This window comes from Emydura macquarii, unplaced genomic scaffold (assembly GCF_026122565.2).
Source record: "Emydura macquarii macquarii isolate MOO-44397 ecotype Brisbane River unplaced genomic scaffold, CSIRO-AGI_Emac_v2 contig_201, whole genome shotgun sequence".
NCBI classification, from domain to species: Eukaryota; Metazoa; Chordata; order Testudines; family Chelidae; genus Emydura; species Emydura macquarii.
The window spans coordinates 418895-486384 of record NW_027130338.1 but is presented as its reverse complement, the minus strand read 5'-3'; the positions used below and the strand labels follow the sequence as shown (position 1 = coordinate 486384).

General features: G+C 50.0%; 1 protein-coding gene across 1 annotated transcript; it reads right to left on the bottom strand.

The window, feature by feature from the left end:
* Positions 1 to 17676: 17676 nt before the first annotated feature.
* On the bottom strand, positions 17677 to 57410 carry TACC1 (transforming acidic coiled-coil containing protein 1). The gene is made up of 14 exons (XM_067545059.1): positions 55889 to 57410; positions 54913 to 55028; positions 42413 to 43547; positions 41087 to 41122; positions 35732 to 35792; positions 34775 to 34982; positions 31300 to 31355; positions 28534 to 28671; positions 27411 to 27487; positions 26729 to 26772; positions 25990 to 26150; positions 24847 to 24953; positions 23787 to 23907; positions 17677 to 22971 (listed from the first exon to the last, which is right to left on the bottom strand). The coding sequence occupies exons 1-14, from the start codon at positions 56047 to 56049 to the stop codon at positions 22903 to 22905; spliced, it is 2490 nt and encodes an 829-aa protein (XP_067401160.1). The 5' UTR covers positions 56050 to 57410; the 3' UTR covers positions 17677 to 22902.
* Positions 57411 to 67490: the final 10080 nt, after the last annotated feature.

The following is a 67490-nucleotide window of genomic DNA, read 5'->3' as shown; positions in this document are numbered from 1 at the left end:
TCTTCATGCACCCAGCAGCAAAGTCAGCAGCAGCTTTATTTACAGTGTGCTCCAAAGTCCTTGGCCCCCTCCCCACATAAGGCTTTTACCTTCTGCCTAGGCACAGGGCAAGAGGAAGGAAAGAACCCCCACTTCTCTTAGGGGCGAGGCTTGCATCTGCTCTCTCTCTTAACTGTTCTCAACTGACCAGCTGAATCACCTTGTTAATTGGTTTATCACCAGGCACTTAACCAATTCTCTGCTCAGTTTGGCCCAGGTAGGGATGCTTGCAGAGTGACAAGTCAGCCTTTTAGGCTGCTCCCCCTCCATCCCCAAGGGTCTGATGGGAACCACTTTGAGGCCTGGCCTATGCACTCAGGTCGACCCGGCTTTGTCAAGCAGGGGTGTGGAAAGTCCAAGGCTGTGAGTGACGTCCTGACAGCGCAAACTCAACTGCAGACCTCGCTGCTGCCTCTCGGGGCGGTAGATCACCTCTGTGGCCAGGAGAACCCTTCCCAGCGGTGCAGGTGGCGTCGACACTGACGCAGCGCAGTGGCAGCGCTGCAGCACCACACCTGTGCCACCGTAGTGTTTCAAGTGTAGACCAGCCCTGTCACTCGCCAAGCTGGCCCAGTCACCTGGTGGACTAAAAGGTCTAGGGCCCACAGCAGTCCCCTGCGTCACAGTGGATAAGGCGAGGGTGAATACTCCCCCCAGATCATAGACCCGGCCCCCCCAGCGCAGAAATTAATGTACCATGGTAAGGGCACAGTGGCAGGGTGATGCTGTTGCTGGTGAGGCTGTATCTAGGCTTTAAATGTCACTCACCAGAGCAGTCCAGACCACACGCCCTGCAACAGGAACGTGACTGTGTTTGGTGCTTTTATCCCCCATTGACAACACAGAGTAAACAACAAGGGCAATAAAGGCGCAAAGAAAAGAGTGACCAGGTAATCAAGAGGCCAGTCTAGCATGGTACCCAGCACCCGTATGTCCAGAGAAGTGTCTGGGCGTTGAGGACTCCCAGCACATCAGGCTATGAATCACCCAAATCAATAGTTCCCCAGAACTGGCATTTCAGGATTTTTCAGTCATTACTGCTGCAGTGAACAGGAAAAGACGGGGCGAGTTGTAAAGCTGCTGTGGGAATCTCAGCTCATGGGCTGCCTGCCTTCTGTGTGAGTCAAACCTCTACCTTCCTGCGGCGGCGACCATCCAGCGCATCAGGCCCAGTCCTGGAAACGCCAGGGCAGATGAGTAGCCCCCTCCGGTGAACCCACCTCAAGTGAAAACCAAACGCTTACATCTCTGCAGGATCAGGCACCCAGGCGGCACCTGAGTGTCCCTAACAAATCCACTGAACTAGATGTTATACAGCAGCCTCAGAACCCAGAGGGTGCATCAGAGGCTGAAAAATAATTCTACCAATGAATCAGTCAGACCAGGGGTTCCTGAATCAAGACCCCCCCCCCAAAATTGTAATACTTTGGTATTGGCTGTCTGCTCGAAAGGCAAAAAAACCCAGTTGTCTAGCGCAGCACACCAGCAAACTGCCTGTGATGTGATGGGAGTATTTCCCTAGTCTGGAGCTGAGCGCAGTACAGTGACAAAATGCAACTAAAAAGCCAAAAAGGACCAGGATTATATACAAGAGTGCTCCACTGATAGTTGTTCATGGAAATGCGGGTAGAAGAGCAGACATATTAATATAACTGGTAGGGTAGCAGTGAAATGCCTCAACAGTGAATCACATGGTATAATGTCATTTTTAATACAACCCTCTACTGTCACTCCTGAGATCTTAATAAAAATGTTGCAGAAATGCAGTTTAGAGTGGAGATACCTGTGAAAGCAGTTTGATTTATTGTTTTCCTTTAGCATGAACGTCATAGGCCCTTCCTATCTTCATGAATCTCAGGGCTTGTCTACACTTACCTCGGAGGTTCGGCGGCAGTCGACCGGAATTACGCAAGCTTCGCAAAAAACTTGCGTAACTCCCGTCGACTTCTCTGCTTCTGTTCTGTGTGCCGTCTTCACTGCACTGCACCAACGGGAACCGCGTTCTCATCGACACAGCGCCACGCCACTTGAGAAGGTGGTCTTAATACGTCGATTTCTGGATCAACTGAGCGGGTCTTCACTGACCGCTCAGTCGATCCAGAAAAGTCGATCTGACGACTTTGCTGCCATCAGTGTAGACATAGCCTCAGTGAACAAATCATTTGCCCCCCAGGAAAGCTTATTGCCTTCTACTTCACAAACAACAGGGAAAATCATTGATTCCAATGCCTAATTTTCCCTAGACAGCACCGCTACAGCAAATAGCTGTTCTTCACACAATTGGATACATCTGTTACTCATGCAGAGGGCTCCTGCCAGAGTGCAGGTACACAGAAACTGTCTGATAAAAGTGTTCTAACGCTCTGGGGAGCAGTTTTGCAGAGACCCAAGTTAGAAATTCTGATTAGTTTCTGGGTATTTTTCCGAGCAATGTAAGTAACACAATTTCTAAATCTTAGATTTTTTTCAGAATGGACCGTAGTTTTGAAAACACTCATGCACTATCTAGAGCACATTAGATGAAATCTTCTTGTTACTTAAAATACTTGCTTCACCCCCGAGCATTTCCTCTGGTCTGGGCCATTTTTAGAACATTTTTTTCCCCCTTTCATGCTAAAGACATCACCCAACTGCTGTTACTGCAACTGTGTGTGTTCATTGTTGTCTGACCATATTCGGGGCCTGCATTTCCTCGGAGCACCAACGAAACCACGTGTGCTTCAGTGCTGGGTAGGCTCTGACCCATTGCAGAATACAGCAGAATGAGGCACAGCACCACGGGCCTTGTTCAACCCACACATGAAATGAGATTACATGCACCATTCAACACCCGCAAGGCTCCCACAGTCCCAGCCATTGATACTGGCTTTCACTATTGACCATGGCAAAGCCGTCATGTAGTGAGTTGCTCTTGATGCCCCTTCCAGGGATGGGAGGTTTTCCCCCCTGTCTTGTTTATCATCTTGACAGCTCCATCCTTTCACAAATACTTTGCCATTGAGCTAGAGCCTGCCGCAGACCCAAACAGCCAATGGCAATTGTAACCCAAAGTGTGTTATTTATTACATCACAAGAGAACTGCTGTGCTTCCTGCCCAACTGGCCCTTTCAACCACCCCAGAGAGCAGCTTGAAGGAACATGGGAGCCCCGATGCCATTTAGATGTACTTCAACATTGTTACACCGCCAGCCATGAGTCTGAGCCGAAGGCACGGTTCTTCTGCATGGCGTTAGAAAGGGGTGGGAATCTACGACCGGGGCAGTGATCAGGAATTAGTCACGCCACAGCAAATCATTCAAAACTGGTGTTTATTTCTGTGCCTTGCATCCCCCTCCTGTAGCTGGCTGAGTCATGCCTGCCTCTGGAAGTTCTCTCTCTGCTGGTAACAGGACGACTGAACCACGCCTCACCTACCTTCTCCCTCAGTAAAACTCAGAAGCATCATTAGGGTTTGTTAGGACAGCAGTGCCCGGCTGACAGCCTCTGCCTCCAAGAAGCAGCAGGCCTAGCAAGCAGTGCGAAGACACAGCAGCTACATAAAGCACATGCACTGACTGGCCGGGAGCTGCTGGGCAGCTTTACTAGCTGGCACGGTCCCAGCGCAGTCAAACACTGCAGTCACGTTCCACAGCCTTTGCCTCGGGGCCAGTTTCCTTAAATAATAGCTGCCACAAAAGTCTCCAGCTAACACAACACCTCTAGCAACAGAGACTTACCCCCTTTCTGCAAGCCAGGGAGGGCCCTTCCCAGCTATTGTGAGACACCCCAGCTCCCATGTCCTAGCTAGGGCAAGATCCCCCACTGTCATGCTAAGCTGCCTCCATTTATAGCAGGCATCAGGGCCAACCTGGAGTCACATGACCCCCCGGTCATGTGTTCCCTGAACTCAACCCCTTCAGTCGCCCACTCCTTGGAGCGGGAAAGCAGTTATGCACTTGGGTCTGGGTCTCCATTGCCATGCAGCTCAGGTGGGCACTTACAGCAGGTGTAACAGTCTGCCAGGGTGAGTGGGCAGCATTTTACACACCCGCTGCACAAGGGCACACGCCTGAACAAGGCAGTGGAGAATCAGCCCCAAGGTTTATAAGGGGAACTACTGCTTCATGGGTTGCGAAAGGGGTTAAATACCCAGAACCACACCGCCTAGTGAAGGCTGCTTATTCAGCCCAAGCCGGTGACAGCTTTAGTTTAGAGGCACTTTATTATACCCTTGAAAATGTCTTTTTAGGTGGTCAAAAAGTGCTGCAGCTTCAGTTATTCTCTGCTTAGGGGGCTCCCTTTTAACTCAGAGGGGCATGTTTCCGAGTCAGCCAATCCCCAATGAGGGCGTGGGTGCAGGCCAGTGAACACAGCTTTTAGCATTTCCGCCTCTTACCTTCACTTTACAATTCCTTTGTATCCAGAACATTTTTGGGCAGCTCCTCATGCCCTAGGAATGGCCAAGCACATACCGATAACTCTGAGTGACACATAAACTACGCAGCTGTTTACATCTGAGCACAGGGCAAACCTCTCGAGCATGCTGGTGTAAACGTATAAGCACATCTGCAATCGTGTGCGTAATGCAGCGGCAGGATGCGAACGCGCTGTGTGGGAAACGAGTTGGGTGAGCTATTAGCAGAAACCAGTGTTTGGTGACTGTAGCCTTTTTGCATTCGGTGAATTATCCGCAGCTGGACTTGCCGTCTTGGCAGCTATTTTTGTCATTTTAAATGATTGAATTGCTAGTTTCTGATGACGTAGTTCAGCCTGGGGGGTGCTTGCAGGCTGTTTGCCACAACGCTCACTTCAAGTATTTACTGTTCCCTCTGTACAGTTTTCACCTAAGTCACATGGGGCCAGATTTTCAAGAGCTCAGCTCCCATTAAGGCACCAAACTAAGTGGCCATCTTTTCAGAAGAGGTCAGCATATTGGGTCCTGAGGCCTTTTAAAAACCTAACTATGGGTGCTAAGCACTTGAAAATCTGTCCCAGGCTGTCATTCCTGCTTCTTACGTGGCTGTCGCCCAAGTTCACATGGAGAGTCCAAGACAGTTGCCTGAATACATCTGCCATGAATATTTGTGCAAAGGCACATTTACACGAGTATTTACAATACCGCCCCTTTCTGAGACGCAACTGGTGCTTGCACAGGTGATAGATGGTAAAAAGTAAATACAAGAAGGTGTGATCACCATCAAAGTGAATTCATGCCGTTTATTCAAATGAGACAAGGAGGTGCTGTGCATGTCCCTGCTAAATACACACACGAACACGTATGGTAGCGTAAGAGGTTAGCACATATTCTAAGTGTGCGTCTACACAGCCAAGAAAAAGCCACAGCCAACTCAGGCTCATGGGGCTTGGGTGAAGGGTCAGCTTCACTTCTGGGTTTGCGCTGGAGCCTTGTAGGGTGGGGAGCCCCAGAGCTCAGGCTACAGCCCACGCCCAGACGGCTCCACACAATGAAACAGCCCCTAGCCCGACCCCTATGAGCCTGAGGCAGCTAGCACGGGCCAGCTGTGGGTGTCTAGCTGCTGTGTAGACTTACCCTAAGACACCCTTCTGCCTTCTTATTCTGAACTAGCCATTTGATCTCAGCCCTCTCAATCTTGTGCTTGTTCATTAGTCTATCCTATGAGCGTGTCTCTTCTATGTACTCTCTGCTTTCCGCTCTTTCGGTGTGCTGGCTTCCCCACTGGAAAGTCCTGGTTGATGTCTGTTAGTATTTCACACGCTGCTGGTTACGCTTTGCGGGAACGTCTTTGAGGGGCAGACACACAGGGCTCTATTCTACCAAGCGAGGCGCTGCTCATCATTCTCCCAGAGGCTGACACTTTCTGGTAGATTTCTCTTTCAATATTGCCACATGCAGGACACAAATGGAGCTCTCTCAGTCCACCCCGCCAACTCTTTTTCCCTTTTTCTTTCTGGCTACTGTGCAGAGATTAAAATGTTCCATGGAGTATTTTTAGATGGAGGCATCTTTTGTGGAGCTTGTGACTGCACTAAGATGGGCTCTGAAGAAGCCCTGTTTTCTACTAGCACAGTCACATGGGAGCTGATCACAGGGGTGCTCTGAATATATTTATAAAATCTGGAGCCTTTTCTCTTTTGTCCTATATTTTATAGATTTTGCTGCCACTGCTGCTTGTACAAACTCCCTTTGGAGAAGGGGTATAGTGTATACACGTAACTGATCGATGACCCTGTAGCTGCACCATGTCTCAGAACCCTCAGCGCCCCCTTCTCCAACCACTGGGGCTGTGGGGGGAGCAGAACAGGAACTCCTGTCCATGGTGAGGGCGTAGCACCAGCCCCCTGCAGCAGCTGGGACTTCCTCAGCAACAGCAAGGATCAGCAGTAGGGCAGGGGGAAGTCCAGCCAGAGTCCCTTGCCTTCTTCAGCGCTCTCAAAATGACCCACCCCACAGGAGACACCATGACCAAATGCCCCTGTCACACTGGCTGGATTGGGAGGGGGAGGAGAGACATTTATATTTTTAACATCAGACTCATAATTCATGGGAGACATGCCGTGCCAGGTACTGTTAGACAGGCTATAATGTGCTAAGTAAGATGATAATGTTCACGTGTTATATGTGTAAGGGAAGTTATGGATAGGTTTGTATCTGTATTTCAACTTGTGCTGTGTTTCTGGGCGACACCCCAGACAGGATGGCTGCAGCACTAGCTGCTTAATGACCCATTAAAGAAACTCACAGGTACAATGGGCCCAGGGGGAGAAGCCAGGGATATACCTGATGAGTCACCAGGACTTACTCATGTGACCCTGGACTCCATCTTATTCCTGTAAATCTCCACAAGCAGCATGGCAAAGGCCAAGGAACATAAAAGGCAGCTGCACCACATCCATTTTGTCTTCAGTCTACCTCTGGATCAACTCATCTACTACTGAACTGAAGCTGTGAAACAAAGGACTGAAACCCATCCAGGTACTGGATGCATACCACAGGGACTATACAAGCCTGCAAACTCCACAGTTCTACTGGAAGCCTGATATACATGGACTTTCCAATCATTTGTATGTATGCGATTGCATTAATCCTTTAACATTTTTCTTATAGTTTGTTTCTTTCCTTTTATAATAAACCTTTAGTTTTAGTTGCTAAAGGATTGGCTGGCAGTGGGGTATTTTGGGTAAGATCCAAACTCATATTGGTCTGGTACTGTGGCTGACCTGTTGGGGTCAAGAGAAACCTTTTTGGTAAAGAGCAGAGAATTTTAAATAACTGGTCTCTTTACTGGACCTAGTGGCTGATTGGGAGTCAGAGACTGAAATGCAGTAAAGGGGGCTGTGTGTATTTTTATTTTAGCTTCTTGATAACCGGTGTGGGGAATCGGCAGCATTGTTTGTGACTGGTTGGGAAGTCTGACTTCAGTGTCACCCACCGGTGCTGGGAGAATCTGCTCTCCTTTTACAGCCTGCCCTGGCCTTGGCATTTTCAGGTAGTTACCCTGGGCACGGACGGGTCACAGCCCCAACAGCCACATGGACTGACAGAAGCAGAACTGGGGGAGAAGGAGCAGCTGGGGCAGCTGATAGGCGTGGTCCCTCTTTCCTTCCTGCCTTTTCTCCTTGCTCCTGCTCCTTCACCCTATCCCACTCCCATTATAAATGAATTAAATACATACAATTAACAGAGAAAAAAGAAATGGAGCTAAGACGACTTATGGCCATTCCATTATTGCCAACTCCCCAATGTTCTACAATCATAAGGTAGCTTTCATTCAAAATCACGAATCAGTGCCCGCCCCCCCAACCATGAGACTGGCTTAACTCATGAGATTTTAAACAATAATTAAAGTGCTGGTTGTTTGCCTGCTGGTGCCTTTAGGGTTCAAGTTGTCAAGCTTTTTTCTACAATCATAATGTGGAGAAATGTCCCCTCTTTCTAAACAGAAGTTGAGATTCTCAGGTAGTGACATGACCCCTGGAGCTGGGGTGTTCATACAACCCCAAAAAATCACGTGTTGACACCCCTGCCATTCTCCTCCCGCTGCTTTGTTTGTACATTGTGCTACTTCTCTCCACCCTGGGTCTGCTGTTTGTCTCTAGACTGTGAGCTTTTCAGGACAAGGCCTGCACCTGCCTGTGTGTTTGTCCAGCACCCAGCACCATGGACCTCCTGACCCCCATGGGGCATTAAGTGCTATCATAGTCTAATGCATAATAATAATAGCTGCATGCAGAATACATCCTTCATTGTGGGTCCAAAAGCGCAGTATGGTGTAGGAAGAGGAAAAGCGAGATCTCTCAGGGCTGATTGTAAGAAGCAGAAGACGAATTAGTCAGCGCCAAAGTTTAATCTCTTTTGTCTCTGTAGACACACAAAGTGCTGCTTGTTCAGGGCTGCGTAACTCACATGACCATGTAACATGCGCTTCGAACTGATGCTTCTAGTTCCTTGAGAAGAACAGCATCGCCTCTGTGGAGCCATCTGGCTCTGGCAGGGTGGGGGATACAGCATGGTCACAGCCTGATGCAGCATACAGGGGTGTGTGTGCCCAGAGCAGACTCAGTGGCCATTATTAGTTAATACCCAGATCTGTGTATATTTATAGTCTAGTCCAGGCCAGGCCCACAGCTATACCGTCATGGAAAGAGAAACCACTTCCCCCAAGACTTGTGTCAGCCTGAAAGCATGGACCTGAAAGAACATCCAGCTGTGCATTGTGCATGGCCAGAGGCACCACCCCAGTGAGACTCACCTCCCAGGCACTGCCCCAGCCCGTTGCTATCCATGTCTGACATTTGTCCTTTTTACAGGAAGGATGTCCAGTGATTAGGACACTAGCCTAGGACTTGGGAGACCTGGTTTCAGTTCTGTGCTCTGCCAGAGACCCCCCGTGTGCCCTTGTGCTGGTATAAACTGGGTCCACCCTGGGAGGGCTTTGCTATTATCTGGTGTAGCTATACCAGCAAAGCACTCCTCGTGCTGCAAAATGAAAAGCTTTATTTGTGAGTGTGCTTCCCAACTGCAAAGTTTATTTGACTTGTGCCTTCTGAGATTTAAGCAGAAAACAATCAGACCCTCTGACTCTAGTGCAAAAAGAAATTAGGGCAAATGTATGAGCTGCTAAATGGTTAGTTTTGACAACATCCAGCATTACAATATTACAGCGCGCAGGTACGCTGGTATAACAGCTACCGGTGTATTTCACATTTCCGTTATTGGTGTAACAGCTGAGCTTGCGTAACGAGAAGCACAACACTGTGGGACCCACATCACAGTGAACTCAACAGCAATTTCCCTACAACAGCCACTGTGATGAAGATGGGAGAGTGAAACTGTGTTGAATCCCCGGTGTTCCTCATCCCAGCGCTGGAGCTTCTCTGGGGCCCATTGCAGTCATCACTGTAGCAGCATTCCAGGGTGGCCCCGCTCGCACTTCTGTACCAAGCCTGGTCGCAGAACGATTTGTAGGAACAAGACTTAATGACACTATCTGAAAAGAAACACACACAGACAGGCTGTTACATTATTGTCACGGCAGCAGGCAACTGAACTGAAAAAAACCCAGACATATATATATGTGTGTGATTGTTTGATAGTATGTCACTGCACTGTCCATGAAAAGGGCTCTCCATATTTAAGTTGTTCCATGAGGGAATGAAGGCAACTATCCAGCAGGAAAATGAATCATTAGCCGAGTGTAGCATTGATACTGGCATGAAGCAAGGCTGCGGCTTAGCACCCAGCGGCTTTGTCATCTTCTTCCCTATTCTTCCTAAGTATGCGTTTGGAAACAATCAATCTGATGAACTAATTTAATCGAGGATGGACGGCAACTTGTTGAACATCAGGTGACTTCAGAGCAAAAGGCATGTCACCCAGCTCACTATTTGGGATCTACTCTTCGCAGATGCTGCTGCATTAGTCTCTAATTCACCTGAATTGCAGATCGTGATGAATAAGTTCTCTGACCTATGTATCAGGTTCGGCATGGTAAGCCATCCTTCCTCTGACTGTTCGGTGAGCAAACAGTGCTGCTTGATGTGAATGGCGGTCCCAGTGGAGTGGAATCATATTGATAAAAGATTCGTGCCCAGTTTTTATGGACAATGCAGTAACGGAAGGTATTTTAAACAGCAAGGCTAATTAGCCACGATTTACCTACGGATGTGGTCTATTTTGTGTCACTTGGGAGTCTTTAAATCAAGAGTGGACATCTCTCGAAAGGAGATGCTCTAGCTCAACCAGAAAGTCTGGGCTGGATGCAGGAAGCAGTGGGTCAAATTCTCTGGCCCATGCTATGCAGGAAGTCGGCCGAGATGATCATACCCGATCCCTTTGGGCATTAGAAATCTATGACTCAATGAGTTCTGGCTCAGAGTAAACGAACCTGCTGATTCAATATAGACCAAACCTCATCCTTGTTAAAACTGAGCTGTGAACTAACCACAACACCCTTTTACTACCTCTAGGGCAGGGTCACCCTTCCCCTTACTTACCCCAGGCAGTGCACCGAGTTTATCAGGGCCCTGCTGATTGCTCTGGTTACTGAGTGTGGAGCCACATTAGTTATTTGGTCATTAACACTTCAGTATATTGCTTCCTAGTGCAAACAACGGCAAGCCAATTCCAGGGCTGTTCCTGGCAAGCCGAAGACTAGCTGTTTGTTTGCTGTAGCATCTGAGCAGATTTCTCCAGCTTGAAGGTTAACAGCCTGCTAGACATTTATTCAGGTGTCTCAGGCAGGATTGATGGACTTGTGGGATGGCCCAGGACTGCTGGTTTCCATTTGGCCTTCGCCGTGACTTTTACTCAAAAGCTTGGAAGCCTTTGCTGAGGCCTTCCTGCATGGCTACTGGGAGCAGGATAAACACACGCAGGCTCTTCCACATCTCAGATCTTTGATCTTGCCAGCTGGGTGAACCCTCCCGCTAAGACTGCCTCTGACAAGCCCTTTCTGCACATGCCCTTCCCCTCAGCGGCAGCCTCTTGCCAGCTGCACACAATCCCCACGGGGCATGTGCTGCTCCTTTTCCTGGAACCAATTGAAACCTAAAATGACATTTTAAAAATAAACTCCTCACGAGGGAAGGCTTCCCCTGTTCCGTTTCTGAGCTCATCCTCCGGGGACTCTCAGCTTCTGCTAATATAGATTATGTACAAGAGTCTAGGGTCTGCTAATTGTGCGAGGACTATTTTCTCTCTGTCCAGATTCATCCCCATTCTCCATCACCTTTGCTGGCCTCTTAACCACAGCTCCCCAATTCTTTCAAAAGTATTTTCAGCTTCCAACTTTGTGGTAGTTGTAGGAATTCCTTAGCTGTTTTTGCTACCAGAATGTTCTGGATTTTTAAAACCTTTTGGACTTGGCTAAAGTGCTTTGTGCTCTCTTAGTGTTTGGTCCATTTGGTGGGTTTTGTTTGGGGTACCAGCAGTGTCGTCAATGGCTACCTGGGGGCTTTCATTCTGACTGTGACGCTGCAGACCTCTGTGGCAGAAAAGCTGATTTCCTTTAGCCACTGACCCCTCGGAAGTGCACACTCCTCTGTAAGAGGCCAATAAAATATTCATCTGCTGCCTCCCTACCCTTCATTCTCAGCACCTTCTGCCCCCCCCCATCTTACTCCAGATCCAGTTCAGAATTGCTCTAATGGCCTTGGAAACACTCCCATAGCAACCAACTTTCCAACTCACTTCGTCCAGCCTGGATCCATCATGCCTCCTTGCAGCTCTGCACAGGTGATGCCTGCACCTTCCGCAGTGCTCCTTCCTGGCTCTAGAACTCTCTCCTCTTCCTCCAAGACGCTGCTGGCCCTTCCCCCCTTTTAGTCTCTGCTCTCTCTAGCTTGCAGCTGACTTTCTTAGAAGTCAGTGGTGATGCTGCTCGTGACGCGCTATGTTCCTGGCGCGCACGCGCGCGCGCGCACACACACACACACACACACACACACACGCAGAAGTGAGATAAAAACATAAATGCTTTTACGTGGAGCTTGCAGTCGAACAGGACTGTGTTTCTTAGAATTCAGAATGATCTCACCCAAGAACCCCACGAGAGAGAGAGAAATCAGGCTGCTCCCTAAAACCGAGAGGCACAACTTCCCCCCTCCCCCGGTCAATTTAAAATGACACCCTACAAGTTTAACAGCGTTTTCGATACCCCACAGGCAGGTCACATTACAGGAAAAGTTTGCAGAGCATTGTGGAGCACGCCTTTTGGGCCTGACGGTGTCGCTTGTTCCCTTAGACATACATTCACTGTTGATTGCTTTGTAACCATCAATAGGGACTTACCTGTTGCAACGATTGTGTAGCAGGCATCTGCATACTGAGGACAGCTGTGAGATCCTTGCTGGTTGCAATCCTCCTCAGTTGATGCAATGCAGCTGTGGCACTTTAGAGCATTTCCTTGGCAAAGAGAACGAGAAAAGAGAGGGAGCGTCACTGTGCTGCAGGTCCCTCGGGCCCAGCCTGTGTTATGCTGCTTTTCTGATCAAACAGCAAAAGCGTTGGTCAACTTGATCATGGCTCCCTCTGCGTGGCCCGTCAGGAACATAGGAATTCCCACACTGGATCAGCAGCCACAGATCCATCCATGACCATGCGGGGGGGCCCTCTCAGCCCTAAATTGCTATAATTCTATGACTCGCTTGGCTCCCACAGCAGTGAACGTAGGTGGTAACTGTGTGGCCGTAGTAAAGACAATTGTGTGTGTGTGAGACTGGCTTGATTCTGCCCATCAGAGATTGAATCCTCTGACAGGTGCTTGAGCCAATTACCTGTAACTTTCCTTTGCAGAGCAGATCAAAGGTGCTACACCCCCCAGGAAACACTGAAGGGGAGAAGTGTGAAGGACCCTTTATAGCACTATTCATGCACAGGCTGGGTAGGCCAGCGGGTCAGGCCCTGGACCGGCAGTCAGGAGATGTGGGTTTTAATCCGGGCTCTGTCAGCGAGTGACTTTGAGCAAGTCACTTCACTTTTCTCTGTGCCTCACTTTTCCTATTTGGGCAGGGGGGTGGGGGGTGCTTTGAGCACTGTGGTGGATTGCTGTATACCAGAGGCAAATCTGTCACACGCATGCAAAATACATTCAAATAATCTTCCAGCAGCGACTCAAACTGATGAGAACAAAGCTAAGTCAGATCCTCCATTCCTTCCCTGTTCTTGTGCTGCAAAAACATCCTGAGATGACTCTGGCCCCCATTCCCTTTAACTTAATAACCAAAGAGAACATTTTAATAAAAAAAAAAACAATTAAAATAAGCATCTGTAACTCTTTGGGCCTTTCCTGCCAAGTTCTCTTCTGATGCAGCTGTTTAGGGTGGAGTTTTCTGATACCGCAGCAACACGCACGGTATGCAGACCGGAACAGACCAGCCCCCCTTGTACCCAGCAGTTTGACAAGGAAAATCATGGCACAAGAATGACTACGACGATGCCTTGGCCTCTGGGGCTCTCATAGTGGGGCCGCTAGCAAGAGAGGAACAGCTGGAGGAAAAGACGTAGCAGGGGGCGCTGCGGCAGTTTTGGTTTCCAACCCGAGTGGCATCTGGAAAGGAGTGGAGCTGTGGGAAAGGCCCATACTCCACACAAACTATGCAGGAGTCTGAAGATGTGGATTAATCCAGCCTGTTAATATGTAAGCATGTCACCTTGGCCTCTGATACTGGGGAGGCTTGTCCATTACTCTAACACAGTTCTCTGAGCTCCTGGGGCAACCCTCCCATCCATCACTATCAGGCTTTTACATGGTGCCTTCCAAAGAGCTGAGAAGAACGCTCTGTGCAAGAGTAGGATGTGCTAGGGGTTGAGGAGCTCTGCTTTGGAGACTAGGAACAAAGCCCCTCCACGCTTCACCCAGCAATTGGTGGTGCTCCGGTTGCAGCTTCTCTGACCTCACTTCCCCCCGGGACTCTGAACTCCACCTCCAGAGCATTCTCAGCGCCTGCCAGCTGTGCACAGAGCTACATGCTTGGAACTTCAATTCATAACCCCAGGGTTAGCCCAATAGCAGACTTGCCTGCATTGTAACATACTGCATGCACATTGGATATTTGGTGCATTTGAATTAATGAAGCTGAGTCTCACATAGCACCTTGCCTAAGCCACCTCCCGGTGTGCGGTACAGAAAGGGATAAACACACACAAAGTAAACGGAGGACGTGACACTCAGGGGCAAGGCAGAACAGTGTCTTTCTATGCAGTTTCACAGATGGCTGGGAGACTTAATGAGATGAGCGCTAAGGAAAATAGCCAGTTATTGCTGGCTTGGGGCTCCATTTATCTGGGCTGATCACGTCCGTAGCTATCTGACCCACTGCTTTCACCAACAGAGAAACTGCATGATTGCGTAGCATCACCCACCCACTTAGAGCTGCTGAGAAGGCGCGAACGTGTGTGTCACCTGGGGAAACAACGGACTTTAAACATCCACGTTGGTTTATAACACCCGCGGACCAAAAACCTCAACAAAAACTGGAGGATCAAGTTGAGTCTAAACCTGGGTAGCTAGGGGGTTTGATATTTCACCACCCCCAGAGTTAGCATTATGGGGTTGGCTTGCCTCTGTCAGTATCCACTTTCTCAGCTGAACAGAGCCCTCTCCTGGTCAGAACGTGAAGTCTGGATACCACTAGGAGGAGGGCTGGGGTTGAACGATCTTGGCTGGATATTTGGTTTTTGCTGATGGTGTGTTAGGCAATTCACCGCCAAGGACCCGTCCCGAGGGAATGAATTTCACAAGGTAAACGGGGAGGTAATAGGGCCCCATTACAGTAAACACTAACCATTCTTTCAAGGACACCGTACATTCAGATTCACAAATCACTTGCTCGTCCTCTGTGGTCCCAGTGCAATGTGGGTGAGTCCTGAAAACCCAACTGTTCCGCAGGAAAACACTGAGGATTCTTATTGCTGCCTCCTGCGAAATGGCCTCATCCCGAACTGCAAGGAAAGGAGCTGGCACGGAGAGAGAGCTCTCACTCGGTGCCTTTCCTGCTGGGAGGAGACAACGTCCTTGGGAAAGGTGCAGAACAGCCTCTAGTGAACGAACAAAAGACACCAGCACCTGTTCTGCTAGGCTCTTCGTGGTTAGTCTCGCCCATCTAGACTCGGTGCCTTTGGTTTTGTCAAGAAGTAAGTGCTAATGCTGCAGTAGACGCTCCACACTGCCGCACACTGCACAGCACGGCCTGGCACCTTCAGCACAAAACAACCTCTCTGCCTTCCTGCTTAAAAGTAGCTTTTCAAAGGAATGATCCTAAAGAGCTAAGATTTAAACTTGAAACCAACATCTCAGCAACGAAAATGTCGCCCTAATCCTGGCACATCCAGTCCCCCGCACCCCAGGAAGCAGCCAGCTCTCTGGAGAGAAGCTAGTTTTGGAGTTTCCATAAAGTCCAACCTGGATTTTACGCCTTCATTTCAAAGGCGCTGCAGAGGAAAGGGTGAAGGGAGGTTATCTCCCTTGGCACCCTCTCTGAAAGAGACGCTGACACGCGCCTCTGAACGAAAGTAAATTCTCTGCTGGGGAAGGAACACACTCTCCAACCGGTGAGGTATTACACTGAACAGAGCTGAAACAACAGGACACAAGACCGTGGACAGACAGACAGACAAGCTGGCAGCTAACGAACTGTGCAGAGTTACACCGAGTGCTCTTGTTGCATCTACCATTGATTTCGACTCCATGGCACTTACTTTCTGCTGCCAGAGACGCGACGATGACCAGGGCCAGGAGGGTCTTCATAGTGGACATTCCCCGGAGTCTCTGGAACATTCAGTAGTCTCTGCTTTGTATTAAGGTCTTCCACGTAATCTACCAGAGTGATTGGATCAGCTGTCCGAGGATAACATACTTAGGGCACAATCTGTGGTAATACCTTCTTAGCCACGTAGGACAGGATGCAAAACCCAAGGACACTGCCAGGCCTGCGCTCAGGCAGGGGTTGGTGGTAGGCTGCACTCTGGGCATCTCAAGGCATAATTTGGTTTTCAAGGATTTTTTTTATGCTATGAAAGAAAGAAAGAATCAGGAACAGTCAGTGACTTTAATACACCACGGCTGGCTCTGGAGAGACCTTGGTTTTAGCAAAGCACCCGACCACAGTATTTCTCTGTCTACGTCGATGTGAGCTCCCGAGGGCAGAAACTTTGTCTTCGTGCCTGTCAGTAGAGTGTCTAGCACAGTTAACACTATACAAAAACGCATGATAATGATATGCCTGGCTTGAATGAGTGTCCTTGTCACTTCTCATTCCCGGAAAGTGCAATTCAGATACCGGAGGGTGCTCTCTCTGGAGTGAGTGAGTAGGGATTGGGTGAAAACAGGCTCATTGAGATAAGGGAGGTCTATTCCAACTCACTTATCACAATGAAAAACAATCCAACAGGCAGGAACAGAAAGCTAGGTTCCCTATTTTCATCTGGATCAAAAGTAGGAATAACCATGCAGCATTGTTCAGTGGTTCATGCTGGCAATTCTGAGACAGGATACAGGATTCTGACCTCTGTGACCTTTGCCAAACTCAAATAATGTCTCCGTCTCAATTGTCCCACCTATTCAAAGGAAAGGGGGACTAGTTCCACTTCCCTAGCCCTGCTACAGCATTCGGAGATCCTTGGACAGCAGGGCAAAGGATCAGTGTTCATTTATTTAAATCCATTTAACATGCACTTCTCCATTGCTCTAGCTGCACATACAAGACTTAATACCCAGTTCCAGCAAACCACGCAGGCTTGTTTCCAGTCTGGGACAGTCTAGTGCAGAGGACCCAGGATTTGTCCAATGGGAGAGGGAAGGGAACACGACTCAGAATGGCAGGGCACTGGGTACAGAGCCGTTCTGCTGCCCTGTGAGAGGAGCTGGTGCAGGCAGGGTCCTGGCAAGAGTAACTGCACTGCTGCAGTCTGCGGGGCACAGTGCACATCTCACTACTTTTTGCTTAGACTTAGAGAACGCTTCTCAGCTTCCCGACTGACCTTGCAGTGGGTTTTTAAAACGCTGATAAAGCTGATCTGCAGTGCTCGAAAAGGAACTCACCTTTTCCGGTTTGTCAGAGCTCAGCCTGGACACCCTTCTCCCATTCCCAAATCCTCCACCCCCATTTCCCTTGAAACTTTTCCAGTGGTTAATATTAATGCTTAGCATTTACATTGTGCGACACTTCCTAGACCTTCACTCCTTCGTCTTCACAACCGCGCCATCAGGCTGGGAAATATCTGCCTTTTCACAGACGGAGACGCAAAAGAGGAGAGGTTAAGTGATTTACCTGAGGCCATCAAGGGATTCAGTGTCAGAGCTGGGATTAGAACTGAATCCTGCCTCCTGATCTATGACCACAACCCTCTATTCACCCTTCTCCAGCCAGCAAGAACACAGTCCATGCCACCATATGCATCCACAAAATAAGATGAATTGTGAACTTCTCAAACTAGTATGAAACTATAAAGTGCATGAGCTGGGGGCACTGAACATGAATTATTTTTTAAAATTAATGTTGGGTGAGATTTAGTATCCATAAAAATCAGTTTCAGGATTTGGTTCTGATCACACCTGCATTGGCGAAAAACAGGAGTAACTGCACTGAAATCAATGGAGTGACACCTAACCTGGTGTAAATGAGATCAGAGCCAGGTCCTCAATATACATGCAATAAAAATGATTTCTAACACAGGAAAAGCATCCAAGACTGGTAAATACAGTTTTTATTCAGGCAATGAAACATGGAAAAAATATATTAGTAATCATTATTATAATCTCATTTGTGTGAGTATAACTCTTACAAATATTTACCTGACATATAAAAGGGAAATTATTATACCTATAAAATGGATGCAGATGGCAGTTACGTAACTGTACAAAGCAATCCTGACAGTAGTCAATGCAAAGAGCTTTTCTTCCTGCCTTCGGGAGGCAAGGGACTGTAGAAGGGATGTCATGGAAGCAGAACTGCAGGCAGGATGGTCACTAATTGGCACTTTACTGCAGACAAGAGATCCATTGGCAAATGCACACTCGCAGACAGCAACATTAACCATTTTACAGGCAGGCATCTTTGACAGTTAAAGGGATGTTGCAATTCTACTGGAAAAAAAGAGAGATCATGCTTTGAACGTGGTGCATGGCCATTTGCAAGTTTCTGGGTGTTTGCACACATCTTGGCTTGTTCATTAGGGAAGGACTTGAATACTTTTGTGTTCACAAGACACTTGTAAAAATTACTCAGCAAAGCTCGAGTATTGCCATTATCTCCCTGCACAGAGAACAGCAGCAACTTTCAAACCTTCCTCCAAGTGCTACTGAACAGCAGATGATGAAGTGGCGTCTTTACAGCCCTGAACAGAAGGGTCTACAGATGATGAGCCAGTCTACACTGAACCCGTGCTCTGGGTCAGTACACAATCAAGCAGCATACAAGATAAAACAGTCTCACTGATTTAAAGTTCCATACATCTGCCATTATATATAACTATAACCATTATATATATTTAACTAGAACCATATTATAGTTAATAAATCATTCCTTAGGAATCTCGTTTGCCCAAATTCTAACTGCATGCTGAGAGGCACAGAAATGAAACAACATTCAGATGACAGCCAGTGAAAGTGCACCGGGGGAACAGATACAAATGGGTAAATGCTCTCAAATCAGATTACTACCAGGAGGAGGAGCTTTCTGCATGTCAGCTCTCTTACCCTTGCAGGAGAGGGAGGTTTGTTAAAGATTTACTTTGTAAATTGCAAGCTACAGTTTTAAATAGATGCTGAGACTCAGGATTTAATTTCCTGTGTTCTCTGGAGTTTATCAAAACCTCTCTGCAAGGATGCATCGTCTCAGAGCAACAGAGCAAAACCCCATGGAGAGACGGGTCCCTCAAAACATGCTAAGATTTCGCTCCCTGAGGAATCAGTTCCCCTGCACCCTAATACTCTGGATCTCCAGACCCTCAGCCCTCAATAAGCAAACCTTTCGTGCTTTTGTTTTAACCCCTTATGGCCAATGAGACAGCCAATGCAACGGTGTTTGTTCAGGAATCTAATTTAACTTCTCTAAACACAGATGGGAGTGAACATGAGTGGCAGAGTATGGGGCAGCATATCTGAGGGTAGAAATCACAGCAGACAACTCTTCATAACAAAGAAAGAGTGGACTTAAAGTACACAATTTAAATTTTTTTTTTTTAAGTGAAGTGCTTGGGATGAGGAGAGCTCGTGCTGTGACTCAAAGATAAAAGGGGTTTTTATTAAACATTCATAAATCTCTTCTCCGTTTTGCAGCAAACTCTTGTCTATTCAGAGGCTTTTCTCATCTGGTGGTAGAATAACGTTTTACAAAGAACTCAGGTTTGGTTTCGGAGCAGCCATGCAGGTTTTCATCGCTATTTTGGTTACTGTCTAAGTTCTGCTGTAACATGGGGACTGTCTGCAGAAAGCAGTTCAGGCTGGGATCCCGGCTACCCTTTCACAACCATGCACATGAACTGCTTGATTTAAAACTCAAAATTTTTGAGCACCTTGGGTGAAATTCACACCTGTGCAGAGGACTAGCCCCAAGACTACGTAACACTCACACTTCACCAAATCTTAATGAGAGGCATAAATGGTCCTGGAATTTTGCCCATTGTTACAAGTGGAGAGTTGAATGGTTCCTGAGAAAATCAGAAACAACCTGAACTGTGCTCCAAATGCAAAACTAACCCCAAACAAAGAATAACTTCTGGGAGCTGAAAAAAACCTGGATTACTCTCCTTCCCCACCAACCTCCCCCCTCTCTGCTTTTCACCCGTCCTGCAGGGGCCGGAAGTAGAGAATGCCCAGCTCCTCACAGAATGGTTGTTCTCAATAAGGTTTCTAGCCCAAATCTGCAGACCCCAGAGGTTCAGAGCTGCATCTTAACGTCTGGCTGCTTGGGAGCTCACCCTGGACTAATCTATTTGCCATTGTCCGCATGCAATAACATCTAGCTAACACCTGCCAAGGAAGATGTGCTTTTATTCAAGAATCACAACACTATTAGGACCTGAGTATGTTCTGGAATGGGGTAACCTGGAAATGAGCGAGCTAAAGAGAACGGTCCTACTTCTGTCCGGCCACACGCAAACGATGGTGTGACCTGATCACGGAGGTTGACAGGAAAAGCAGCCTCATGGCATGCTCTACTTTGCTTGTGGTTGGCTTACTTCCTGCCTGGACAGAGGTGGCCCTTCTCCCTCAGTAGATCATCTGATACAAGCTTTCCCACCAACATGTCTGAGGGCTGTGTGACTACTTCCCACGGGGGGGAACAGTGAAGGAACAGGTGGGCTTCGTTCCCTGCCACCTGCACAGAGAGCTAGAAGAAAGCTGGGAGTCCATATCACATGAAAGGAACCACTCCGGGGCTAATTTCTGATGGCGCTTTTCCCATGCACAGCAGGCCCAGACACTACTTTAAAAAGGGGCATGCTAAACTAGTCCCTTTAGCTATTCATGTGCCAGGAGCAGGTTGTCACAATCTTTGTCTTGTTAAACATATAATAAATTATCTCTGTACATAATACATTTAATAAAATATATTTTAGCTCTATGGCTCCAATGGAAACAGATGTATGCACTGCACACGCCATGTTAGGAGCCAGAAAATAGAAGAGTTTGAGTTTGTTATGAAATGGTAGCAGCCAACAGGTTTGCTAACATTTCACACCTGCCACTAGCTAGGGCTCAAGTTCTGTCAGGGTAGGAAACAGCCAAAACAGCAAATCCTTCCCTGATTTGATACTTCACCATCTACTCAGGACTTCAATATAGGATCCACTGTCGCCACCGCTGTTGCCTAGCACAGCCCGCGTTATGTTCTGGAGTTACATTTCTTTTTCTGAAGGGCAGGGCAGGTTTGCAAAAAACCTCAGAAAAATGGTTCCAGGCACAATTCCCTGGCAATGAAATTAGCATGGACAGAACAGTTTGTGCAGCTGGGGAGCATCACTGCCATCAGGCTAGTGGTGCTGCCCCGCAGTGAACACCATGTGGATGAGACCAGCTGCAATTCCGCAGGGTGGGAAAGGATCACCCAAATGCAAACAGGTAAAACTCACGGCTAACGCTGGATCACGCAACAGCATTCCAAGTACGGGACAAAACCCATCTACAAACATTCAGATATACGTCACCCTGCAGAACTCCTGCTTCTCTACTGCAGCATGAAAGGTGCTTCAGCAATTCGGCATGAGTTTGGCTTGGGCCACATAAAGGGAAAATGCATGCTACAGTTCCATGGACTGTTTTTGCTTGCATAGCTAGAAAGATTCCGTTTCCTGCCCATTTGGATCTGGGAGTTTATTTAACGGCTGTCTGGAGCAGACTTTGCTTGTGCAAGTTTCTGATTCTTTTAGTATCCAAAAAACTGCAAAGGCATTTCTGACAGCAAGACACGGTCCAGAGCATTCCGCATCATTTTAAGTGGCATCCTGTCCTGACTTGGAGAAAAGGATTCTAGGAGATTAGCCATATGTATAAATTAGGACCTGCTCCCTTCCTTCTGCAGTCCCCAACGGGGCAGGGGTCACTCCTCTAATCTCATGGAAGCATTTCGAACCAACAGCAAAGAGCTCTGCTTTGCATATTTTGAATTACTATTATAATACCACTAACAAATACCAGGAAATGATGGTGCTGGAGGGCAGAAGAGGGGAAGTGACACAACCCCAAGAGGAGTTGTACAAAGCATGTCACCAAATAGGCACGCACATCTGCCTTGATGGAAATGGCCAGCTGTACAGCTGTGAGGAAGGACCTGCCAAGGATGGAGAGAGAGAGAACGGAAAGCCCGAATGCAATGGCAGTAAAGTGCACTGACAAAGGACACATCTGCACCGCAATCTGAGGTGTGACTGCTGCTCAGCCTGACACACCAGTGCTAGCACGGCTAAAGACAGCAATGTAGATGCAGCAGTACAGGCTGTGAAACACGCCGGGGACCCTGGGTACCTAGGGGCATTGCTGAAGCTCACACTGCTCCATCGATATGGCTATTCTTACCCATGCTCGCACAGGTCTGTCTGCCTGAGCTGCCGTCACATCTTGGATTGCAGTGGAGTCGCACCCAGAGAGAAACTTGGGCTTCCCTCCCTACCTGTTGGCAGGGCATGGAATCAGGATGTGCGGTGCCATGTTACATGACTCTGTCATACCCTTGGATCAGCAGGTCTGAAATGAATCAATCCACTTCCAGGCAAACCATTTCAGCTGTAGGAGTAACTAGTTAATCAAAACCACATGCTTTGAACACCGGGGTGGGGGTGTGGGGAGGCGGGGGGAGAGGTTGTGTCAAACGTCCCTGATTTTAACATGATCTCCCTGTCCCAGACACTTCTAGTCAGACCCCATAGTGCCTTCCTTTCTCAAGGTACCAGTCAGTTCTCTGAACCCAGGTGTGGGGTTAGCATCCGAGCTGGAATCTCTCCACTGGTTTTAGGTGGAAGATGCCAACTGGCTCGATGCGCGATAGGATCTAACAAATAAAACATCCCAGATCTCACATAGGCACAACACAAAACAGCTCCCTAGCCGCAAAGAAGGGACCCCAGAAAGTGTCCCCAGGCTGATGAGGGTGCTGTCTGCAGGCCTGGGCGCGTGACTGCTGAGGACACCCAAAGAAATGCACCTGTCCTGCACGAATAGGGAGAAACTGAGCTGAGCCCTAAAAACCTCGGGAGCTGTAAAACCTTTGAAACCATCACACCAGAAGTCTTTGGGGCGCCGGCTTTGCATCGGGGGTGACTGGATCTGCAGCCAAGTGGAGCAGCAGCTGTGCACACGTGCTCTTCTCTGGTCAGGGGAGATTATGCCTGGAGAATAAGGCAAGGTGCTTGAAGTTACAAACAAAGCAGCCAAGTGCAGAGTGTTGGACAAAGGGTGGCGAGGCTCAGTCAGTCTTTCCCATCTTTGCAATCAGCTCGTCACAGATCTTGGTCAACTCTTCGATTTCTTGGTTCTGAAAGACAAACGATCACATGGAGATGAAGAGCTGAAGTCCCCCTATGGCTGAGCGGGATTAATTCCAGTGATTAATGCTACAAACAAATCATCGTCGTCATCGTCGAAGGGAAGGCTTGGGGCTCTGCCGCACAGCATGCTGGCGCCCGCGAGATTGCTCAGCAGCTGGCACAGTAGTGCAGGGCATTGACTTCGGCACAATAGGACCGTGGCTTTGTAACTCCAGCTACTGCATTTCTAAAGTGCTATCCTTGGAGCGAATGACAGAGGCGAATGTGGAAGAGGCGGCTCACTGTCTGGGCTGATCCCCAGGTGACCTGCTCCCTAGAATGATGTTGGGGTCTGCATTCTAAGCTAGTCCTGCAGGAGCTGCTGTCTAGGCTAATCACCACGTACAGACCTTCAGCTCCTCAGAACTGCCAAGACGCTCAGGTGACACACATCCAGGGCGCATGGGGGCTTAAGAGATACATGCAGACACCCCGGTATCATTAGTCTTCTGCATTTCATGTCCCCAAGTGGACGATACGGCTGGACATGCAGCTGTTCCCAATACCTACAGCAATATTTCAGTGTGACGGTAAGTGGATAACGGGCAGGGATTTAAAGAACAGAGTTTATATTCCTCCCCTTCTCACTCTGCCTGGCTCCAGGCTAGCTTTTCTGAGACCCTCTCTCTCATGCTGGCTGTGAGCTGAGGAATAAACCCAAGATCAGCAGGAGACACTTTAATGGCAACTGAGTCCATTGAAATCAAGAGCAAAACAGCACAACTTCAGGATCCAGACGGGGCAGCAGCCGATGGGCCTTTACCTTCTGCTGGAGGGCTCTCTCCAGTGACTCCACCTTCATCTGCTCTTTGCGGAGCCCAGCATGCAGAGCTGCACCCTCAGCTTTTGCTTTTGTGCGCACCTGAGCGATTTCTTCATTGGCTCTGTGTTGGGGTTGGGAGAGGAAGAGAGAGCGAGAGAGAACATTGATCCCACCGGCCACAGAGGAACGCTACACAGTGTCACAGCACACAGTTATCTGAACGCCAACGTCGCATAGTCAGCCAACCAGTAACAGCTTCAGCAGCTGGGCTGGCTCCAGTTCTCGTCCATGTTTGCATGGGAAAGTTGCAATAGTTTAGCTTAAATTGGTTTTTAAACTAGTCTAGTTAAGCTGGGGCAGCCCCGTGTGGACGCACTGTCAGTTTCAGAGCAGCTTTTCCTGGTGTAGCGTAAGTCAACGGTAATAGGTTTAAGCTGAACCAAAATAAGCCTCTCAAACCAAAATCAGACTGTCGACACACGGAGTTGACCACATCAGTTGACATTCACACCGTAAGTCAAAGCAGTGCCATCTGTTCACCTAGATGAGGGGGCCTGGGTTCTCTGCCTTCCCACTTTAAGAACAAGAGACCTCTCCTGTCCCCGATATTCTTTGCCTCCTGACTTTGGGAAAACCAGTCAGAGGGTGTTGCCCCTTGATGACACTTTAAGAAGTAATGGTATCTCATCAGTATAACTGCTAACAATGTGAATAACCTGCAGCTCTAGAACCATGCATAACTCATACTCTCAAATACTGTAAGGGTACCTCTACCATCCAGGCCATCTCGCTATCAATGCAAAAAGAAATAGAACAGCAGATTTCATTTTGTAAACTCTGTTATACAGAGTGCTCAAGCCTACAGGAGTTTAAATTCCTCTAACCAATGGGCAGGACCCTTCTCAAGGCTACAGATTCATACCAGAGTCTTTGAAATAATCTAATTTGTTATTTATACTGGTTGAATTGCAAGACTGACATTAAAGCTCATTCTTGTTTCTCCCCAGGGTCTGCCTAGAGCCAGTCTGCATTCTGTGTAGCCCTTATCTGGGACTCTTACTTGTCTAATTTTTCTTCTGCATGGATTTTCAGGGCTTGATACCGCTGCTCTTCCTGTTTGACCCGGGTTAAGTAATCCTGAGCACATTTTTTCAAAGCTTCTTCATTCTGGAAGATAAAAATTGCAAAACAACAGTGACTAATTTTAAATGAAGTGAGCATGTCACCCTGCGCTGATACGAATTACAAAACTGCCACCCAGATGGAAACTGATGTTCACAACTCAAAGTATTTTTTATTCTTCCAACAAATTTCTCATTTATGCCCAGACCCTTTTATACCACTCTGCTAGCGTGAACAGGAATCAGAGCCAGCGTTTTTATTATGCTTTGCCTTTGCTCCACCTCTTAGCCTGGACCCCTCTGCTACTTTTTATGTTTTATTGTTTACAGATTACAGGGAGAATTTGACTGTAAAATCTGTAAAAAGAAACAAGCTCCCTGCTGAGATCAGCTCCAGCAGCTCTTACCACTGACTTCCTGTGACATTTACAGCCCAGACAGGTACCCTTCTTATTTATCACGATGTTGACATATAACAGCGAGCACCACAAACACCGTTCAACTGAGGCCAAGGAGTTGAGTTGGGCAATTTTTTGACTGAAACTTGTTTTTGGTGAAAAATGAAGATTTGGTGACATTAAAACATTTCGCAAATGTCTGTCAATTTTGCCATATTGTTTCAAATTTAAAAAAAAAAATCTGAAAAACCAAAACATTTAAAAAAATAAAACATCTTGATGTTTTTATCTGAATGACTTTTAGTTTTAAAATGTCCCTTAACTTTATTTTAAATTAGAAAACATTAAAAAATGCTCCGTACCAAAACAAAACATTCCATTCAACCTGAAATGGTTGTTTACCTTCCGATGTGCTGAAAATTTCAAAAAATTCCCCTTCCCCCTCCCAATCTTGGAATTGGGAGTGTGTTAAAAACCTATCCTTCGCTCAACTCTGCTGAGGAGCACTGTTTCAAAGTGGTGCTGGGGACATCATCGGACCAGAACAATACTGGACAAGAAACAGTAATATCCTGTCTGCGTCTATGACCCACTAAACAGAAAGCTCAGCGTAGGACGTCACACAGGCAGAACAGGAGGTGCAACAAGGAAGAGGAAAGCAAGTCGCCCAAGAGAGTAAAGGACCTTCTTAAAGCCTTCCAGAACGCCCTTCAGGTTCTCGTATCTCCTGAACAGATCCGACAGGGACCTTTCCACGGAGTTCAGGTCCGCCAGGGCCTGTTCCTTTTCCATCGTGAGCTGCTGGAGACTCTTCTGGGAGGCCATGTTTGTCCTCTGTTCATCCTCTGTGAATCGGAAGTAAATTGTATTTACATCAAAACTTAACTGGGGACTGTGCGGCCATGGGCCTGGGGTTCTGGCCCCGCACTGCCACGTGACAGACCGGGCCTGGATTCGGAGCGGGACGGGCTCTCGTGAGCAAGCAGGGACGAAATCACGGCTGGCGTCACTGTAACCCCGCTGGCCAGTTGAGAAGTGTGGCCGAAGGCTCTTACGGGAGAGCCTCTGTCAGCCCCCCTTGGCTGGATGACATATCGTCATGATGCAAGCTGGGGAGGGGTGGTGTCTAAAGGACAGCAACCCCAGGGCTATGGAAACACCTGAAGCCTCCCCCTAAGGAGACAACCCCCCGCCCCCACCCGTCATCGTCAGGAGAGATGTGGAGTGAAAGTCAGGGATTTTGCTGCCAGCTCCTCCGGCGTCCAGCCATGGCTGTAGCAGCAGATGAGCAGCCAATTAGCAGAAGCTGATTGAACTAAGTTCATTTTTTGCCTCTGTGTTGCTGTGAACAGCCCCCCAAAAGCCATCCCAGAGTCACCAGCTTCCTAATGCTAGTGATGGCGGCTGGCCAGAGAGACCTTACCTATCATCTGGGCAATGGTCTTCTCGTATTCAGCCACAATTTTCCTGGAATGAAAGGGGACAACAGACACTTAGCCACACTCTGGGTTTTGTTTGTACCTGTGTGAAGCTCTGCCGCCGGTGAACTGCAGTGGTAGGTTGTTACCAATCACACTTCTTGCGGATTTATGAAACACAATGACACAAGCCTGTTTGCACAGCCTGCATAGTCACTGAAACACAGCCTCGGTTATAGTTCTGACTCCTCTCTTCTCCAGTAATATCTGCCTTCGGCTTCTATCTAGCTGACCTGGCCTTCCCCTAGGCTCTCAGACATGCACAGTGAACAGGCTTTTTACCCCTGCAGCAAAGAGAACGACAGACTTGTTACAGTCTGAGTATGATGAGCTCACGGTCAGTAACATGTCCCACACGGAGTGTGGCTATCCACAGTATCTCATTACCACCAGGCGAACTAAACCACAAGAGTCACAAAGGAAGAAAAGCATGAGCGACATTTCAGCGCCAAGCAGTTCAGCACTCCAGAATCAACTGCTGTGCTTTAACCTACCCCAGTGGCTGCATGGAAAGTGCTCAGCCCCCAAGACTCAGGCAGGAATTGATCTGTAGCTGTGTGTGGAAATGCTAGAGAACAAGGTGGGAGATGAATTACCTCAGCCCTCAGCCCTGCTGCAGATTTTTACCTCATTTCCAAGACCTCTTGTTGGCTCTCTTCATATTTTTTCTTCCATTCGTTTGCTTCAATCTCCTTGGTGATTATCTAGATCATAATGGAAACAAAATGCAAATTCTAACTCTCCACCTCCGGACATACATGGAGCAGGAGCCCTACGCAGCCAACGCTCAGCTTCTGAACGTGAACTGGAAATGCCAGACATAGCATTAAATCCAAGCACTAGCACTGCAAAATCCTAACACTTTGCCATTAGCTGAAGACAGCGCTTTAGAAGATTACCAGCAGTGTGCAGAGGTTTCATTAGATTCCAGTGCTGGCTCAAAATGGTCGGAGCCTCTAATTGCAAAAGTTTATGAAGCGTTTCCATGGAAAATTACATGCGTATGCCACTTTAAGAATCCATTTTAAGTGGCGCACTTGCGGCATGAGATGATTGCCCCAAAGCCTGTCACTGCACATCAGCACAGGGGCTCAGCTGCAGTTTGACAATAGTGACCTGTGCAGATCTTAGACACGTTCATGGCTATCAGACTTCCCTTTTTGGAGTCTCCCTTTTGCCACAAGACGATGGAAGCGTGAGAGTAGGGGGGGAGGGGGTCTGCGGCTGTCTTCTCTGCAGGCACTTTCCGCACACTCGGAGAATTACTGCGCACATAGTAGGAAGGTACCAAAGAGGAACAGGAAGATTTACAACCACCAAGGGAAGTGGTGGATTCTCCAGTATTTGATGACTTGATGGGCTCAATACAGGGTAATGGGGTGAAATGTAATGCCTTGGGCTATACAGGAAATCAGACTAGATCATTTACTGTTCCCTTCTAGCCATAAACTCCATGAATCTATGACTTACCTATCCCCTGCCCCATCGTGTCCCCCGAGAATGTCACCCCGCAGCATCTCCGCCTCTCTGGGAGGCTAGTTCCCGCACCCTGGATAACCCTGTAATCTGGCACCAGTGGGGCAGCAGGGATTATTGTTAGTATGTGGTAGTCCCTAGAGGCCCTGATGGATATCAGGGCCCTACGGAGCTGGGCCCTTCACACTCATAGACTGAGATGAATTCCTGCTCTGGGGGTACGTTTCGCTGCCCTGAGCCGGCACCAGCCCTGCTGGCGCTGCGTCGCTCTTACCTCTTCTCTGATTAAAGTCAGCACGGCTGTTTTGTCAGATTCACTGAGGCAAATGCTTTCCAGAGGACATTCACTTCCACTCGCTCCGCTCATCATGGCCTCCGGGCCTTGGTCCTTTGAGCACGGCCCGGAACTGCCCTGCAGGGAGAAGAACGGCAGCTCAGTAACACGCTCGTTGCAGCTGTTCTGCCCAACTGCCCTGCCCGGGGGGTTCTCCACATCCGAAAGCCCACAAATCCTGCATCTGCGCACTGAAAATTCAGAGGTCTGTCTCCACTGTGGGAAGGAAACGGGGGAGTGTCCGGTCTGGGTCTCTTCTTCAGTGCTGCCTCCAATCTAGCTTTAAATGTCTCAAGCGATGGGGCTCCCACCCCTTCTCGGGGGAGATTCCTCCACAGCCTGACCGATCTCACTGTTAGAAAAGCTTTCCTAATACCTAGTCTCCTCTAAAAAGTCCTTTTTAAAATTTTTCCCACTAATCCGACCGACACGCCCTTCGCAGGTACCTCCTCGGCAACAGGCCACAATGCCGTGAACAGAGAAGTGTTAGACAGAGGAGCCGGTAGGTGTTGGTGAAAGAGAAACACCCTTTCTCTGAGCATTAAGCTCTTGTGTTATTAAGAGCCCAGCCAGGTGCAGAATCCGGTTTTGTCTGGGAGGGCGAAAGTTCTTCGGAAGCACCGCAAAGGCAGGTGAGTGAAGACAGCGCAGCGTCGCCTGCTCTCCGCACACGTGCTCTTCGATCCAAGCTAGTGCGGTGGGAAAGTCTCTCCTTCCTGCCAACTCTGCCCCCACCCATGCAGTGCAACACCAGAGGAGCTCCCTCCAGGGGAATAATGGCTCTGAGCGCTTGGAGACTGCCCCGATGACACACGCCCCTCAGCCCTGGGGTGCGGGGTAACAATCCCCCATGTGCCCCTCCCTGAAATCAGCTGCTCCCGCTTCCTGCCAAGCTCCCAGTTCCACAGAAGAAACCAGCTGCACTGGACGCTGTGTGATTTTTGTAGGCAAAGATGATTAAAAAAGGTATATAAGCTGGGAGGCATGACTTGTCTGGCTGGGCTGAGGGTGGAATCCTGTCCTCTGCTATCAGGTGGGCCCATGCCAAGCTCCCCCCAGAAGAAACCAGCTGCAGGACGCCCATGACCTGGCTGGGCTGAGGGTTTGCCTAATGAATGCATTGCACTGAACCCCAAGAGCAGCCGCCAGCCGTGCTCTGGTGTGCGGAGCTGGGAATCCCCGCTGAAAGCACGTGCTGCACCTTCCCCTTGCTTTGCTTTACTAATGTCCTTGTCAGGCTTAGGGTAGTTAAATCTGTCCCGGGAAAGCTGATTTTTCTGCTGTGGTTAATCTCATTGTTGTCTGCTGGCCGCTTTCCTCTCTGAGCCGCTCCAGCCACGTGGCCCTGAGCTGGAGAAATGCATCTCCCTGCCCACAGCTCTGCGGCAGCAGCGAAGGGGTTTTATCTACATACCATTCACAGCTGCACTGACACTGCTCCCTGGCCCCCAACCGCGCCCCGAGGCTGGGAGAGCAGGACTGTGGGTGCCAGACACAGAGTGACTCAGGGGAGGACATGGAGTTTCCCTGGAAGCAGCAATGCTCGCTCTGTATTACCAGGGCTGTTTTATTTCCTCCCCAGTGCAGCTACCACCACCTGGCAGTGGGGAGGGAGGGGTCGATCGAGCTGGCTTCCAGAAACGGAGTTTGGGGCCCTTTCCGAAAGGGCGCAAGAGCGGATCTCTGGGGTTGGTTCCCGAGAGACATTAGATTCTTATTCACTCCGTCAGTCTGAGTTTTCGGTCGCTCACTTTTCTGCTCCTCTCCCATCGCCTTCAGTCCCAGTAGCCGACACGGCAGCAGCTCGCCACAGGCCTGTCCCAGGCCAGAGACACTTGGTCTCTGCGCATCACCCAGCAGAGGGAGCCGTGCATGCAGCTCATCACCGCCCTGCATAACGAGCGTGTGGAGCTGTGCGTTGCGGGACAAGTCTGGCAGCTTTCCACCATCTTTTAAAAGAGGCTCTTGCAACGTGAATCTATCTGGGAGGATTACACTGTGTCCGCAGTAGCATTGTACCACATGCCACTCTCCCCAAGCACCTGGCGATCAGAAGGCAGCTGGCAAGGACGCAGAGACGGTCTGCAGGCAAACGCAGCAGCTGCCAGCATCCCGCAGACACCTTCTGTCCTTGGGGCGAGCGAACGTGGCTATTGGGCTGCATTTCCTGCTGCTCACCCGTGGCATCCACACCACGGGAACAAAACCCGCTCTCGGCTCTGTCCCGAGCTCTCCTCTTTCACCGACTTGGGGCTTGAAAGCTGGATTTCTGGGCATTTAAAAAACGCTCCAACAGCACCTGCCTACGTCTCCACTGCCCATCTGATGCTGGGGACCGCAGACGTCCGCCTGTCCACTCACTCCTGCCACGTGTCGCTCAGATATTCCCACCTGCCCTGGCTCTACTTGGGCTTCCTGGGCGGTACGAAGCACTTTCCCGCGCAGTATATTGAGCACAGTCCCCACCTCCCTGTACGAGCACGTGCTGCATCATGCTGGCAGAGCCCAGCTCTTACTCACGAGAAGCAGTTCTGACTCATGCAAACAGTCAGCTCAAGGCAAGGAATGGGAGTAAGGGGCTGAAGAAACGGGCCCACAGCCAATAACTGGCGGGACGGGGGCAGGGGGGGGAGTCACTGGTACAGGAGAAGCAACAGGGGATCAGAGTCGCCCAGAGAATGTGAGTGAAGGTGCAGCTACACTTACCGGGGTGCTGCTGGGCCCGTCCTTCTCCGGCTGTTTGGACGTCTCTTTTTCAAACCCTAAAACACAGGGAACAAGGTGTTACAACTGCCTTGAGAACGCGCCTGTCACCCCAGCACCGAGATCTGCTGCAACAGACGAGTTTAAGGCCATCTCCCCCAGACTCCCTCCCTCAGGAGCCCAGGCTCTGTGGCTCCCTGTCCTTCCAGGGAAGGAGAGTTTTATTTGGGGTCAGTACACGGGCTGCTTTCCTCACGTACCAGGTGAACCCTGCAGAGCAGAGGAGAAGCTACCAGCACCAGCTTCCAAAGGAGCTGGCCAAGTACATGCTCTGTGTAGGTACGGTGCCCGACCAAGCCGCTTCTGCCCCTTTCCTTTCTTCTTACTGAATGGGGCTCCAGCGAGGATCAGCACCCGGAGCGGGAAGGATGGGCTGGGGTGGGGCGAGGCTGCTAGACGGAGACTCAGGGGACCCAAGTTCACTTCCTCCCCATGTGACCTCAGGCAAATCAATCCAGCAATCCTGTGCCTCAGTTGCCCATGAACACAATGGGTCGACACCTCTCTACCTCATTTATACTGGGAGCATACACGCCATCAAGGACCAGGAGGTGCTCGGATACTGTGGTGAGGAGGGCCGTACAACGACCTAAACTCTGCTAGGTGCTGTACAAATACACATGAAGATGAGATGTCCAGCTTTCCCTGCTTTCTAATAGGCTTTTACTCGAGTGTCGACAATCAGTCACGATTGCTGCCCACAGAGCGTGTGAACTTTGGGATGTGCTTGGGAGGTGCCATATAAACGTAATACAGAATCACAGAAATGTAGGGTTGGGAGGGGTCTCGACAGCTCATCTAGTGTGGCAATGCTGGCCGGTGTCCCGGAGCAGGGAGGGAGGTGCCCACCATGCCTCTGCCCCCATATTCTCCTCTGCTGCCGTCCCCGCCACTTGGCGGCATCCCATGACAAGAGGAGGAAGGGCAATTTGAGTCCTCTACGATGCTGCCTCTGAGCAGTTCTGGCCAGAGCCCCATACCTTTCCAGAACCACACTCAGTGGGGTGTGTACACAGGAGCCTCCCCCATCCCTCCCCCACTCTCTGCCTCCACAGTCTGGATTTGCACAACCATCAAAACCACAACAACAAATGTGAGGCTCAAAATCCAGGCGGCTGAATGCTGCTTGAGTGCAAGATCCTTCACTTCTTGTGTGCAGCTAAACAAGTGCCTACATTGTAAGGCCAGAAGAGACCACTGTGACCCTCCAGTCTGAGTTCCTGTATCACACAGGCCACGGGACTGCCCTGAATTAATTCCTGACTAGGTTAGATCTTTTAGAGAAACATCCAATGTAATCGATTTAAACATGCCAGTAATAGAGAATCCACCACAACTTTTGCTAAAATTTTCCATTGGTTAATTACTGGAGCTGTGTTCTGCCTCAGAGGTGTCTGCATTTCAGTGCTGGTTGAAATGAGTCAGACATACATATGCTCCGTAAAGTGGAGGGTGGGATCATTTGGCTGTTGATAATGCAGGTGGTGAAGAGCACCAACTGTTCCCCCCCCCGAATAACACAAATATAATCCTCACACCAACTGGGCCCGATGATCTGTCAACAGAGTGTTTCATGTGTCCCTTTCTATTCTCAACAGCAGCAGAGGAGAGTAGATAACAGCTGTCTTCTCCGGTAATTGATGTCTGTGGACATTCTGCAACCCCACACGACTCCAGTATGTAATTTATGAACCCTATATTCCTAGATTACACTGTGGGGCTCTGTCAATGTGACTGGCTGTTCACATGCTAATATAGCAAAAGCAAATGTATCATCAAAATACAATGACAACAGAAAGAAGGAAGCAAAAGGGTCTGCTCTCCACTGCTGCAGATCCCTGTCCGTTTTCTCACTCGGTCTATTGTTCATTTTGTTTCTCTAGATTTTCAGTAGCCCTCATTCTCCGCTGCCCTGCACTGTGGCTAATCTCTTACCTCAATGGAAAGTGAGTGCAGAATGCGACCCAATCATAATGACGGAAAAGTTATAAGCTCTGCACTGTGGCACAACTTCTCAAAGAACAGGGCACTGGGGAATTAAGCCCTGTGAGTCTACTTGGTGCTACAAGGACAAAAAGTGTGAAATAAAAGCTTGTCTTCTTACCCCATGAAACCTTTACTTCCCTGGCATACTCCACAACTAGTGGCTCAGTTAACTATCAACAGTGATCTCCCTTGTAGAGAGAAGTGAGAGTTCTCTCCTGCAGGAAATAGGCTCACAGAGACTATTACAGCTATTTCTAACATTTCAGGAGACATGATTAATGTGTAAGAAACAAACTGTCCGGCAGATGGCTGCACATTTGCAGGGTTGCAGGGTGGCAGTTTTTGCCGTTTCCACTGTAACTTTGACATTGATTTAACATCGCCATTGCCTGACTTTAATTATTTTGAAATGGATTGGCTGGAGCTGCAAATTAAATAGAAGACAAAATACAGCTACGACTGTTTCTACAGACCTTGCTTAGCAAATCCAAATGTACTTACAGGCATGTATCCAAAACAGTTATCAATTATCATTCACTGGACTCTTTGATATAGAGAGAGAGGTAGTGTGGTCCAGCACACAGGTCCTGGGACTAGAATCTAGGCACATCCAAATTCTAGTCTAACTCGAATTAGTGTGTGACCTTAGGCAAGTTGCTTATCCAGTCTGTCTCAATTTCCTCATCAGTAAAATGAAGAGAATAGGTTGAAGGATTACTTAGCTCACTGGGCGGTGTGCAGACTAGTTAACATTTGAACATGTAAAGTGTTAAGTAAACTGCTCACCCTTCTTCTAATTACGTTACTAAATATCACTCCACATGTTACTAACTCGGTCTCCCCACACACACACTTGGCAGGTATCAACAGAGCACCTTCTAACAAACAGGAGTTGAGTTTCCATTCACATATGATTGCTATGCAAGTCCATTTGCAGCTTGCTAACAGGTTGGCCCCACTTCACCCCATTGGATTTACATGACAAAACAGACTCATGGCTTAGACGGGGAATTTGCAGAAGCAGCAATGCAGCAGGAGAACCAGTGCTGTGGGAGAGGTGACTGTTTGTCAGCCTGGATTTATTCTGTAAATTCAGCGTCTGAGCCAGCTTCAGCCACTGGTGATGGAGATGAATTTTCTAACACAATGCACTCAGCTTCTATACAATACTAAGTCAAAAAGGGCCTATATAAAAACAACTTACAATCACTGACTGGTTTTTCATAATGTAAATAATACAGATGAGCAATTGGAGGGTTTAACTAGAATACACCGTCGCTTCCAGCCCAATTAATGTAAATAAGATGCAGGATGCTGCTGCTACTGCCTCAAATCTGTTTGCTGTTAGAGGTTATTTTAGAGGTCACTTGGATTTCTGAGTGTACATGCTGTATATCTATAGAGAGAGAGAAATAGAGATATGCTTCCGTACCTGCTTCTGAGGATGAAAACGCATGATTTATGGTAGACACGGGAACATTGGAACATTCAAAGTACTCCAGGTCGTCTTCTGGCTCACCTTTCACCTCTGGCCCAGACAGTTTCTGACTGGAGGATGTGGACGCCAGCTTCTCTTCGTCAGTAGCGTGTCCATCACGATTTGCAACATCTGGGATTTTTGAGATCAATGCCGCTTCGTCCTGTGGAATCAAGGCAGGCAATTCAGCAGGTCTAAACTAATCCACAGGAATCAGGCTAATGGGTCATCAGACCAGCCAATGGAAAACACTCGGAAACTCGTCACGTGGGCATCTCAGGAAGGGTTCGGAAGAGAGAAACACGTGGTGGAAAGGAATGAGGTGATTTACTTAATGGACAAAATCCATTAAACTGTACGATCACAAAACTGGGCACCTCACCACTGCTCCAGAAATGGACAAAGGACACTTTCGAGGCATTGCCCCGGCTTTCATGACAATCCCTTCCAAGAACGACAGAGAAAACGTAGAGACCCTGGTTTCCATTTATTGGTGGAAAAGCTTAGCAGGGCAGGGAGGGGGAGGGTTATTTGCGAGTTACACAAAGCCAAAAGCTTTCTCCATGATGGATTCCTTCCAGCTCCTCCTCATCTTGTTTCTCTGGCTCCCAGAAGTCAGCATTGGGTGATGTCATGGGACGTTTTCATTGGAGAAAGGGGATGTAGTGCAAACTAGTATTCTCAAGAAAGTCTGCTGGTTGGTTATGGGTTGTTACAGGTAAATATCAGTTTAAAGCTAAACCCTCCAAGCTCTTCTCATGATTATGTCCCCACTGTATCAGGTCCCTATCAGGAAAGACAGCCTTGAATCAGAATTGCAAATCCTCCTCCTTCTCAACATGCTAACTTCCCACACACAAGCCTCTACTGGTCTCTGAAGATCACAGGAAAGTGCCATTTGCTTACATGTACCTGAGTGCAAGCATCCAGAACCAGGGACTGCATCTCATATTTCTTCACCTTGCAGCCACTCCTGCAAAAAGAAAGACAGATTCAGAACCGGCTTTGCTGTTCTCCCCCCGGAGGAGGACAGACGGAAACAAACATGTGCAGAGACAGGCTGAAGCAAATGAAGGGCAGCCCTAGTGCTGGCATTGCACTCTGCTGATGGGACAGGTCCAGACATTCATTAGGAAAATATTACGGCAAAGCAAGTTCTTAGAACAAAACAAAAAACAGCCCAAACCAACCAACTGCTGTTTTCTTCAGAATATCTCTTCCTCTGCAAAGGGAAAGCCCAGAGGAAGCCTCTCCAGCCAACTCTCGCCTGGATTACAACCAGCAATGAGCCTGAATGGCCAAAGCTTTATCTGGTGATATTATCCAAGGGTTTAACATGCACATTGGCCTTCCGTAAGGATGAAGCCGTTCCAACAAACAGACCCTCCACAAGCACCAGGGCACGTCTCCTGAAGCCGTGTGTTACTCTCTTCTGGCTACCTAGCAGCTCATCTCCACAGTGGCCATGCCTTTCCCAGCTAAGTCCGATCTGCTCAGACTTTATGGATCCTTCTGCTCTTCTCCCTTCCCTGGCTGTAGGAGATTCTGCTTGGTTTGAAAGGCGGAATCATTTCATTCCTTTTTATTCTAATGGTCTCTCCAGTTATGGGGAAAGAGAGGTCTCAAAGAGGAGGGGATGGTGGTGGCAGCATGCCCTGAAGAAAGTTCAGCTCTGGGTTTCTCTGAGCTCTTCTCATGGCTCATTGCATGCCTGGATCCCCGCAACCAAGAGTGCTTCATCTCCAGCTCTGGGGTGTTTTGTCCTGGGTTCCGCAAGCTGCACTGTCCCTGGTAACTCCTGGATGGAGACGTGGTTGTACGCATACCCGGGTCCTGACACAATGGCCATGATCTTGAATTAACTCTGGACACAGACTGGGAGCCCATAGCCCAGCCCATTGAGGAGTTGTGGGTTGCACAATCTACAGTCATATCCAGAGTCAGCGAGTTACAGTCACCCAGGCTGACGAGGTGAATGGATGGATCACTGTAGCCAAATCCTTGCCAGGGAGGAAGGGGCAGAACTTTCCTAGAACTTCCACTTGGAGGAAAAAAGAGGATTTTTGCTACCATCAGCATCAGCTGAGTTGGAGCCAGCTGCTCTTCATCTTGATGCTGAGCCCATCGGCACTGTGTCTTCCTCGCGAGACCACTGGTTGCGTCTGCGGAAAATGGCTAAATCTCCGAGAGTTTCCTTTACATTTGTCCTGTTTCAAAAGTGAATTTCAATGCCTGGGAAGGGAGCAATATCAACAGCCCTGGGCCTGGGGACTCAGAACTTCTCTTCACCCAGAGAACAGGCACAGGCTGGGCAACGGCAGAGCCAGCTTCCTGCTGATGTACCTCGACACACGGATCTTGACGGGAGAAGACGGCAGTTCGTTTCCATGGCACACCGAGTCCTTGGCCGCTCTGCTGGCACTGCCCACAAGGGGCCCCGTTAGCAGCCGTCGAGCTGGTGGGTGTTGAGATGTGGACACCTATTCTCTCGGAACGCAGACGAAACCGTCTGCTCATGTGTCTCAGCTGCAAAGAACCAGCTCTCTTGTGGGGCACGAGTAGCTTCTTTTAGTGGCAGTGTGTCCAGTAATGCTGAGCAACAACTGCATCACAAGTGGGGCGAACGCGGGGTGCAGTGCCCAAGTGGACCCACAGGGGCCTGGCTTCCCTTTCCCGCCCTGTTGCATCCTTGGTGTAGCTCCTGTACCTAGCTTTGCTTGGATTAAGGCCGTGTCTACACTACAAAGATAAGTCAACCTATGCCAGGTCAATTTACGGCCACCACATTAATTACGGCGGTGGCTGATGTCCACACTCCCCTCCACTGACCTACGAGGGGCCCGGTCTGTCAACTCTGCTGGCAGCTCCCTGCCAGGAGCCCAGCTGCCCCCCACTCTCCGTTCCCCACTGGGAGTCAGGGGAAGCTCCACTGCCATCCGGGAGCGGGGGTCCAGCCAACAGCCGACGTAAGGAACCAGTGTCTGCAGCGACACTGCGTCACCCTCACTATGCTGACAAAAGCCCTACACCCCTCGTTGGGGTGGTTCACGATGTCAGCCTACCGGGGGAACTACATCGGCGAGAGGGGCATTTCAGTGTGTAAAACGCCGTAGACCAGCCCCATGAGTCTGCTTTTCCTTGGACTCCGTGGATTCATTTCAACCAATATGTTAAGCAAATCGAGCAGACGGCACAGCGCTCCAAGAGTCTGACCCAGCAGAAAATATCACTGGCTTTCTGACCTGTGCAATCAAGCATGCAGGGTGGCTCATTCTGGCATCTGGCAAAACAGACTAGCCGTGTCCCATGGATCTGGAGCATGCATCAGCACCTGCAGGAAGGGGTGTGGAGGCAGGAGGCTCTGGGGCGTGAGAAGAGGTGGAGGCAGCACCTTCCTTGTAGCAGGATAACATGCACAAGAGCATTGCTCTGCCTCACGCAGCACAGGGAGTCAAGTTTCACCATCCTGGCAGGGAGTCCAGTTTCACCCACCACCTCGGTTCGCAATCTCCTGCTCCAGTTCTTGCTTTTTGGTTCCCCAGAGGACAAATATTTGGTGAGCTTAAGACCGATCCTGTGAGGGTCCATTACAGACATCTATCAGGAGCCTCATTGCCTCTAGCTCTCTCAGTGCTCCTTTCCAGCAATTTTGCAGTGGGGAAGTATGAAAAGATTTGCAGTGAGACCCTAAACCCTTCCCCTCCCAGCTCAAATCATCCTGTTCCGTTTGCTTGCCTCTGCCTATTTTCCATCATGCGTACTCTCCATGCAAGGGTCACTAATGCTCTGAGAGAGCCTACTGAAATCCATTACAGGGTGTGTCTATGAGGGAAACTTATTTGCAAGCTAACATTTACGCCTGTGTCTGCTCAAAACCCCTCTCCATTTTTCTCCGTAAGGTTTTAATGTAAGCAGTTGAATTTCAGGGCCAGCAGGCCTTGGCAGATCACTCTCTCCTTATGTGCGGTCACCATGAGACTTGCTGGGGAGGGGGTTCTCCTACTACTGGTAGCCAGTCTGATCAGAGTACCCGGTCCCCTGGTCGGCCATCTACAAGCGGAGGAGAAGAGCCAGGCTAAGCTGCTCTCAGCTGTAGCTTGCTATTACATACATTCCACCAGCCAGCTGAGTTTTGCTTCTCTCCACTTGGAATATTTGTGCTCTTCTGCTGCTGTTCTAATCCTGGAGTGGGAATACAAAGTGCCCTGCTCCAATAACCTCCATGGCTTTGAATAAACAAACCCTGAGGCTACCAGCGTCCATGGGGATACGGGACTACACAACTAGGAATTGCAGGCCACGAAATGCCCTGTTTCTACAGCATATGGGGCGTCAGTATTTAGGACTCAAAGTAAACCAAGGAAGTTGTATTCAGCTCAGGAAAATGCCTGTTACATGGATTCCTAAATATACGTACAACAGGAAAATCCCCCGGCCTTACGTCCTGATTAAAAAATATCCCCCCAAAACACCACTACAGACAAGCTGGGCAGTTTTCAGTCTGAAGGCAAATGCCAACACCTGAGTTCAGTTTTAGTTTGTTTAATACCGTTCAGGGCAGTACCCGGTGTAACTCTGCCCCTTTGTGTGCTAGTATCCCCAGCTGAGAACTAAGCAGACAATACAGGCATCATTTCAATAAACTAAGTCTGCCCTTCCAGCTGGTTCTGAATTCCCTAAATCTACTCGCATAACCTACAAGATTCTCTGCCGCTCTCCCGAGAGGGCTGTGGGTGACCTTAGACAGACAGTCAAGGGTACGATGGACCTGTTCCAGGAGAATAATGGACCCTAGAAATCTGGTGTCGTGCTATATATGCTGCTCTTCTCCAGACTATGGAAAAGGCTGGGGAATAGAGGTGCAGCTCAGCCAGAGACAACACAAGGGAATACACAGCAATGGGGGAAATACTTTCCTACCAGAACACTCGCTCCTTCCCTGATCACTTATGGCCGGGACACTCATGCAGAGCGGTGCAGCATGCGCTGGTTTGTCACGGCCAGGCTGAGCGCACAGGCCGAGCGGTGCGGCGTGCGCTGGTTTGTCACGGCCAGGCTGAGCGCACATGCAGAGCGGTGCGGCGTGCGCTGGTTTGTCACGGCCAGGCCGAGCGGCCCAGCGTGTCACTGTAGGTTGCAGCTGCATGCTGGGGTGGGCACACGCTGGTTTGCTACTTTAAGGGTTCGTGACAGGTCCGGGGAGGCTTGGCCAGGAGAGTGACAAGGTCCCCCCGGCATGTTTAAGTCAAACTGGCTGCTTAACCAGGTTTTGGAGGCTCTGTTAAATAACGTGACGATCAAACAGGAGTCGCTCAAGGCGAGAGCTATAAACAAAGAATTCAGAAGCTTCCCCTGACCCGTCACTACACAAAATTAACCGGCAGAATGGCTTTTTGTGGCCAGTGTTTGAGTCCCTCTAAGGCAGGATTCTCTCCCCACGCCCAGCAAGCCCCGGCCCAAACGCCAACTAACTAGCTGAGACCCTCAGTGTGCTCAGCTGTGGGGAGGGTGTAATTCATCACGGCTGCCTAATGTTCTAACCTGATCCCCTAAACTAATGAGACAGGCACTGGCCTGGCAGGCAGGAAACCTGGGCCTTATCCCTGACCCTGCCACTGACCTGCTGTAGGACTTCAAGTGTCTGATTTTTTCCTGTTTCTTCTATTGCCCTTTGTCTGTCCTGTCTGTTGAGATGGTAAAATCTCCGAGGCAGGGACTGTCTGTTACAATAGGTCTATGCAGCGCACAGAACAACAGAGCCCTGATCTTGGCTAGGCCCTAGGTGTTACTGCAGTACAAATGATGAACATTACTCTTCCCAGTGCAGAAATAGGCTGTTAACCTTCTCCTTGCCAATCACTGGACAGGGCCAGTATTAATCAGTGATAGTAACAAGAATACATCCCTTGTTGAAGGGGAAAGACTCACCTGCAGGAAAAGAACAACATTTCTCTCTGCAATTTATGGATCGATCCCCCTAACCAACACACTGATTTCACCCACTTATACGTCACCGAAACACATTGGAAGTTGACATGCCGTAGGAGCAAGCCCAGACGCACTACAGTACAACTGCCATCTCCCTTTCTCATGCCTCTGCACACAGTCCATCACATGGCTAAGCTGTCTGATGAAGTAAGGTGGAGAACACGGGTCAGACAACGGAACTGAAAAGGTAGGAAGAAGCCTGCATGCCATGGAGAGAAGTGGGGCCGGAGAATGCTAACAAACACTGGAAACAAATCAAGAAAACAAAAGAGTACTTACAACAGAAAACAGAGAAATTTCACTTGTTCAGTAGTCCTGATGCACCAAATAATAGACAGGAAAGAGAGACAAACAGATGGAGAAAAAAAAGCATGTGAAAAGACCTGGATATTATCTCTCATTTGAATAAATGTAACGAGTTGCACAGTTCTCTTTCTGGGAGGAGAGCATGCAGACAGGAGATGGTCAAATTCAGTGTTTATTTGGTGCAGAAGTGAACATTCAAGCAAAAATTGCAAACCCAAGGGACCCAGGTGCCTGGAACAGCCTACTCTGCTTCTAAAAAAAGAAGAGATGGAAACTGACACTTTAAGTGACATTTCATTGTCTGCTAAGTCTTAACCACTTCAGAATCAAACAGAGGAGCTGTGGGGTTTCATACATCTATTTCGATTCCTTGCAAGGTATTTCTGAAAGATGGCTGAAAGACCAGTACATTCAGGTTTGTCCCAGTCTCTCTCAGTTAAAATCCATTCCTCAGGTTTGCCGCCTCATGAAAATTTCACCTGGACAACCTGTGAGCGGAATGGTAGCTTTTTTTCATTTTAAATTTCAATTCAGGCACAAACTGCGAGCTTCTCAAACTTCCCCATTTAACCTGTTTCTTGTCTGTCTGTTTAACCGTACTTCTCTTCCCTAGTTATGAAAGAGGAAGTTCCAGGACACCTGCAAAATGTTTCAGAAAAACCTGATGAAACAGACATCCATTTGTATTGTCTGGCAGAACCACAGATACCGAGATGGCACAGGCACTTGGAAAGTCCCCTCTTTCCCAACCCGCACAGTCAGGATGTGTTTGGAATAAACCATTTAACAGCAGGGGATTTTAAACTTCATATACTGGAATCTCAACCATGCCAAGATCTCAGGTGATTCTTGTAACCAGGCCCCACTGAGACCAGTTACTTGCTATGCAGCACTGACTGGGATCTGAGACACTAGCCTACTTGGCCCTTACGACTAACATGAACATTGCTGAGTGTATTTGGCTCTCTCAACCCATCAATTCACAAAGAACAGCTGGATGAAAGGGAAAAAAAGATACAGCTTCCACAAGTACAGGGTGCAGCTAAACAGGGCTGGGACAAAACTGAGTGACCCTGCAGAATCTGGCTGCCTGCCATGGCTGTCCATCTTTCAGCTCATTCATCAGCAAAACTTGCTTGGATGAGAACACCGTGGCAGGAAATAGCAGCATCACTGCAATTACTGCCAAAGCATCTGGGAGACAAACAAGCAGGCTGCAATCCCATGAAGCAACCCTCCGGCTGCCTGACCCCTCCGAGAGCACAAAGAGCAGCAAACCCAGCACGCAGCATCACTCACGTTAGCAAGCGTGACTTGGCCTTCTTCGGAGAGGCTTTGCCTATCGTCAGCTCCTCGCCCTGCACTTCCAGGGTCTGAGACTCCAGGATTTCATTGAGATTGTTATCAGCCGTGGGGCAGGAGTCAGCAGCTGTGCTGGCTAAGCTCTTGCTGGGTTTAAAAGGATCCACCGAGTCAAAGTTGTTGGGGTCAAAACAATAGGAACTCTTTGGGAGGGTTGGGGAGTTCTGCAAGTTTGATGTGACGCCCAACGGACTGAAATTAGGATGGTCCCACTGACTGGGATCCACCTGGTACAGGGCTTTGGGGAGAGGCACCTCAGCTGGCGCCTTTTCCATGCCTTCAGCACTCGTAGCTTTGTTAGCAGCTTCTCTTTGTCGTTTCGGCGTCAGTTTGCTGGCAGGTTTCCTGCCGATTTTCTTTGGCAGGCCTTTCTTGACTTCTCCGTTCTCCGCCCCATCTGTAAAATCAAACTCCAGTTTCAGGGCCTGCCCCCGGGACTCCTCAGCCAGCTCCACCCCGGAATCATTCGTGTCGCTCTTGGAAGCCACAAAGGTTTGCTGAGCAGTAGGAGGAGAGTTTTGTATTTTGGGACCTCCCATCACGAAGGGGTTTCTGTTCTCGTCAGACTCATCAGGATCGAACTGGTAAGAGGATTTGGGGACAGGTGCGTCACTTTCCGGGGCCTCGCCTGCTGCTTTCTTCCTAAGGGAAGATGGTTTCACTTTCTTGAGCTTGTTCTTGCTAGGCACCGAGTCCAGAGCAAACGTTTCAGCCTGTGGCACAGCACCAGCCAACCCTTGGAGAGTGACAGCCCTGTCTTCTTCTGACATCACCTGCCCTTGGACAGCCACGGGAACATCGGATGGCAAAGTCTGGTCTGGAGCAGACACTACTGACAATGGGGAATCGGTTTCTTTTGTGAGTGCTGAAGAGATACCCAAAGGCGGCTCAGTGTCGGGTGCAAATTGTGCCACTGATGAATCTTTATCAAGTCTGAGGTCAGTTTCTGCCTTAGAATTCTTGTCGGCTTGCAGAACTACAAGAGGTGATTGCGCCTCATCCTCTGAGTGCTTCTGCTGTACGTATTGCTCAGGAACTTCAGCTATCAGCTGTTCATCATCTTCATGGAATTCTAAAACAGATAAAAGCAGCTATTAAAACCATGCCTGGCTCCATCACCTTCTAGAATATTCTACCCCTAGACATCAGCTGACTGGGCTGCCCTGAGTTTTTCTTCTTCTCAAAGCTGCTCCGGGATTCCTAGAGACCAAGATCCATCTCTTTAGAATTATAGTTTATCCCCAGCTGCAGAAACGCTCTGTGAAATGTAAAGCACACAGTACAGACTCTGAGAAAACGCCCACACAGACCACAGCTACCCACCATACCAGCAAACTATCATCGTCTCGTGACTGCCCTCTCCCTGTGACCCAGTCCTACCCTAATGCCCAAGAAGAAAGATGCGCTTTGCAACTTGATTGGACAGGTAACACAACTGGGTTGCAGAGAACCCAAACCCCTAGCTAGGGCTAACCAACCAGTGCAGACTGTGACTCCCAAGTATGAAATCTACATTGCAAATATGGAATAAAAACAACAAAAAGCATTATTGCCCCCTGAGATGGGACGTAAAAAAGCCTAATCAGTCTAAAGGAGCCACGACTTTTAATATGCACCAGGAAATGTTTCCAAGTCCTGCAGTAAACTACCACCTACTGCCCTGTTCTTCTTCCATGGCCCACGCTTGACACACACAAAGTGGTTTGTTCAAAAGAACACCAGTAGGAGCAGCTACGTAATTTGCCATTTGGACACAGCCGGTTAACTCTGCTACCAGCAGCCACTTCATGAGCCCCATGCCTTTTCCCACTTCTTAACTTCCCATCCCGATGAGGGAAAGCTCCCGTCAGTGGAAGAGGAGTACGGAACGGAACAATGCGGCCCTCAGCCCATGCACCACTTCACCAGAGTCTGTGGGACTCACTTGCATTTACCCCAGGGCCATGTCTACCCGTGCAGCGCTGCAGCTGCACCGATACAGCTGCGCCGCTGCAGCGCCTCTGGTGAAGATGCTCTATGCTGACGGGAGAGAGCTCTCCCGCCGGCATAAAAGAACTATCCCCATGAGCAGCAGAAGCTACGCTGGCGGGAGAAGCTCTCCCACCGACAGCACCATGCTCACAAGCGCCCATGTCCGTGAAACGTACGTCGCTCAGGAGGGCGGAATATTCATACTCCTGAGAGACGTCATTTTGCCGACAGAGGCTGTGGTGTAGAAGGGGCCTAGTGGCTCTCCTCTAAGGCAGACTTTGTTGGGTGAACGCAGATTTCAGGCAAAAAAAATCAGGGGAAAGAGCGCACCCTAAAGCCTGTAACATCAACAAGCTGCTGTGTTTGCAGTGCATGCTTGGCCCACAGGGGCCGCTCCGAAAGCATGGTGTGACTTCCGTGCCGGGTCAGTCCCACGATATTCAGCTGTGAGGCTCTGCGTAAGTTTTCTCCCAGACCTGAGGAAGAGCTCTGTGTGAGCTCAAAAGCTTGTCTCTCCCACCAACAGAGGTTGGTCCAAGAAAAGATATTTTACCTGCCCTGCCTTGCCTCATTTCAGCATTCCTGCAGGTGAAGGCACTGTTCACAGCAGGCAGACTGAACCCTTGAGTTGATGGTCCAAACTTTAACAGCTCCCACGGCTCCCAGTCCTCTCTCAGCTCTAGAGCTGCTGTTCAAAGTATCCTGCGAACTTACAGGGAAGCGCTGAACATGATGCGAACCAAGGAAAATCCCTTCATCTGTAGGTCTCTGATCTCCAGCCATGCAACCATTACACATCCCTTACTGTGCTACGCAACTCCCCTGCCTGAGTTCGCCCCCATCACTCCCAAGGACACCAACAAGAGGGATGCTTGTTCAGGTAAGAGCGCACGTGCACGACTCAGGGTGGCTGGATCAGATGCACAGTAAGTGTCGAAAGGTTTCCTGAGGACTCGTATGCTGAGCCCCGAGGTGCAGGAGCTGGTTTGACCGTGGCTCTGCTTGCTTCTGACATCCCTGCTTTTGCTCTCCAGAAACAGTCTTATTAATCCTGACAAGCACAGCAACCACTTGGGGGCTCATCAGCCACTAAAGAGCACGCCTGTTGCATAACGCTCCCGACATCAGTGTGGTGAGTGCGTCCCCCTTCTGAAGGGCTGATCCAAACAAGGAAGCCAGACAAAGCTGAATTATCTTAACCTTTCACATGCTGCCATTTATTTTATGCTCCCATTTCCCGTCGAAGGATTCTCTATCTTCCCGATCATCACCTTCATGGAAACCGGCTGTGATCTCAGAACACAGGGCAGTATCCTCACAAGTCAGGTACTGGTGAAGGCAATTATCTGAAGACAGTTTTTGCAAAGAATAAAATACAGTGTGTGTCTGAATCAGCAAAGGAGAAACATGACCAGTCAGTAGGTTCTCCTGTTAATATTTTAAACGGCTGCTCTAGTTCTAGAAGCCCCATGAGACCCACTCTCTTTCATTTAAACAAAATGCATGGCTCAGGTCAGCAAGATGTATTAATGCGAGAAGCCACAGTGCAGTGAAAGCAGACGTGTATGAAAAAAAATACAGAAAGCAGGGTCTGTTAAGAAAACAGAGGGTGTGTTCCAAAATAATGTATTTCGCTCACAGACAACCCAGGAATATCTCTGAGATTTTCTCTAAGACGACCCCCCCCCCCCCCCCTTCCCTGGGATGTTGCCTAATCACATTCTCAAGGCAGCTAGACCCCTGTGCAGAAATCCTGTCTATGTGTTCAGATCATGCTCAACGCTATGCTATTCCAGAGCCTTAATCACGGATCCTGACCCACGCGACTTAATCACTGCTTGCCACAACTACTGCACTTCCCTCTGTTCGTCTTCCTAAATCCTTTACTTTTTAAGCTTTTCTTCTCTTTCAGGGGATCCTTATCTGCTGACCCATCTTGAAAACAACAGCCATCAAGCATCTAGATGCAGAAGGAGCTGTACACTCAGCTGTGTGCTGGCTGGCAAGGAGGGAGCAGGGAGGGGAAATGCCTGCAGGAATGAAAGCCCATCCTCAACTCTTCTGAATGCCTCTTGCATTTTGGTAAGGGGCATATTTCCAGATTTTCCACTACTCAGCACCCATAATTGGAGCCACAGTTTTAAGCGCTCAGCTCCCACTGTACTGCCTGTGGTAAATGTCTTGGGTGCCTCTGAAATCTGTCCTTGGCTGTGTGCACCGAGTTTGTTTGAAAATCTGGCCACTCGTTATAGCACAGGAGACTTCAAGATGCAGTGCCAGCCCCATGAAGCCCCTTTTCCACAGCTAGTACACTGGCCTGGGATTCCGTCTCTTACACGCCAGTGCAAGTGGTACAGCGCTGCATTACCTTTGAAATAATGCCAATGTTAACACCCTTTCACAAGGGGGATTTGCATTACAGTAGGTACAACAGCCAGCTGTCATGGCTGAGCCACTCTGGCCTGCTAAACACCAAAGCACTCACCTTGGTAAGGAGACTCTGTCTACCAAAGGGAACTTGTTACTGTTCCATATTTACTGAGTACGCTATGGATCAGCAAAGGAAGGGAAACAGGGAGCAGATAAACATCCACATTCCTGCACTAATCCAGGATGCTGAGCCAAACCTTACTCAGTTGGTGGCTTCTGATTTGCATAATTGATCCTCAATATGCTAAAAGCCATGGAAATGAAGCATGAAGGGCTGTCTGCATCCCCAGGCTGCAGAGGGAATGTCCTCGCTAGAAATTACCTTCCTGCCCTTGTGAAACATATTACCAAACACAACCCCAACAGACGATCTTTCTGCACCCGTGATGGTAGCTCTTCAAGCCAGCACTGCGGAGGGTCTTTCTCCCACTTGTTAACCGGATAACCCTTGTTAACCGAGTTCGCGGTGCTTTCCTGTGCCTGTTGTACGATGCAGCCTTTCAGATTATTGCTGTAATACCTGTTCCTAAGGGAGAATCTGACCCTAAAATTAAAGGGGGGCAGTCACAATTTCCACTCCTGGGCAGTGGATTCTCCTTGTATCCAATGAGCTGACAGGCATAAGCCTACAATCAGTCTAACTCCATCTACCTTGAGTAATTAAAAGAACAAGCTACTCCATCTCAGGGAAGGTCACCACCTCTAAGCTCTGCTGTGACCCACACTCCTGTGTGAGAGCCGCACACGGGTTTGGGAGCTGGGTCCCAATGACACTGTGCTTTCGATCATCTTGAGTTTGGATGCGGAGCCTGACTGGGGCTCCCTCACAATGAACGCTGGGGAACTCCATCTTCGGGGAAGGCACCTCCCTCCTGATGCCAGCCAGACCCCAGACCTGCCGGCTGTGGCAGAGCCCACCTTTCCCCTGAGGATGTGGGTGGGTGCGCGAGCTGGGTTATACTGGAAACAGGGGGACTACCTGAGAGGCTAGTGGTAATACTGATCCCTGGCGAGTACTGGTTTTAACTTGATGGGATGTGCCAGAGGTGAGAGATCCTGGTCACTCAAATCTCAACAACTGCAGAAACAAACAAACAAACAAAGGCAGGGCTGGTGTCAGAGTCCCAGCACCCTCAGGGCAACAGGGAACACAGGGCTGGGGCTGGGGCACTGATCGGAAAGCGTCAGGGTAACATACAAAAGCCAGTGGGGCAACAAAGAGCCTCCTTATCTCTGCAACAGAACATCCCATCTTCACATTCCCAGCACGCGCCTGCAACACCACCTGGGAGATAATCCTGGATTCCGACCCAGCGGTCTGGCTAGGTTATTAATACCCGGCAGGGGACAGTGGGTATTGGCGGGCTCCACACAGTAAACACCCCCTAGCTCCGTGAAACCTGCGAAGGCACAGTCCGGTTCTGGCCCGTCAGAACTTGCCCGCTCTCCCAGCCCCTCGGACTCTCACTCTGCCGCTCCTCTTCAAGCTGTGTCTGAGGCTCTGTGCTGGTTATGTGATAAGACTATCTTACACCCCATTGCTTTTCCCACACAGCCCCCTCCCCTTCAGGGTCCTAGGCCCACCCAAGGCGCCCCAGGGCGTGCTGGCTTCCCCCCGCCCCCGAAGATCTCTGCTGGTCTGGAGGAGGCAGGGATGGGTAACAGCACCGCGCAAGGAAAGGGAGCAGGCAAATGCCCCTTCTCAGGCAGCAACATTATCTCCCGAATGGAATGAAGCGTTTTGCTGACAGGAGCAGCGGAGAGGCCATTCTCCATAGCACGTCCCCTTGTGCAGCTTAGCACTGAGCAGGGTGTTGGCTGCATAGTTCAGATTCCTGGGTAGCCAGTTCCTGGCCACAGCACCCCCTCCGCAGAGACTCAGCCAGGGTTAGTCTAAAGGACCTTGAAATTAGAAGATGTTCCAACAACAAAGCCCAGCAGCAGGCCTCACCCAGGCGCTGCTCAGTGCAAGGCAGCCGGCTGCTACGCTCCCAGCCCCAGCCCGTGTCTCCATTCTGCTTCCACTGACTTCAGCGGGAGGGAGAATAAAAAACCAGTCTCCCGACACTTGGGCCCTGGCTATGCAAACTGGGCCAAGTCAACCCTCGCGCAAACCCCTCAAAGGCAGCGCTTCGGCTTTGCTAGCAAGTGTGTCCCATACAACTTCCCTGCAGCCTGATCCTCCTTCCCTGCGGCCAACCCGCCCACAGGGTCCTCTCACCCAACCTGGCACTGGCTGCTCCTCCCTGCCTTGCCGCGCACTCCAGCGCACTCTCCCGCCAGTGGCACTTCCTCCAGGAACAATTGCACAGGATGCGGAGAACGCGTCTGAAAGCTCCCCCGACTCTCACGCGTGCCTGGCGGAAGAGCCGAAGTGCGGTAGACTCAGCCGATGCTCCTCAGAGCCCGGCCGCTCGGCCAGCCTGCTTGCGTTAACACCGGTCTGCATTTAACTCCACCAAAGGGCGACAGCAGAAGGAAACAATGCTACGGCTCTCGGGCTGCTCCCGACAGGAGCCAGGCAGCAGCGCACGCGGAGCCGCTGAACGCGGCTAGAACACGTCTCCTTTGGGGCAGCTCTTCCTACCGACACCTCGGCTGGCTCCGTTTAACATGAAAATGGCACCCGGCCCTACCTCTTCTGCACAGCACTTCGGAGGCGTGCGCAGGCCCTGCAGGGGGGAACGCTTGGCCCCGGCGTGGAAACGGGCTGTGCAGGCAGGCAGTCATTCTCCGGGGACAGGAATCCATGGCAGGCCCGGTCACTCGCACCGTACAAGGCAAGAGGAATCTTCTTATTCTGCTTTGCACTCCTGATAGCGGGTGGCAGCCAGCCCCACGGCTAGGAGGAAAGGCTGCACTTGGGATTGAGGCACAGAGCTGACATCCAGGAGAGGTGGGGCCAGACCCCCCACTGCCCTGCACCTTGCAAACTGGTTGCAGAATGCCGGAGCTGCACCGGTGTAACTGACTGCACAAGGTGCTTGCCTGGGGAGAACTGGGCTCATCTCCAGCTCTGCCGCTGACTTCCTCCGTGATCTCTGGCAATTCACTTCCACTCTCCGACCCTCAGCCTCACCACCTGCAAAACGGGGCCCCCGATACTCTCCTAGCTCCCGGGGGCACTGAGGCTTAACGCGCTGGAGTTTGGCAAAGCATTCTGAGCCCCTCCGGATGGAAAGTGATAGAAAACTGTCAAGCATTACGTCAAGCAGCTTTTCTCAACTTGTTGGGTAGCAGGGACTGGCTTGCTGCCTTCCTAAACCGTGTCAGAGAGATCTCAAGGACCAGCACCGGTCTGTGGACCGGCCGCTGAGAAACACGGAGGCAAAGGATCAGCTGTGGGGGTGGTGAATGCGGTGCACATGCCTAGGAGGCAACGGTTCTGGTCCTGTCAGGGCAATTGGTTTGTGTGTTGCAGGAGGGAACTGGTGAACACAACGTACGTAGAGCGCTCTGCAGCGATGGACGCCTAGTGCACACGTACACCATCGGTACTCCCTCGTCTAGGAACCACTAACCCGAGCACAGCCCAACCCTCCTCTCCTCGGCCATTTCCAAATGAGTCAATAAAATCTGGCAGCGGCCACTGGCTGCAAAGCCCTTGCTCCCTTTGGATGACACACATTCCAGGCAAACGAACCAGTCATGTTTCCCCACAACCCTGCATGCCAAAGGGCCTAGGAGAACAGCCCCTTTACTATCTATAGCCTTCACATTTGACTCCTTCCTGGTGTTCTCCATATGTCACACATCCCTCTTCTTTGACAGGGCTCAGACGCCGACCACGCCCAGGAGATCTGAACTGCACACTCAGCTCACGCTTTTAAAGACAGACTTTTCTCAGCTGGTTTTTCCACTGTTGTTTAACAGACCCCGGTCTCTTTTAAGTCTATTTTGCTGTTAAGTATTAGGATACTTGTGAACGGCGCTTTACTCACCAACAAGTGGTAATGCTGTTAATACACATAACATGAGCCTGAATCACGGGTGACAGAAGAGAAGGCTGGTGAGAGCTGCTACAACCAAGGACAGATCAGTATTGATTGCTTTTGCTTAATTCCTTGTGAAAAATAACTCCCGCAGGAGAGACGGAGGCGGTGTCTTTCCAGAGAGGAGGGTAGAATTATGGTCTCTGTAGTCTGGGAGGGTAACAGAAAGAGTTAAGAAGATTTTGTTTGGGAAGAGAGAATCAGCGCACTGGCCTTGCCTGACGGATGAATGGGACGTTCTGTATTTCTGCCTTGGACACAGCAGGTGTAATCTATCTATCCCTACTTCGATTGTCTATGTAACAACAGGCCTCCCCCTGTTCAGTGCTTTTGCCCTTCCAGGTTTCATAACCTATTTTTTTCTAAATACTGATCGTATCACAGAAAATGAGCTTCTATTCCCACTGACCCACCGGAGCACTGGGAAAGGTGGTGACACATCTGTGCGTGCAGCTTCTAGCACTGTGCTCGACATGGAGTAACATAGCTATGGGCAGCAGCCACGTCCCAAACACTCTGGGGTGCCCTGATCTCCCTGCCCCGATCCCTGTTATTAAACACTGACAAGCAGTCATTAAACTGGGGTTGACTCCTGATTACTGTATCTATGGCAGCTACCGCAGCTCTTGAACAACAGGCGGCTCACACGCAGACTGTGCTAAGTACGCTGCTCTCCCAGCCTCCCGGGGAACCAAGACGCATTGTTATGAGGTGGGTTTAATGTACGCATTAGCCAAGGTCCAGCAGCCTTACATCCCAGAAAGCCTTCTGAGCACAGTATCCACATCACGAGTGGCCTCACTCCATCATTTCAAAGAGCCCGGGGCATCACAGAAACGTGGCTGGAGGGCAATGGATGGCGCCTCCCAAACACAGGCTGTGTTTCTAAGAGCTTATCCGGAGAGAGGGTGACAGCTGCCACACCACCCCTCACGCCTGTGGGCAGCTCCCCTTCCCGCCTCGCTCCCCAGCCCCAGTCACTCGAAGGGGGATGTGGCTGGAGTTGGGTTTGCGTATCCTAGTAAAGCTTGTGTTTTTTAAATGCAGCAACTTCCCCTAGAGCGCGAGGGAGGCGCAGGGGGCAGCCAACGGGGGTTACATTTGCCCCATATCGGTTCCCCAGCATCCTGCCCTGGCGATGTGTCTGCTAGTGTGAAACTGTCACGGACCAGAAGACACAGACAGGGACGTACACTGGGAGCTGCTCTTCTCAGGTGACCTTCCAACAAGACCTTGGGGCTACGTCCCACCCACAGAATCTGCCACGCAACACCCACGAATCAAGGACGCAGTGGCAAAACTCTTCCTGTTTACCAGCAGCACGGAGATGCAGCTCGCCCCTGCCATTCAGCTGTCGGTGAACTAGAGCATAAATACAGCGCTTCCTAGACAGCGCTACTGGGTCCCCTGCGTTGTCAGCAGCCCCAACCCCATGCACGGCAGTGCAGCCAGGAACACTGCAGCCTTTGTCTGGGAGACCATGAGGAGCCAGTTCATCTGCACGCCCAATTCTGGCCCAGGCAGTGGCTTTCAGGAATAGCGCTTCCCAGGAAAGTCAGCTGCAAAATGCAGTTCTCGGAGACATTTAAAATGTTTAGTCTCTCCCTGGGACCTTGTGCTGCGGGCCGCCTTGAGCAGGAGTCTGAGAGGATCAGAAACCCTGCCAGGAGAATCCCCGAGGAATCCCCCCTCTGCTCCCAGAGCATCACCCTACGAAGTGAGTAACCGCTGGCTTTGCTAAAGAAGGAAGGACTGTGCCGCCAGCCCTTGGCCTCCCCGTGCACACTGTTCCACTGAGCCAAACCAACAGCCCCTGCTGCCAGCCTACTTCAGCCCCCCCGGATTTTGCGCCGTGCGTGGCGCTGGACTAGCATTAGAGTCACAGGAGAGCAGGGTCACTAACGGTGGATGGGCAGACTTTGGAAAAGGCCTGGCAGCAGGATCTCTGGGCTGCTGCATCCGCGTGGGACTGCCAGGTTCTGGGGCCTGATGGTGGGCTGGAGCAGAGGGTTCATCCAACCCTTCAGCTCTGCAGTCAGAGGCTAGAAGGCTTCCAACAGTCACAGCGCTCCACTGGCTGAAAGAGCCGCCTAATGGACCAAGGTCAGCCGCTGCAGCCCGGGGGAGGTAAATGGCAAACCCAGCACAAGCAGACTGAGCATTCAGCAAAAGCCTGTGAGCTAAACGCCAGGGCAATGAGTCCCTGCTGGGCGAGGGAGGGCAGATCTAGACCAGGTCAGCACGTCAGCACTGCGTGCTCATGGAGAGTGAGAATGGCTGGTCCCAGCGCACTCCCTGTCCCCAGCTATCCTCTCCCCCACAGGCACTGCACTGCCCTCCTACACACGGCCTCCATGTGGGGCAGTCTCCCTGACAGCCTTTAACCCTGTTTACAAAGGCACCACATCGCAACAAGCAGCAGAGGTAGACATGAAATGTGACAACTGCACTAAGCCTCCTGGGGGCATTAACCTTGATTTCCACTTAAAAAGGCTGGAAGGGAGTTAGGCACTTGGCAATGGGAAGGGCTAAGAGGTCTGGCTAGAACCAAGCGTGGTGAAGGGAGGCGGTGGGTGGGAGATACAGGGTATAACTAACGGCATCCTGGGGTCCTGGTTGATAGCAGCCCTTGAGACACGAGAACCTTGGCTTCTCCGCGGCTCTCGCTGGCTGTTTCTTTAACCAGGAGGATCAGAGATTTCAAGTTTCAAATTTGAACAGTGACCGTACCGCGAAGAACTGAAACGATTCAAACCAGCGAGCGCACGAGAGAGGTGTGCAGATCGCAACCCCTTTTAGGGCGAGCATTTGAAGAGAGGTAAATTCAGAGAGGATTCCTGGGATTCAGAACTAACGTGGCTGTTACTCTTTACAATCTAGGGTTTCCTGTTAGAGCAGTGGAGTCTGCCATCTATTTCTGCAGAGAGTTTTAGCCGCAATTCCCATCCGCACCGCGGGAGAGTCCTTGGACCGCCCTGCCAATGCCCCTCTATGCTAGCCTCTAGAAGCCCCTTCGGCTTCAGTGCTGCTTGCCCCAGCCCCACCCCAGCTCTGTCCACACACTTCAGACTTCACTGTTATTCTAGACCTGGGCTGAAAATGCATGGGCTATCACGCCAGATTGTCCAGCTGTGGTTCTGTGACCTGGACAAATGGCCAAGGGCAACTAGAGTGAGGCCTCCCAGATCCATTTAACTTGTGACTCCATCAGTCCAAGGGTCCAGAGCTCAATTCCTGTTCATCTCGGCACTGTGCCACCACGACTATAAAAATCCCTTTTACCCACGCAACCGAATCTCAGCTGCAGACGGCAATGAGGAAGGGCTGAGGCCCTAAACATCACATCAGCTGCTGTGAAAGAAGGCAGAGCTGTGCCATCGCAAACAGCAAAGGGCCTGCGAGCGCTAAGGCACCCACCAGTCAGCTGGGCTGTCACGTGACTCCCAGAGCCAGCAGAGACACTAGTTACCCAAGCAGGGTTTTCAGGAGGAATTGGGGGGGTCGGGGGGGCATTTAGAAAAAGAAAACAGTCTGAAAATATCCTTTGCTCCCTTCAGCCAGACGGAGCAACTTCTGGCTGCATGCTGTGCTCTTCGCTGTGCCACTGGGAAAAGCCTCAGCCCCTCTGGGTAACTCACAAAACCGGATCTATAGACATCTTCACCGTCTTGCCACATACCCGCTTGCCCTTCATCTCTTCTCCAGGGAGTAGCGGGTGGGTGTGACCAGGTATTGCAAAACAGCCTGACTGTAATTGCACACCACCAGGGCATGAGATGGGGGAATCGAACGGGCTGTCAAAGGTCAGTGCAACCCTTGGCCTCCTCAAAACTCTTCAATAAATCAACATTCCACTCAACTTAAAATGGCCCCTGCAGCAGGTACATAGCTCAGAGCATCTGCATTTAAACTACCCAGGCCATGAACTGCAAACGCGTGACCAGCCTTATTCAAGAAAACAGCTTCCCCTCCCCAGCTCCCACCCTGTTTTCTGCATGCAAAGCAGACTGAAATGAAATCGGAAGATGCATGGCATCTCTTTACCTTGGGTCCTGGCCTCTGCCACGTCCAATCCCAGCGATGGGTCACAGAATTCCTTTACAGGTGACCGCACGGGGGTTTCTGCTTCAGGCGTCTCAAAATTGCTTTCAGAGTCCGAGCTGCCAAGGAGGGGAAAGAATGAAGAATTACCACTTTCAAGGCCCGCTCTGAAATGTTTTACATACATTCCCTAAATATCCACCCAGACTGGATTCCAGCTCCCAGGTCAAACAGCAAATCAACTGATCTGCAGCTGACATCCCGGGGCTGTGACAGATTCATTCTCAACACACCACACGAGTGAATGGAAAAGGTAGGAGAGGTGAAACCATGTTACTGTCAATTCCCCTTGAAACTTCCCTTCTGCCCACCTGCCCTGGACGCCCACCTTTCAGAGATTAGTCACACAGCACCATTACGCCTCGGTGCCTTTCGCACGGATTGTTTTTATGTGAAAACGTGCACCGGCTATCTCCGCATGGGTCACTGACCCACGGGACATGGCATTTCTGGCTGCAGCTCCTTCCTTGAAAGCACTAGCTGGGCTGGGCCTGCTAGCATTACCACGACGAGACCAGAGAGCATCATTTCACAGCAGCTTCTGGAGCCTGCAGAACTGCTCTGCCACAACTCCCTTCCCCTGCGATCGCTGCAGCTCAGTGGGATAACGGGGCCTGAAACCCACGGGACAGACCGGAGTGCAGGTTCCACAGACCCTGCGAACGCCACACTGTGTCTAGGGAGCGGAAGGGAAGGGCAGAATTAGCAAAGGCAGATGCAAATGCTGAACACTCACTACACTGAAAAGCCAGGCTCTTTGGAGGATGCAGTGCATGAGATTTCCCACAGCCACCTCAGAGCATTTTGTCCCTGGAAGGACGCATCGTGCTATGAATGCCACCCCACGTGCTGGAGCCGAATGGGTCTGTAACAAGTTCACATGCCAAGTCCTAGCAAAGCAGGGATGCTGCATACTTGCCTGAAACTCAGTGATTTGGTCTCTGCCTGCGAGTCGTCGTCCTCTCTCTCTCGCTCTACCCCACCATCCTCACCATCACCAGCACCCCCTCCTCGCACAGCAGACCACGTCCACTTGGCCCACTGGACCGGGGAGAGGATCTGCCAGGGGCTAAACGCCATGGGAGCAGCTTTCCCAGCTCTGGCTGCCCGGGGCTTCTTTTCAAAATGGAGGGAACCGGTGACAAACGCCTGTAAATATTTCTAGTGAGGCACGGATGTGGTTAAATGTGAACCATCAGATCCGTGCTCTCGGCAGCTTCCTCTCGGGCAGGCTGCCTGCAGAGGCTCTTCCAGATGCACGGCACAGCTCTGTCGCCTACACTCAAACGGCTGCGGTGACTTTCACTTCAAAACAGCAGCAGCAGGAAGAAACCGTTTCTCCCAGATCTCCAAGGCTCTGCATGAACCCTAGTCAGCAGGGCCAGCTCCACCACCTCGGTCGCTCCATCTGAGCCCCTGGACGCCGGAATCAGCTGGCTGCCAGATAACATACTGTACATTCTCCAAAGAGCCTCCCCCTCGGACCGTACTACTCTCACTGGCAGGGAGGATGCCTGTCCCTGGGGCCCCAGCCTTGTCACGCTGGAAGCTTATTTCCCCTGCTGCCTGCAGATGGGTGGTGACTGACTTGTGTGGAGAAGGGAGCAGACGAGGCTTGCGAAGTTAAAAACGCCAGGCAGAGAGAGAGGAGAATTCAGAGTAACTCCCCCCCATGCCATAGCAACGGAGCATCCGCTCTGGGAGTGAGTATTCACTGCCTTTGATTCTGTCACATTGTGTTATCCTCCCTCTCTCCATAGCACCCATCTCCTTCCTACCCAAGCTTTTCCCAGATAAATTATAGCTGCAAACCGAGCCCCCCAGTGCCCTTCAAGGAACCTCATGCTCCTCTCCTGTTTGCTCTATTTATCTCCTGCCCCCGGGAGGCAAACGGCAGTGTTAGGGAAGGTGCTGCATGCAGTGATTTTGTAGCTTGGATTTTGTCATGCTCTGTTGAGATGAACTTTCACATCCTCCCTCCCCTTTCCTCCGGCTGCTTTCGCTGGGGCTTCTCTCACCTTCTCGCTCAAGCAGGTGTTGCTGAAGCAAGGTGGCTGACTGGTCAAGCATCAGATCCTCTGCCTCTCTGATGGGCGAGGGGGAAGCAGCTGAGCTTCCCGGCTCACTTTGCACCCTGTGGCGTGTGCGCGGCCTGAGGGGCTGCTTCTCAGAGCCATTCACGTGGGCGCTGCCCGCTGGGGGCACCGCTACAGGCTTGGGGAGGCTGGCTAACGTGCTGGGGGGGAGAGACGCGATTGTTCAGACCGGGTAGCATTTTGCCCCCCACATTGCAATGGTGGCGAATGACTTTGCAAAGGCAGAGGAGAACTGGTCCCAAGAGGGGAATGCTTCTCGCACTCAGGCCAGCCGCCGCCACCAGCACAGGTCAGAGGTGACTCAGCCCCGGGCAGTGTACGTACCCCGCCATGATGCCACAGGAGGGACTCGAGGAGCCGACAGAGCCCTGCCACCAATCATCACCACCACACACACCAGCAAACGTGGTGCACTCGTGGGCAAGGGAGTTTCCTCCTCTATCCAGACCCACAGACGTGGTGGACCAACAGCACGGCTGGCCGTGGGGAGACCACGCTCCCCGACAGGAGTTCCCACGCCCACCTTCTGCAGTGTTCCCACCCCACGGGCAGCACACGACTCTGGGCCTGGCAGAGCCCATGGGGGCTGCACGTCTTGCTCCAATTTGGGACCTCGTCATTTTTTTTGAGACTCGACCGGCATTTTAACCACCTCTGGGCAGCAGCAGAACTATAGATCCTCAGTGGGTGAGAGTCAGGGTAGCTCCACAGCATGCCCTGCACCTCATGTGATGTGCCAAAGAGAACACGAGGCTGCTGCCTAGGAGCGTGCTCCCCGCCATCCACTGCCTGAATCACTCTTTCCCCACAGACCTAGCTAGTGCGATTGCATTGCTGCATTTAAAAACAGCACGTGGCAACTCGGGTTTTGCCAGGAGCTCTGTGGAGAAAAATGACAGCGCGAATGATGAAGTAGCACAAGATGGCCGGGCTGTCGGCAGTAGGAACACAAGTCCATCTCTGCTGCAAAGAGGAAGTATCTGGATCAGCAAATTTCTATAAACCTCCACTTGTTGTACAGGGATCAGAGACACGTGAGCCAATCAGGAGGAGGAAATTAGCAGCATCCTTCTATTGTGAAGGCTGCACAATCTGTCCTGCCAAGAAAGGAGCCTCCTTCCATTCACAGAAGAGGGAGGATGGGGGTGGTGAAACCAAACTGTAACGCCTCGGCGGCACTGTAAAAGACGTCAGGCAGGTGGACAAGCTTTTTACATGCAGTGCTGGAGGCCAGGAAGATACCAGGAGTGGTTTAAAAGCAGAGTCAGCTTCCACTTGCCATTTATTGAGGATAAACAACTAAGAAGATGCTTTATGAAAAAAACCCAACCCAGACAGAGCGATGCCCGACTGAGAGATCACACAGCTGGGGGGAAACCTGGTTTTGCCATGTACCTTCAGCACATGAGGAGATCCGAGGGGACACAGCCAGTTTGCAGCCTGACCATTTAGCAGCATCAGTGATTATTAACTGTAACAGTTAATGCCTGCTGGATTAGGGCCCCACTGTGCTAGGCGCTGTACAAACACCTGGGCAGCATTAGAAGGAGCGTGCCTCCATCTGGAGCTCCCCACTCCTCAGAAGCACACTGAGCCGTCCTTGCCTCCCCCATCACACCACCCGAGACTCCAGCGTCTGCCCTGCCCTGCTCCAGAGTCTGAGCCCCACAGAGGGAAGATCTTCAGGGCTAAGAGCAGAGGGCAGCACTGCCCTCAGACTGCACCCGAGCCTTCTGTTCTTATGTGAGAATGAGCCTGGAAGTTTCCTGCAGGCCTCAGCGATGGAGCAGAGCCCCATGCAACGCAGGGCAGAAGATTCTGCTCGGTCACTCTGAGCTGGCTGTTCCTGCAAACAAGCGACTCTCCTCCCATCTAGCTTTATTATTATCTTTAAATGAAAAGTAGAAAGATCAGAGGCTGTTTCCACAAAGCTGCAAAGCTCCAGGGAGGTTTACAATCCACCTATTTAAAGGTGGGCTCCCTGGCTGTCTGTTCACAGCCTCCTCACCCAGCGCATTGCTTCGACAACCGATGTTAGAACAACTCTCTTATTTATTCCTTCCTTTCACATTCAGAACTCCGAGCTCCACTGCCCCCGCAGGTGCCCTGTGCAGTCCAGTCACTGAAGATGTAATTACAAGACTGCTGCGACCCCATGGTGTCTGCACGGCTATCTTTTGGTGTCAGCTTTAAAGCAGGCAGAAACGCCTAAGTATTTCACGGACCGACCCGGACAGCAGTATTTCTGGGCGGAAGCCCCGCACCTCAACGTTCTCTGCCCAGTCTCAGCCTGCTCACCTAGCTCTACAGTGGGTGGTGTGTAAAAACCCAACACAGCATCACGGCTCCAATTAAATAAGCAAAATGCAATTTCCCCTTATGCATTTTGCAAATGAGAAAGGCGACAGCCCGAGTGCCGTGGAGAGCAAATCTGTCCTGATGGGCATCAGCAAAACAGCTTCCTTCACACTGCTCCACCCTCACCTAGAAGGATCCAGTCATTGCAAGTGGGCGGGAAATGGTCTCCATGGCCAGTCAGTCATTAGCCCCTCTGCTAAGGCTGCCAACAGAAGCACTGCTTACTTCCAGTTCTTCACGCACAGATGTGCAGGCCAGAAGGTATCACCATGCCAGGCCAGCCTGATCTCTGCAGTGATCATGGTGGGGGCTGCTGATGGAGCAGGACTGTGTCCACCAACTGGCTGCAAGCAGCATTGAGACTGGGATGAATTTCATTGGATCGGGACCAGTCATTCAGGGGTGCAAAGTTTCAATGTCTCATCACCAGCCAGGCTGTCTCCCCTGGATTGTCACTAGGGACTTTATTAACCTGCTCCATGACACAAGCCTCTCCTTCCCCTTGTGAACACATCTGCAGGATCCTCCTGCCTCGTGCGTTCCTGTTGATCGCTGCTTTTGCAGCTTTCATGTCAGCTCTGTTCCAGCTGCTTTAAGGAAGGAAGTGGAGACTGGACAATGCAGCGTGAGACTCTCTTGTTCTGTGACAGCAGCTGCACGTACCAAAAGAGGCAGAAATCAGCTCTAATTTGTACCTTGCTCTGGCTTTTCTAACAGGAAAAGTGTCTCTGTTTTTATAGAAACACAAGGCTGGAAGGGATCTTGAGAAGCCATCGAGTCCAGTCCCCTGCGCTGAGGCATGACCAACTGAACTTTGACCACCCCTGACAAGGGGCTGTCCAGTGTGTCCTTAAAAACCTCCAAGGAGAGGGATTCCACAGCCTCCCCGGACGCCTGTTCCAGAGCTGAACGGTCCTTCGAGTTAGAAAGGTTTCCCTGATATCGAACCTAAATCCCCTTTGCTGCAAACCAGGCCAGTGACTTCTTGTCCTACCCCCGGTGCACACGGAGAACAACTGATTGCTGTCCTTTCAGTAACTTTTTTTTTTTTTTTTTAAACATATTTGAAGACCATCATATCCCCCCCCAGCCGTCTCGTCTCTAGACTAAACACGTTCAGTTCCTTCAACCTTTCTTCACAGGTCACGTTTTCTAAACCTCTTAGTTTTGTTGCTCTGCTCTGGACTTTCTCCAAGCTGTCCACAACTTTTCTGTTTTTAAACTGAGGTTAGTTTAAATGAGGCATTTTACACACAGCCCCACCTCGTGGCTTAGCCGTACAATACAGCTCCGCATTCCACTACGCTCAGAGCAGAGAAGCCGAGAAACGGAGCGTGAAGAAGGAGGTCTCTGCTTTCCCTTGCAGTGGCGGGTCATAGACTCTAAGGTCAGAAGGGACCTTCATATTCTTCTAGTCTGACCTCCTGCACATTGCAGGCCACAGAACCTTGCCCACCCACTCCTGTAAATGGACCCATAGCCTGTAGCTGAGTTACTGTAGTCCTCAAATCCCGATTTAAAGACTTCAAGTTGCCAACAATCCACCATTTACACCAGTTTAACCTGTGCGCCATGCTGCAGAGGAAGGCTGTGACACGGAGCCAGAAAGGGTTAAGCGACTAGCAGGCTAAAATGACCCAAATTCAACCTCTAAGACAAGTATGTAAATGGTCATTAGGGCCATTCCTTAAAAGAGCTAACAAAGTCACATTAGACAGCCTGAGCTTTGAAATGTGGACTGGTATTGTTAGAGAATTACGAGACTGATTAGATTTGTCTGTATCTACCTATATCTTGTTCGATGTTAACAATGTGATTTTATTAGCGGTAGATGGTAAATTTCTCGTCCTGTCTGTTACTATGTCCCACAGGTTGATTGTGCGTTGTGTGAAGAAGTACTTCCTTATGTTTGCTTTAAGCCTGCTGCCTATTAATTTCATTGGGTGATCTCTGGTTCTCGGGTGATGCCCACACTCCCTTTTGTTCCTTGTGAGGAATCAGGGACAGTGAGGGCATAAGAGCTTCTCCAGTGGCTCGACACCCCCTTCCTTACACTGCGGTGATTTGCCCACATATACCAGCCCTACGGCCAGTTCCCACCCGCACAGCCCCACACTCCAAAATCAGGACCCAGAGCTTTGGATTCCTCAAATCCTCCTGCAGCGGGCGGCCTATGAACACACTGTGCAGGATAGTAAAATGATAATCACAGTGATACCATGTCTCCAATGGCCTCTGCTCCCTGGCCAGGAGCTAGTGTCTCACAACAGAGTCTCTGCTGCACTCCCAACTTTGCTGCATTGTGCAGCCTGTGAGCCCAGCCCTGTAAACCTGGAGGGCCAAGGGTAGCCCTTACTGAAGAAGCAGTTCTGCTCCGTTGAATGAATGGCAAATTGGCAATTGCAGAAACTCCTGTTTCTAGGATACACTTTATTACCAATAAACAACTGTATAGCCCTAACATGGTTGCCCCTCAAAGCACACAGCGTGAAGCTCTCTGGGGATGGGAGCATGGCCAAGAAGCCGCAAACCTTGTGCTGCTGTTTCACAAAATCCTGAGAAGGGACTTTCACCATCTGCAGTGTTGCCAGCTCTCACAAGTCTCCTGGGATTGTGTTTTTCTAGCAGCCCCAGCTCCTGAATTCACAAGACTCTCAGCTTCCCTTTAAAAGATACAGTAAGTTTCTAGCTTCCGGGTTGCAGAGAAAAACCTGAAAAGAGGACTCCTCTTGGCTCCAGCAGCAGGAGGTAAACAAACAGAACCCAACCTTTTATTTACTTATTTTTGTAACTCTCAGGATTTCTCAACTCCTGCGGGATACTGAACACTACATCCGAGTCCCAGCCCAACCCCACCTGCAGGCCAGATGCCAGCACAGCCGCTGCTACGGCGATGCTGTTATCTGTGGATAATGGGGAATAAAAGTCTCCCATTTTCCCAGTAGGTGCAGGGGATTTGGGTACCACGCAGTCAAACTGAGACCGGACATGGGGCCATGGTTGAGCTGCTGCCATTTAAATGCTGACAAAAGGAAATCAGCACTGCTTTGGTCTGGGAGGGTTGTTGGTGGGGGAGCTGCCAGCACTGGCACATTCACCAGACTGGCTTCCTCCAACGGCTCTGCCATTCAGCTCAGTTGTGAGCTGAAAGGACCCACAGCTGAGCCCGGGCGTCTCCACAGCGGACACTGCCAAGGGTAAGTGTGCTGCCGGTGGTGTTCAGTAGGTTTATGACAGCTGCTGAGGTGAGACCCCTCAACTCAGTTCTTAGGCAGCTGCCAACCAGATTTGGACTCTGCTGCCAGACCGGTGCTTGGTTCCAATAATGGCTTGCCAGTTCAGATACAGACCTGAAAGAACAGAGGAGCAACACATGGCCAAAGGTGTATCACTCAGGACACAGCAGGTAATGGCGCACACAGGATCTGAGACACACTAGATAAAGTGTCTGTCTATAACTAGAAATCATCCAATCACAATAAATTCAAAACATTCAATTAAAAAAATTGGGTGATGATATTTTTACTTTACAGTGTCCAAAAGTGTGCTGGGGTGTCACAGAACAAACAGGAACAGGCTGTATTTTGTGTATGTTCACTGTCTTTATCATCAGGATTTGTTTTCTGTTTTAAAATGGTTACCTTATCATAGCAGAATCAGTTATTAAAAGCAAGTCAATAAACATGGCCTTTATTACTTCATTGCAAAAAAAAAGCAAATCTTTGGGAATGGTCTTAGAAGAAAATTATTCACAGGAGAGAATAGCAACTCTAGTGACAGGTGCTATAGAAAACACTGGATAAACAGAAAATAGAAGGTTTCATAAAATTTCCTGACCTCTGTTGTGACACGGAAGAGATTAATGGTGGATAACTCCTATCTGCCACTCATGTACAGATGATACAGAGAAAATGTCAGGAAAGGCTTAATATGGTTCTTTCACTGACACACTGCCTAGTCTAGATAAGCAGCAGCATGGACCTAGGAAAGAGTGAGTCATGGAAATATTAAGAAGGCAGGCTACTAGGAAACAAGAATAAAGATGCGGGAAAGACCATAAATGTATCTCATGCAAAACATTCTGCAAGCAGGAAGGGGAGAAGGAATAAGACTAAGAAAATCAGGGAAATAAAGAGAAATTACTTAAGGTTAAAAAGCCAGGAAATCAGAGATGGCAATCAATTCACAGCCTGCTGTAATCACCAGTGTTCTGATACTCTGACATGGGAGAGGAGGTTGGGCTGGGTCACTGCTTGGATGAGAGATCTCAAAAGAACTCCTAGAACTGCAGAAGAAAATTGTTTGGGTGATACAGCCATGAGCACTCTGCCCGGTGAGACTGTACCCTGCCGCGGTGCTAGCAGGAGCTGAGCTGCCTTTCAGAGATAGTAGGTCCGTATGCCATATTTCTCTGGTTTGTTTATGAGAAGGTCATGCGAGACGATATTCAAAAGCCTTACTAAAGTCAAGACATACCACATCTGCTGCCTCCCCCCATCCACAGCGCTTGTCACCCTGACAAAGAAGGATAATAGGCTGGTTTGACACGATTTGTTCTTGACAAAGCCATGTTGACTATCACCTTAGAGCTACTTCCCCTGGGATTTTACCTACCAGTTCTGTGCCTTTGACAAAGTCTCCCTTCTTGAAGTCCATTGTCTTTATTTCGCTGTTTATCCTCCTAGCATTCCTTCGAATCATGAACTCTTATCATTTCATAGTCACGTCACCCACGCTGCCTTCTGCCTTCAGGTTGAGCAGGCATTTCATGATCACTTCACCTCCCTGTTTGTCGGAATCACATCTGGAACAGCCTCTTCCCCCAGTCACTTTTTCCACTGTCTCCAATGCATTCCACGAACTTGTTGGAGAATCTGTGCCCTGCTGTGTTATTGTCCCAACAGATGTCTGGATAGTTGAAGTCCCTCATGGCCACCAAGTCCTGTGTTTTCAATGATTTTGACAGTTGTTTAAAAAAAGCTTCATCCACCTTTTCTTCCTGGTTAAGTGGTCGATAACAGACATCTACCATGACATCACCTTTGTCTTTTACCCCTTTGTAACACGGTCCATCTCACCGCCTCCTGCTGGTTATCCAGGGAATCAGCTCTCAGCCAGGCAGACGCCCCCGCTCTGCAGCGTCTTGCACTCAGTCCAGTCTCCACCGGACCTTCCTTCTTCTGCGGGATTCTGCAGTCCCAGGTCTAGCCACCTCTCGCTGTGATTCCTGCAGTCCTGCCACCAGTCCTATGGCAATCATGGGTGCGGAGGGGACCCAGGCCCACCCACCGCTCTGGGACCCGACCCAGGGACCCTATGTGTGTGCCAGCCTTCCGCTGGGTCTCCCACACAACTCCTCCATCGATTTCCCTGGGCCATTTCCCCACAGCCTCAGGACCTTCTCTGCCCTTGCTTCAGAGGGCCTTTGGCTCTGCTTGGTCCCTGCTCTGTCCAGGGAGATGACAGTCCTTCCCCTTCAAGCTCCTGGGAGGCACTGTCCTTGCTCTCCTGCTCCCTTATATACTGGCCTCTTGGGCTCCGATTGGTTGCCACGCAGCCCCTTCCTATTGGCTACTTCTCTTGCAGCCTCTCCAAGGGCCCTTTTAATCCTTTCCTGGCCAGTGAGGGGCAGACATCCCATCACACCCTTTTACCTTTACCCAGAGACTTTTAGCATACCTGCATCCCACTTCTGTCATGACTTCAGTGCAAGTGAATATACATCTCTGACACAAAGCAACATCTCCTCCCTTTTTTCCCCTGCCTCTCATGCCTCAACAAGCTGTACCTTTTGATACCAATATTCCAGTCATACGAATTATCCCACCAAATTTCTGCGATGCCAATTATGTCAGAACGCGGATTATTCACTAGTATTTCTAGCTCTTCCTGTTTATTTCACATCCTTAATTTCTTGAACTATTTTTCTTTTTCCCTATTGAGAACTTTAGAGGCAATAACCTGAGGATGGCTTTTTCAAATGAAGAGGGTGACAGAGTTTAACACTTTGGCCCTCCCTTCTCCCCATGATAATTATCACAACAGGTGTGCCTGAGATGCAGAGTACATGAAAAAAACAAGTTATTCCTTTTACAGTATAGCCAGCACTAGCCAATGGGTTTGAGGGGAAAGGCTTCAATACTCATGTCTGATTTCCTGCTTTGGCCATGTTTTCATTTGCTGGTATCTGGATAACTTTTGCCAGTCGGAAAAGCTCAAAGCAACTGCAAAAAAACCACGTAACTCCCTTCTCACAGTGAGTTTAATTTCAAGTGGAAAGCGCTGGGTGGCAACCCTGAATTCCTCCATTTACCCAGACAAGAGCAGTGCCAGCTTCCCCCCATGCCTCTCTCCACCGCGCTGCCTTTGCCTGTCCTCGAGGGACCGTGCTGGGGAGTGAGAGGGAAGCCCAGGCTGCAGGACCTCTCTGCTGGGCGTGCCAGCGGGGGCGTTTGGGGTGTGGGCACCTGCCCAGGCTATCTAGGAGCAGCAACATATGTCCCCAACAGCGTCCAGGTTGGAATGACTTTCATTCATTGCCGCCCTGGGCCAGGCTGGCCTCCTGGATCATAGGCAAATCCCATTAGTGGAATGCTCAAACCACCTATGTTCAAAGCACAAAAGCCTGAATATCTGGTCTGTCCATTCCTGCCTTTTAGCGCCTTACCCCAAACTTTCCACCCTGGTCCTTTCAGCCTGTCACGATGCACCTCCTTCAGAGCAGAGTCGTGTTGTAACCATGGTTACATAACATTTTGCCGCTGCTAGGAAACGTGCAGTGGAAAGCAGCTCTGATGAAGTGGTGAGGAATTCTGCGAAGGAGTGCGGGCGAGGAGTGCTGTTCCCGCTGTGCTGACAGCTGTGTTCAGTGACGTTTGGATCTAGCCCCCTCTCCCCCCTGGGCCCAATAGGATGGCCATGCAATTGGGACGCTGCTCTCTCAAACTTTTTCCAGCTGTGATATCCCAAAGGGATTGACTGCTCTGCACGTGAGCTCCACATCTGTTTCTTTGATGACCACTTCTGGCTGCAGAGAAAACAGCACATAGAAGCCACAGCTGTTTTCTAGGTACAACACCTTAGTGCATTTCAGCTATCACAAACGGCAGCAGAGCACCAACTGCCTCAGCATGGAGAGAACGCCCCAGAGACGAAGAGATTATTCTCCATGGACCATGCAGCCCTTGAGATTGCCAACGTGAGACACCAGACAGTAATGAGGACTCTGTCACAACTGATCTGGGCCACACCGACATATTAATAGAGGTAGAAGGTTCTGGCTCCCACCTTCAGTCCCTTTGACCACCTGCTTCCTTTCCTATTAGCTTTGTATCAGTTCAGTCATTGCTGAATACTGACAAGGCATATCAACAAAGCCAGCTCATCACTTGGCAGACTATCAGGCAGAGTCTGGCAGCAGCATTGTGTTAAGCTTCAAACCAACTTTCCAACTTGTTGTAGGGTGTGAAACCTGGATCTGCTACAGGTATCACATGAAGCTCCTAGATAAGTTCCACTTACAACATCTGCACGCCATGCTCTGCATCAACTAGCGGGATAAAGTTACCACTAATGAGGTTCCGGAATGTAGTCGCTCCACGGGGACTGAAGCCAGGCTTATCGCATCACAGCTATGCTGGGCTGGTCATGTACTGAACAACAAATTCAGTATTTGCCTTAGTCTCGCAATCGACAGGTTGATACAATTACATGAAAATATAAAGAGCAGAGAGAGCTTCAGAGAAGCAGCAAAGTCTTGGCTGGAGGTTTTAAGAGGCATAACTGAGGTTTCAGATTTGGTGAAAACTGATGTGTGCCTACTTTTTATGTTACTCCACAGTATATGAGACTGGACGGCCACTGGCTTAAATTAAGGGCAGGTAAATTTAGACCAGGCACAAGGAAATACTCTTTTACACAGCATGTAGACATCCTGCAGGGCTCTCTGCCAAGGGAATTCAGCATTGTACTGCAGTGGAAGTGCTAAAACGGGATTGGGGATAATGTTATGACCACTAACAACCTGTGCAGTGGTGATGTGTAAGATAAAAGGTAATCAAATCGCAT

Excerpts from the sequence above, each read along its gene's own strand:
- TACC1 (XM_067545059.1), bottom strand. The coding sequence starts at position 56,049 with ATGGCGTTTAGCCCCTGGCAGATCCTCTCCCCGGTCCAGTGGGCCAAG. Across the intron at positions 27,488-28,533 it reads TGACTTTAATCAGAGAAGAG|ATAATCACCAAGGAGATTGA; the intron begins GTAAGAGCGACG and ends ATTATGATCTAG. Across the intron at positions 26,773-27,410 it reads CAAGAGGTCTTGGAAATGAG|GAAAATTGTGGCTGAATACG; the intron begins GTAAAAATCTGC and ends CTTTCATTCCAG.